A 56,220-nucleotide genomic window follows, 5' to 3' on the forward strand; every position below is an offset into this window, starting at 1 on the left:
AAATCATACGTACAAAGTAACAAAAGCAAATGAGCAACTCGGACTCCACTAAAAACTGGAGCATGGACCAGGTGCACCGGTAGGCTAAGCGTCCTCTGCTTTTCTAGAAACACCCGCCGAGTTGCTCACGGGGTAGACAAACAAGGAAAGGAAAACTATGACCCGTTAAATAAATCCGTTTTCATGATGTAGATGGATACACCATAACGATCCACGAGTTCATGATGACGACCATAAAACTTCTGTAGTGATGATTTCAATCTTGTAGCAACATAACCCTGTTCCAGAAGCCTATTTGTTAAGAGTTCCAGCGAGATACAAAAAGTCTGCTTAATTTCGGCAAGCTCTGGCATAACGTATATGTTGTGATATGAACACTCCAAACGCAGGTGCCGAAGGGATGTTGCCACAGAATGACCAAAATATGATCACTCGCGCCAATAACGCATTAAGATTCAACTCATGCGCGGAACAAGTTCCGCACACTCGTTAAATCAAGGCTTTCTTCGGCATTTTGGTTATTCTCTCTTTCCAATTAATTATCATGTTAATCTTAAAACCTGTATCAACAGAAGGAAATATGCTTTTTTCATGGAAGCCTTAATGTAAATAAAAAAAGCTTTCTCCTCCATTTGACCTTTACTTACCTATGGGCCTATCATGTACATTGCACTTCCTTTTTTTGATTTCAAAAATTAATCAATAATCTCAGTAAAAGAGAAAGAAACGAAACGACGATTAGTAATGTATTTGAAATATTTTGTTATGTATTTACTAATTCATGTTTAAACCATTTTAAGTCATTATTATTGAGGAGTTAATAGAATACAAATGAATTTTTCATGGAATAGGTTTTCTACATTAAACCCTATTTTAGATCACAAACTTATATAAAGTTGCAAAATTTAACATTTATTTAAAAAATTATGAGAGATCCTGGAAAATAAGTAGACTTTTCTTCCGTACTTCAAAAGCTCTACAAATACTTCTATTGTTGTAGGATGTGATTCCTTGTTGGAGTTAAAAAAACTGATCTGCAAACACAATTTAATCAACAGAATAAATACAAATACATATATAAAAAGTAGTTAAGGAAACAAGATACAAGACATAGCACTAAATCCTTGCAATATGAACTCCCGCAAATACCGTTTGACATTAGGTGCTTTGGAATTGTAAGCATATCTATCTATGATCTTTATAATAGTCTTATAAATGTATTTTGGTCAAAGTTGTATGACACTCCTTATGTATGACCTTATTAGGGTTTGAAGTCTTTGAATGTGAACATTATGATGTATATCGTTTTTTAAGCTCAAAGTATTTGGAATTTTTTTTTTACTGATATCGTACTTTCAGGAATGAAAGGAGGTGTCGCTATTTAATAAATTGAATTCAAATAATGTAGCATGCAAACAATTTTCAATAATTTAGACTCTTTGTATATCTTGTTCGTCATCCGTTGCCTTTTGATGTTTCTGTAAATATGTTTTTGTGTGCATTTTCCCCCATTATACACACAAATTCTTACAATGGGATAATTTCGTTACAGAATAGGTCATACCTAGTTAATTCAAAAGAAATTAAATATTTCAGTTATTAAAGTTGATTACACTTGTACAGAAAACATCATATTCGTCTTATCGTCTTATTGATTTAGAAAAAAAATCACCCAAAGTTTTGTAAAGTACATTGTACTCCTGAATCTAAAACAAACTCAACACTAAATTATATGATTTATGATGAACTTGGGGACATATTCTTTATATGTTGATATTAATTGAATTTTTTTGCCATTAAACAACGACTGGTCAATCATTCATATAATGAAGAATATTTGCATATTACTCAATTAATCCGACCTACCTTTTTACGCTTATTTACTAAGCATATGCCAAACGCTTGGTTAGATTTAAAAAATAACATTTAGCATATTTTTTAAATTGAACATAAAATACACTGAACAGTACATACTAAGCACAACAAACGGACTTCTTGCGTCAACATTCTCTAGAAATAAGTTTACGGCTTTTCACGGACTATAAGAAGATAATTTTCAATGAAAACAGTGAAATTTGTGTTCGCGAGACAAGACTAAAATCCATCGGACAATGCCTTGGAAAATACACTGCAGGTTGTTCGCATAAAACTTGCAAAATTGTTAAGGGCTAAATTAAAATTTTAGGCAATTCAAGGGGTCATAATAGTAACAATTGCCATAATTAGTAACATTTACCTTATGTTGATCTTTCTGTGAATGATTTGATTTACTTTACTGCGCTGACTTTATGTACCACTCTATATTTCTTACAGTCATTCCTCTAGAAGAGGGTTATGTTGCTGCAGATTGAAGGGAACAAAATCAAGAGTATACTAGTTAGTATTTCATGGATAAAAACTAAAAAGACACACACAACAAAGAACATAAAATAACCAAAATAACACGTACACAGAAACAAAAGTAAACGAGCAATACAGATTCCTCTAAAATCTGGGAGCATGGACCAGGTGCGCAGGTAAGGTAAAAAAATATATTTCATGTTCCACTAAAACAGACTTGTATATTTGACTTCTTCGTCAGATTAGCATTTTTGCATTCATAACATTTTATTTCTATATGTAAGATATAATTACTTACCCTTAATTCTGACATATTTTAGCGCTGTTTTTAATGTTATTACATTAAAAATCTTCTCCTCAGACTACCAAACCAATTAAAACTAAACCTTATATGAATGTTCTTTATGGTATTCTGCATAGAATTAATATGAGGATTTCTCATCTTTCGGAAAACATGGCCGCCGTTACTAAATATAGAAAGAGTAATCAAGGGAACCAAGATTCTGACGGAAATCAAAAGAATGCAATCCATGGACGAAGACCAGACATGGAAATCAAACAAACCAAACAAAGAACATAAAATAACAAAAATAATAATACAAAGTAACAAAAGTAAATGAGCAACTCGGACTCCACTAAAAACTGGGGACATGGACCAGGTGCACCGGTAGGGTAATTTTTATACAATTCAAGGGGACATAGTAGTAACAGTAGCCGTAATCAGTAACATTTACCTTATGTTATTCTTTCTGTGAATGATTTACTTTATAGTGTACAATAGCATTAAAACCTATGATTTTTCAAATCCTTGTATTTCTATTTCCCATATTCGGTTAAAATCCTGGCTCAAAAACATCACACCGTTGTAACTCCAGACGTACACCTAGATTTACTTGGTAGAAACAGAAATAAATGATACTAATGACATTGTAAACTCATTTGTTTCTTTGTCATGGGAACCAAGGTTATAGCGGTAATCAAAAGAAAGTAATCCAGGGACAAAGACCAGACATGGAAAACATACATACACAACAAAGAACATAAACTAACTAAAATCATACATACAAAGTAACAAAAGCAAATGAGCAACTCGGACTCCACTAGAAACTGGGAGCATGAACCAGGTGCAGAAATACTGATGTATATCATGCTCCGAATATTATTAATATTACATAAAAATATATATATATATATATATATATATATATTTCAATACAAGGATTGCTCATTTCATCTACTCATACATGTAAACCTTTGGATAGTTCAAGTGGGAGATTTTACCCCATTGACACTGTACAGGTCTGTTGAGGGATGATTTTAACGTGCAACAAATCCTAGATGTAAAAATGCAATTTTTTAGTATTTTTCACGGAAAATATAATTTTAACCAAAAACTTCTAACAGATCTTACATTTAAGGCCGGAGCTTCCTAATTTTTCATCCCTATTGTGGGAGTTTGTAGGTACATGTATGTCTACTTACCGAATGGCGGGATATTGGTATCACACGATGGATGATGTGATGCAAATATGTGATATAAAAAATGCCCTTCAAATTGGTTGTGGTATGATTGTGTAGCATTACACTTAAAATCTGGTTGTTGTGAAGTTTCTTATGTTGATCATAGACCGATAATCACTAGAATGTCCGCCATGGCAGATGCAAAATGTCAAACAGCCAATTGTTAGGAATCATAGAGTCATATTTTCTAACTTGTGAAACTTTGACAATGCTCGTTTTTATGATGTTGAAATCAAATATCTAGTGTTGACATTTTGTAATATTGAAGTTTCACTCAATACAAAACTTTCATTATCTCAACGTGGCTGTATTTCAGAACTGCTCAAGATGTGAGTTAATTTTCTTTGCATAGACAATAGATGAAAATAGTAAAATGAATTGTAAAAAGTTATCATTTTAATGAATTTATGAAAATGAATTATCTACATTGTACATTACATGATTATTTTACAAGTTTCATTAGCACTTAAATAAGCTATAGAATAGATGAAACCATAAATCAAGGACCTGACACCTCTGATATACTATCAATGTATTGTCACACTAAAGAACTTCATTTAGGCACCAATCATTTTATTAGTGTGTGGTGGGGGCTAAAATAAAAATATATTTATATATAATTTCCAAATTTTAGCAGAAAAAAATATTTACGAAGGCTGCCACTGAAAATGTTCACACTCAGCAAAAAATCCCAGCCTCATCTTACCCCAAAAAGAAATGGCCTATGCCTTATTGTTCAAATTTTATATGTCATTGGTAGATCTGATCTCATGACCAGAAAAACTTGATATGAATCCGACCAATCAATTTCAGGATGTTTCCTAAAACAGAAAACCAAAAGTTTAAGATTCGTCTAAAGACCAAACTTTGCTTGATACATGTTGATGTAACATTAACTTCATTTTTTTCAAGATGCTTCGTTTACACTTTTTACATCATAATATAAATAAAAATTATATAGACTTTCCCTAACAGTAAAGTACTTTTGTTATTATCTTTTATTCCATAATTTTAACACACTAATTTAGGTACCTTATCTAGGGGCAATTCTAACTTTGCATTCTTACAGTAATAAATACCATGAACCTTATTCAAAATCCACAATTTTTTTCATTATCATATTCAGTCACTTACAATACATCTAGCCATCTACTGGACAACTATTTGGCACCAGAGTTACTGTATATACAGGATATAACAGTGTGTTGTCCAGTCGTACAACAGGTATTTAAGGACAAGGCTTTGAACTGCAGACAAATTGTGAGCAGAATTTGTTTACCAAACATGTTGTCAAGCCAGTGCATTGCTTATACTACACAGTTTACACTGCAACAAAGAACTGAAAAAAATAGATCCATAAAGAATACTTTAATTTGAAGCAGTCATATCCTGGCAACTTCAAACAAAATACTGTGTTCAGTCAGTGACAGTATATCACTTGTTAATACATGGTCAATGATTTTTGACCGCCAATATAGAATGGATGCAGTATGAAAAAATGATTACATGACCCACAGAATAAGTACTAGAGAATCATACAATAAAGAGTATTGCAGTAGGTTTAGTTATAGAATATATAGATATACAAAGTTTCTATTGTAAATATGTACATGTACATTAACTACACATGTGCAATTTTACAACTCAAAAACATTTACATATTTACTGCAGCATTTAATATTATTATATTTGAATCTGTCATATTTTAACTGTTACAGTCAAAATAGTACACAATTGCACATTTCTACTGTAACTGTCAAAATAGTTATGCATTGTTACATTTCAACTGTTACAATCAAAATAGTTTTCAACTGATACAGTCAAAACAGTACCAGAATCATGACAATATCACATTTCTACTGTTACAGTCAAAATAGTTACGCTCTGTAACATTTCAACTGTTACAGTCAAAATAGTTAAACAATGCCACATTTCAGCTGTTATTGTCATGAATAGTGAAACAATGTCATATTTCAACTGTTTAAGTCAAAATAGTTCCTGTCACATTACAGCTGTTACCCTTAAAATGGTTGCATCTGAATCAGATTTGAAGGTTACAGTCAATATTGCTGAACATGAATCTGTATGAATTGAACTGATACAGTCAATAGAAAAATATAACAACAATTATCAAAGTTACTTCTGTAAATGAAATTTGTTTTGAACTAAAATTTAACTAACACATTAAGTTAAAATGAATTCAACACAAGAACTTGTACACTGTTTCAGTATAAATGACAGTTGCACACAAATCTGACATGTGTACAGCTGTCACAGTAATATAAACACTTGTTTCACATGCTTATAACTACATTTGTGAATCACATAGTTTGTTTGAAGAATTTGTTACCATGGTAACATGATCAAACGTAATTATTGTCAATTGTCATAAATCCTAAAAATTAACATTATATTTCACTTGATGATCCCATTCGGTTGATGAAAGTCACCAGAAGCTGCTAATTGTCCTTTATTTTTTACATCAAAAACTTCTTGAATAGCTTGTCTAAAACACAGGAAATTGTAGTCTATCACACCTGAAAGAATAGGGATAGAAGGTTAAAGGTCATAGTTACCAAGGTTGACATATAACAGATAGGCAGCAGAAAGTAATTACAATTTATGAATGGTCATATATATATATGTATGTAGTTTTTTGTCCACAAATTAAAGTGAAATTTTCTGCTGTTGGGTGCCACTTCATACAAGATCAGTAATCTAATTATTACATTTTTGATCACTTTTATGTACTTTCACCAAAAAAAAATTAGTATTGCGACTACAAACTGTAGGTGTGTGACATCACTTTCATCCAAAACTCTAAAAAAGGTCTAATGATGTCACAATTAGTCCAAATGTTTTGACAGATATATTTGAAATATCTTGTCATGTACATGAGATAGAAAAATATGTGTCCACAAAATCAAAGAAAAAAAAGTACAGACTACTGATAATCATGTCATGATATCAAATAATTAGAGAAAAGATATTACTATAGCAGTGATTTAATGAATGCTCCCTGTGTAATAAAATTTGATCATTGACAAGTGAAATCAATTCTGTAATTACACTCACTGACTTTTTCCACCAAAATTTCACAAAACAGATACCAACAGCAATAAATTATTGAGAAAATCTGTATAATAATTACATAATCAATTGTTTATCATCAATAACTAAAATATTTTTACTCATGCTAAGAACAGTTGAAGACTTAACTTGTGCACAGAACAAGTTCATCACACTGTTTAAGTTTGGGCATTCTTTAACACTTTGATCATTATTAAGTCATTTACTCTTTCCAATTAAATATTCTTTTATTATTACATTGTTCATCAAAGCTGTCTTCCCAAAACATACATACTTACCTTGTCCATCAAAGCTGTCTTCCTGTAATATACAGACTAACCTAGTTAATCAAAGCTGTCTTTCCAAAATATACAGATTTACCTTGTTTATCTGAGCTGTCTTCCCGTAATATACAGACTTGCCTTGTCCATTGAAGCTGTCTTCCCTGTAATATACAAGCTTACCTTGTCCATAGAAGCTGTCTCCCCTGTAATATACAGACTAACCTTGTTTATCTAAGCTGTCTTTTTGTGATATACAGACTTACCTTGTCCATTGGAGCTGTCTTCCCTGAAATATACAAACTTATCTTGTCCATAGAAGCTGTCTCCCCTGTAAAATACAGACTAACCTTGTTTATCTAAGTGTCTGTCTGTGATATAGATACTTACCTTGTTTATCATAGCTGTCTTCCCTGTAATATACAGACTTACCTTGTTCATCAAAGCTGTCTTCCTGTGATATACAGACTTACCTTGTCCATCAAAGCTGTCTTCCCAAAATATACAGACTTACCTTGTTCATCGAAGCTGTCTTCCCAAAATATACAGATTTACCTTGTTTATCTGGATGTCTTCCCGTAATATGCAGACTTACCTTGTTTATCTTAGCTGTTTTTCCTGTAATATACAGACTTACCTTGTTTATCTTAGCTATCTTTCTGTGATATACAGATTTACCATGTTTATCAGAGCTGTCTTTCTGTGATATACAGAGTAACCTACTATCTGCAATATATTGACTTACCATCCTCCCATAATCTACAGACTATCTTCTTCCCTTAATAAACAGAATTACCCTATTTATCGAAGCTGTCTTATATAGACTTACCTTGTTTATCATAGCCATCTTCCAGTAATAAACAGACTTACCTTGTTTATCATAGCCATCTTCCAGTAATAAACAGACTAGCCTTGTTTATCAAAGCTGTCTTCCTACAATAAACAAGACTTGCCTTTTTTATATCAAAGCTATTTCCCGTAATATACAGACTTACCTTGTTTATCAAAGCTGTCTTCCCGCAATATACAGACAAGTGCCAGGTATCTATTCACTTCTCTCAGGTAGAGTATTGTACCATTATTTAATTTGATTGTTGACGCTGACTGATTATCAAATGCCCCGTCTTCTTTGGTTCTGTAAATAAATTATACAGTTAATAGTCTTGCAACCATTAGAGAGATAAGGATAATATATCATCCTTATATCCCAAGATTCTTAAATTACATAAATTGTAACTTTGGTACAGTCATGAAGAGGGGAAATATAACATTTTTTTTTAAAACTAATCAATGAAAAAGAATCTTGTACAAACTGCTTTAACAAAATATAAATTGTTATAAATTGTACTTAATAATGTTATTGATTACTAAGATTTACCAAGTTTATTGTTTAAATCATCTTTTTAGAATAAGCTGAAATGTAATGTGGACTATAAGCTAAACAGAAACTTCATAATTGTGGGACAGGTAATGCCAAACATAATTCAAGTAACACAAAGAAATATAAAGGTAGTCTCTGGAACATAGACCACATACAACAACATATCATAGATTTGTTACAGAAAAGTTTCCTTAGCAACAGTCTATGGTATATGTCACCACGGTGACAGATTTATAACTTAGCAACACTGTTGTAATTTGGTAATAGCTCATATCACAGACATGTGACTTAGCAATAGTCTATGTCACAGATGTGAAACTTTGCATCACTGCTATGAAAATAAACAACAGATATTTAGCAACAGTTTATGCCATAGATATGTACAACTTGCAACAAAAAGAAATGATGCATGGCTTTGTAATAGAGTCAGAAATATTTTAGGCATATATTTCTCATGCAATAATCAATCATTCAATTTTTACCAAAAATGTTAAGCCTGTTGAAGTAAGCTTCTAAAGATAAACATAGAAACATATCCCACATTGTAAGAACATAACGTAAGTAGAGATAGACTATCTTAACCATTTAACCAGAAATTGAGTTTTCTTGAAATCCTTACAATAACATTGTATCAAAAAAGGACTCTAAAAGTTTAACCAGTTGGTTTCATGGCTCTAAAAGTGCTATAATAGCTCGCCATGAAAACTTATGAATCTTGTTGTAATATTATTTGATCAAGCAAACCAATTTTTAGATTATTTTTAGACAGACCAAACCAAATATCACAAGAGACTTTTGTTTGCCTTATCATTAGAATCTTTTCATTACAGAAAGTTCCTTATTATTTGTCTGTTTTGGTTTTCCAGATATCAGTCTAGAACTATGAAAAATGTCACTGTTCATATTTCAAGGGCAATAACTCTTAAAGTGGATTGTCCTACAACCCAATGAATGGTTGACAAAAGAATGACAAATGATAACAACAGATACAAAGTAATGACAATAACTCAAAGTCCAGGTAAACTAAAAAAACTTGAATGGAAAATTCCCTAAAATCCTTGACTTTTCAATTTTGAAAAATTTGTTCCAGTCAATATTTGAGTACAAGACGAATATAAGCAAATTTTCAATTTCTGCTTATTTATAAAACAGAGCATTGGCTGCTTAAAAACAATGATTGGAAAAAAATTCAAGGACTTTAAACAAAAAGCACAGGTCTTGGTTATCTCAGTATTTCAGGGAATGAATATTTCAACATAACAGAGATACTTGGATCCAGCTTCACCAAAATAATAAAGGCAGCAGTATAAAGCTAGAGATTGGAGTATATATAATACAAACGCTTTAGAATCCTGACGTGACAAAACTTTACTACCACAACTCCTCCAATCCTTCCTTTAATACATTTATATATATCTAATTAATAGCTAATATCATACATACCTGCTAACCCACCCACATTAGGAGGAAGAATCCAACAAAACAAAATCCATGAAATCTCCAACATATAAGATTTGGGGGAGGCTTTTGGTTTAAAGTACTATATCTTCTAAGAAAAATACTAAATAATTGAATTTTACACCCAAAATTTTGTTTTATGTAAAAATTCTCCCACCTTAGACGGTAACAATGGTGGAGAATCTCCAGCATGCCCTGTTCAAAAGGTTAACAGGTATGTGTAAGGGTATTTATTTAATTGTCTAAATATTAGTTAAGAACTTGTACTTCCTTATCAGAGATTAGAAAGACCCCATGATTATTTATGTCACCAAGTTCTTGAAAATTGATCTTTAAGGAGGATTCTCATCACATACAAGTTGTTCTTTTCCTTTTTGCAAGTAAAACATTTTGCATTTTTGCTGTAATAATAGGTGACTTTACTTCCTAATAATCCATTTTTTTAAACCTTTCATCTTCAATATATACTCATATTGAGGAATTAATTTTTAAAAGTTGGGGGTTATAATTCGCCGGTTTATATATTCAGTCTTAACCTATACTGCAAATATATTAGCAATATTTAAATGACTGTGATAAAAACAAGAGGCTCCCAGGAGCCTGAATCGCTCACATGGTTAAATTTTTGCTTTTCAAGGGTAACAACTCTAGCAAGAAATTGTCCGACAATTTTGACTCCATGAAGACTTTGGTAGGACTTATCATGAGGATCATTTCAACAATCGAAAGTTTCATTCTATCTATTATAATTTTCAAGATATTGACTGAAAACTGCAAAAAAACCTAATTTTTTGCCTTTCAAGGGCAATAACTCTTATATGAAATGGTGTGACAACTTTGATCCCTGGAGACTTTTGTAGGTCTTATAATAAGGATATTTCAGCAATTGAAAGATAATGGCCAAACCTAACAGTTTTGGAGATATATGCAAAAACTACTGTTTCTATTTTTAGTAAAGGTGGCCATGTTTTTTAACTGATCATAAATCAAAAAGGTCCATTTGTTACCACTGAATTCTGTGAAGAAGTTTTTCACAAGAAGATTTTTGAAAGTAATAACATCAAAAACAGCAAAAAAAGTCCAAAAATAGCAATAACTCCAACAGTAAACAGATTTTCACCAAAATGTGACCACAGATAGTTCTCATCATGCTGAATACTTTTACCCATGTCAAAATTGGCTAAACCTAATGGTTTTGGAGATATATGCAAAAATCTGCTGTCTGTCCCCTATGTTCTATTTTTAGTAACGACAGACGCCAAGTGATAGCAATAGCTCATATGGCCTATGGCCAGGTGAGCTAAAAACCACTTATATGGTATAATTTCTTACTTGGCATATAATCTGGTCCTAGATCTATCATTCTTGAAAGCTAATTTAACCCCAAGGTATATATTAATTATTATACACTGACAAAAACACTGCAGTATATTTTAACCTGGTAACCAAACAAAGACTGGTACCTACCCATAAATGTAAGATACATCATTAACAACATCTATCATATCACAGCAGAGCTCATATGACTGCATGTCAACAGGAGAAATATCTGTTGCTATATATATCTTACTAACAACATCAAATAGAAAGGCTTTCTCTATCCCAGAATGCTGAAATGTAAATAAAAAACTTCTATACCAGAATGCTGAAATGTAAATACAAAACTTCTAGACAAGAATGCTAAAATGTAAATACAAACTTCTTGTACTGCTCTTATTACTGTATAGACACTACTTGTTGAACCCGGTGTTATGTTAATATCGAGCAAACAGTTATTTATACTTAGGGTTATATGGACTGGTAAGTTGTCCTGAAGAAATTATATGGACCCAAACATACATGAGGCCCATATAATTTATGAGGGCAATATACTGCCTTTTGACAATAACTGCAATTTACAATTTGCTACCTTTTCAAACCTCCCAGAAAATATACCAAAAGTGATGGCCAGCACAATATAGGAATTAACCTCCAGAACAAGGCTGTCAATAAAATCACGCCCCACCCACTAGTCCAATATAGCTCCAAGCAGGCCATATAGATTTTACTGACAATAGTAACATTAATACACCCTTAGGAATTTAATTCTTACACGTAAAATATTTTGTTTATGATGAAAACATATAACAGTTCTTCCAAAGAATTTTGCTATGACTAAAACATTTATACTCATTGTTGTCTGTGTATTTGGGAGGTTTTTGGGGAATCACTCTTTTATGAGTATTTAGGAACTTTTGTGTCACTCACTTTAGTCAGAATATAAAGCATGTTTTGAGTTACTTACTGTAGTCAGAATATTAAGAATGTTTTGTTTACTTAAAATGTTTTCACATACACAATGTTGTCAGTGTCTTTATGAGGTTTTCACATACTCAATGCTGTCAGTGTCTTCATAAGGTTTTCACTTACTCAATGTTGTCAGTGTCTTTATGAGGTTTTCACTTACTCAATGTTGTCAGTGTGTTTATGAGGTTTTCACTTACTCAATGCTGTCAGTGTCTTCATGAGGTTTTTCACTTACTCAATGCTGTCAGTGTCTTCATGAGGTTTTCACTTACTCAATGCTGTCAGTTTCTTTATGAGGTTTTCACTTACTCAATGCTGACAGTGTCTTTAGGAAGTTTTCACATACTCAATGGTGTCAGAGTTTTTGGATGGTTCAGTTACTCACTGTTGTCAGAATATTTTGGAGGTTTTTGGTTACTCACTTTGTTAGTGTATTGTTTGGGATTTTTTTAGTTACTCACTGTTGTCAAAATATTCAGGAGGTTTTCTAACACAGACAGTTGAGGAATCAATTTCTGAACCACCTTACTGAAGGCCTCAAATATTGAATGATCATAAATACTGGTAAGATAAAAACTGAAATAGGAAGAAAAAGAACTTTTTAATTTACTTAATTCATCAATTTTAAAATTAAGAGTATTGATAATTGCATTTACTATGATTACAACGCTATCATATATTATTGACAATTAGTATTGAATGTTTGGATGTGTTCTGTAAATGTTTACTTTCAGTGGTGTTTCCTACAGTGTTTGAAAAGGGTAGGGTAATCCAGGTCTAAAAGGGGAACTCTATCAAGTTAGAGGAAAATCAGAAGACACATCATACAAGCATTTCCACTTATACTAGGAAAATTGACAGAAAAGGCCCACTCAAAACCCTCTGTAGGGAAAATTAAATCAGGAATGACATTTTCAAATAAAATAATCATAGTATGAAATAACAAAAATTCCAATTTACAATAAAAAAAATCTATGCAATGAGACATGTAGTAATTAAATATACCTTAATCTAAGGTTTTCCAGACCTTCATCAGAAAGGTTGTCTGATGCTCTCTGGTGGATATCTCTCTGGGCTTCGATTTTGTGGTCATCAGATAGACCATCAACTTTGTGTATAAACACTTCAAATTTAATATCAGGATTTATTTTATAAGCTTTGGCAACAGTGGTGTGTAATTTAGTTAAGGCATTCATGTACTCGTCCTGAAATTTAAAATTATAATAAAAAGTGTAATCAAAACAAATTTCTCCTTTTTAACACGTTTTGCTATTAAACCAGATTTTAGATGTGAGCTGTTCCAGGAAAAGAGTTATGGAAGACTTTATACTGACAATAACAGTGCACTGACTTGACATAAAACTGATGACACTTAGAACTGACAGAAAAAGTGAAACTTATGGCAAGCCAAAGTGGACAAAAATCAATATTTTGTAATATTAGAAAATGAATTTCTAATATTACAAAATCATTTTTTATACAATTTATTAGAAAAGATTTTTTAACATTAGAAATTCATTTCGTAATATTAAAAATTCATTTTCTAATATTACAAATTCCTGATTTAGTAATATTACAAAACATCAGACATTTTGTAATATTAAAAAATGAATTTGTAATATTAGAAAAGGACTTTGTAATATCAGAAAATCACTTAGCAATATTGCAATATCAGTCACATTTTTTAATATTACAAAATGATTTTCTAATATTAAAAAATCGTAATTGAATACAAGAAGTCCATTTTCTAATATTAGAAAATCAATTTCTAATATTAAAAAATTGTTTTTTAATACTAGAAATTCAATTGATTTTTTAATATTAGAAATTCAATTGATTTTTTAATATTAGAAATTCAATTGATTTTTTAATATTAAAAAAAAAGTTTTGTAATACTAGAAAATGAATTTGTAATATTAAAAAATCATTTTTTAATATTAGAAAATACTTATTTTTGTCCACTTTGGCTTGCCATAGAAACTGTACCTAACATTTTCACAGGTTCAAGCTAAATTTGTACATCAAAGTTTTTGTCAAGTCAGTGCAGAGTTATTGTTCTTTTTCACATGTTTTTAGTGTTGTACTTTAATCAACACATTTAAAATTTCACCAACTATCACACCAAGTTAAAACCACAAAAATAAATACCTATTAATATTACATACATCCGATTCTCTCCATGGAGTACCTCAACATAAATCACAAAGGCAAATAAGATATCCACTTAAAGAATGCTCTCATACTTTACCAATAAATATATTAAGAGCAGTCAATAAACTCATCACATTTTGTTTGAAAGAATGTGCTTTATAGACTATATTTCCATAAAAAAAAAGGTGGGCCATACCATTTTCAATTAAGAACCTGTAAGTGCTATTATATTTTTTATCAAAGTTTTGTAACAGAGAAGAAACTCGGTAAATGTTTTTAGAAGTTTGGGGTACAAAAAGCTTTTCTGTAAGGAATTTATTGCATTCATTAAAATCTGATACTTTATCACAAATACAAGAAAAACAGACCAGTTGTAAAATATAAACACCATAAGAGGGTGCCTCAGGAATATCCCCATTTAGGAATGGGAAATTAACAATAAGAAAATTAAAATCATCTCTTTTGTCATAAATTTTTACTTTGAAGGGTAAGAACATAGGAAAAATGAACATATGGGCTATATACCAGTACATATACTAGTAAAATTACCTGTGCATCAATAACAAAGATAATGGCCCCACATCCACCAAAAATACTCTCTGTATCAAAGCTAGGGTCCATTGTATTAAACTGTCCTGGTAAATCCCATATCTGGAACTGTACAAATGAACTATTGGAAATATCTGAAATATACCAGTCAAATATTTAGTGAATAGTTTGTGATCCTGAGGATCATATTCCATTATATCAAAGGAGGAAATACTGTGTCCAGAGCAAAGAAGAACTACATCTTGACATAAATTATCTCCATTCATCAACATCTACATAAAATGCATAACCTTCCTATAAAATTTCATAAAACTCCATAAAGTGGATTAGGAGCAGTTGGGCTTAGGAGATGTCATAAAACTCCATTGAGTGGATTATGAGGAGTTGGGTTTAGGAGCAGGGGCGGATCCAGGTTTAGGAGGGGGGGCGTAAATTAAATTAAATGCCGTGCAAAGCAAGGCAAAAAATATTATGGGGTGAAACTTGTGGAGAAATTTTTTTTCTTACTGATTTGGGGAGGGGTGGGGGGGGGCGTGCACCCGGTACGCCAGTCCTAGGATCCACGCCTGAGGAGATATATCATAAAACTCCATTGGGTGGATTATGAGTTGGGCTTAGGAGATATGTCATAAAACTCCATGGGGTGGATTATGAGGAGTTGTGCTTAGGAGGTTTTGTCTGTAAGGGTTGGTGGATTAGGAGGAGTTGGGCTTAGGAGGTTTTGTCTGTAAGGGTTGGTGGATTAGGAGGGGTTGGGCTTAGGAAGTTTTGTCTGTAAGGGTTGGTGGATTAGGAGGGGTTGGGCTTAGGTTTTGTCTGTAAGGGTTGGTGGATTAGGAGCGGTTGGGTTTAGGTTTTGTCTGTAAGGGTTGGAGGAGTAGGAGGGGTTGGGCTTAGGTTTTGTCTGTAAGGGTTGGTGGATTAGGAGGGATTGGGTTTCGGAGGTTTTGTCTGTAAAGGTTGTTATATTACCTTCTTTGACAATTTTATTTGTACTTTCAAGGAACAGGGTCTCATTAGGTGATACTTTGTGGAATACAACTTTCTGAATTGAAGATTTACCACTCCTGAAACAGAAATAATGGTCAAGCATTTCAAAAACATCTAAATCTACCTGTACTGACTGACAAAATTTCAGCATTATTTCCTCAGGAACAGCAATATAAAGTTGTTAGATTGGACCAACAGGAATTCTTGAAGGACTCATCAGTTTTTGCTACCACATGACCACGTTTTATCCAATAAAGATTGCTTATATTTCTCTGATGATAAGAAATACTGCTTGGAATTTTGTTTCAATATACCTGACATACAATTTATATAATCAATTACAATATTATTACCTAGGTGAACCCATCAGTAGTATCATATGTGTCTGTTACCCCCCCCCCCTAATTGTTACATGGCAATTGAATTAAAAAATTCTTTACAAAGGTGCACTATTATCATGATAACATGTTTTCTGGTATGCCGGTGGCATTTAAAAGTTTTTTTAATTAAAAAATTCCACAAACATGTAACACTATTATGTGAATGTGGCATGTGAACTTCATTGCTTTTTATCATTTGGACATAGACCTTGTTTTACATTTTGTGCTATGTTTTCACTGTTAAGACATTTTTTTGTTGATACTTTTGTTTGAATGGACTAGACATGCTTGACGGTTACTTTTGGATTTTCAACTAGCGTACAGAAAGAGTGAGAATTTTTAGAGATAGATACCGGTTATCTTTTGTCCTATTTGTTAAAGTGTTTGTATTCTGTATCCAAATTCAACAGATTGGTTGTTGTATTTTCCCACAACCCTGCCAGGAACCTGTTGTCTAGTCGTCAAGTGATTTCCATTGTTTTTTTATGTTCATTGTTTTTTTACAGCTTGCTTTAAGATATATGGGTTTTGCCCATCATTGAACACTGTGTGGTGACCTGTAGAAGTTTAATTGTTCGTTGCTTGGCTTTTGGTGGAGTGGTGGATGAATGTCTCATTGACAATCATACCAAATCTGCTATTTTTATACATATACCTAGGTAAACCCATCAGTAGTATTCTGGGTTTCTGTTCACTGGTTCCTGATGGTGTATCAGTTTCCTGTTCGTCTGGACCATAACCATAACCTCTAGGAAATGACCCTGCATCTTCATCAGCATAAGAAGACTGAAAAATATCATGTCAAAAATTTTGTTGTACTATAGTTCTTAAGTGAAAGATTATATAATATGTTCAAATTTACTTCCAAGAAGATACTGCACTTTTCTAAGTTTCAAATCAATATTACACTTGAGGAAAACAAAAAGCTTTCACAAAGTGTCAGGGAAAAGATTAAGGTCAATGAGAATTTTTTACATATATGCTGATAAAAATAAAATAAAATTTATTGAATTTTCTATAGTGGCCCTTAACATTTTTTGTGGAGTATATATACGTGTGCTATGTATCTGGTAGTAGACAGTCACTGATTGGCAAAGGTTACTTACAGCTATTTTAAACAATTTCTACTTGGTGGTCCAAATGTATTGTATTTTCAACAAATAATGCACTATGATATTGTTTCCTTTTTCAACCCCCCCCCTTTTCCACCCCTCTATAAAATAGGAAAATATGGATAACTTTTTGAATTGGGACATAGAAACATTACCTTATATTTGACTAGTAGTTGGGAATAGTGTTCTCTTATCTGGAATAATTTTTCAGTCATTTTTCTTACAAACTGGAAAACTTTCATTTGGGGAAATAGACTTATTACTGGGGTAATTTTAAGCAAACAATATCACAGACACATCTGTTGTTTGGGTACAAATCCACATATTTTTCTAAAACATTGCAGAAAGGCAAAGTGTGCTACACAAAAAAGCAGGTTTGATATACAAATGTATGCTTGATTTCCTCATTGATAATATATTTGTCACATTTGGAGGAGCTATTTCTCTACAAGTTGGCGTTACAATGGGCACTGACTGTGTTCCTCTTCTAGCTGATTTGTGTTCATATTCATACGATACTGAATTTCTTCAGAACCTCGTAAAGAAAAAAAATTTAAAAGATGCTAAATCCTTTAACTTCACATGCAGATATATTGATGATGTATTGTCAACAACCCTTCTTTTGGTAAATGGTTACCCCCAATATATTCACTAGAGCTCGAGATAAAAGAGATTGTAGAAACAGCCTGCTCTGCATCTTTTTTGGACCTTTATCTCGAAGTTGAAAGCAATGCTCATCTCAGCACTAAGATTTATGATAAAAGAGACAACTTTAATTTTAATATCATAAACTTTCCATATCTGTGCAGCAATATCCCTTCATCTCCTGCATATGGTGTTTATATTTCACAATTGATTTGCAACACTAGACCAAGTACAAACTACTCCGATTTTCTTAAACGCCATAAATACATGTATCTGCGTAACAGACTCCTGAATCAAGAGTGTATGAAAATGGGTCTTAAATGATCTCTTACCAAATTCTTTTTTAGATATTAATCCTTGGATGAAAAATACTAACTTTCTTCTAAAACAATGAGTAATGATTGCTTTTTGTAAATTGTTCTTTGTTCTGATGTGACGGCTGATTTAGATTATGACAATAGCATCCAGGTGCTTTTTAATGACCACTGGTAAAGTTACGCCACAATGGAAAAGGGAGGTTTAGCATGCTGTAAAACCTAGATTCAACCCACCATTTCGTTGAAGTGCCTGTACCTAGTCAAGAACCATTGCAGTACCAGCTGCTCCAATGGTGTAATATCTATTTTGCCAGATTCAATTTTGGATTTGACTTGATTATTAAACAGATTAGTGCTCGGTAATATTTTTGTTACCCTTATTGAATTTGAAATATCTGGTATTTTAACACTTGAAACCCTTGCATGTAGATCATTCCGTTATCATAAATACATGAAACCCTTGCATGTACATCATTCTTTACCATAAAGAAGTTTTTATCAATTGTTTTAAGGCATTTTCTGAATTGATCATTTCGTATGTTTCATCTTTAAAGACAGGGAGTGTATATTGTAATGAAAATTAAATTCCCTGTTCATATGAAGCAGGGGATTGTTGGATCAAAAGATCAGAACATAAATACACGAAAGATTTATTAACCCCTATCTTCCTTTTAAAAAACTAATTTCATGAGCAGTTGTTTTACATGATAACATGATAAACACTCACTGACCAGCAGGCATTGAATAGTCGTTTGTAATGTTAGTGAATGATGCGTTTGATTTTGTTTGTTTTGTTGACTTTTTAGTTTTAAATGTGTATAATAAACGGAGATACATGACTGATATGAACCATGCTTGTTTTTTTCTTCGCTTATTACGCTTTAGATGAGTTTGTTTATCTCACGATTTCAGTAGCATGACACTCACCATTTTGAAGGGTCATGTGATATTAAATAAAATCTCTAAACAAAATGTTACATTGAAGGATATTGAATATCCATTAAAATAATAAAAATACCTTTAAAAATATCTTAATGGTAACAAAAACTCATAAAAATATCGTTCATGAGAAAAGAAAAAAATATTGGAAGCTTTGCATATACGTGGAGAGTAGAGGTATTTTTTAACACTCGCTTTAGCCCCTTATAGCCAATCACCAACCATATTCAAATATTTATCCTGCAATGAGGTTATTTGTTAAACGAATAAAGGAATACGGTTCTTTTTTTTTTTTTTTTTTTGTATCCGTACATTAGCAGATTATCGACTTTCTGGCTCCTCCCACTCGCGTGATCGGCGGAACTACTTTTTTCTGGTATGCGTAAATTAATCATGGCCGCCACCATAGCTCTTTTTCGGCTGTTTTGTTTCGTTTTCACCTGAATGAAATAAAAGATTTTATGTAAACCAAATTATGATTTTTTTGTATTTTTTTTACCGTCATGTATATGGCAAATCCCAAATCTCGTTCAGATTTGATTCATTATCAGTTTGCAGACGACTTCCCCTGTCATTTCAGTCATGTCGGACTCGGAGCCAGAGTGTCCGTCACAATTTAACATAAACTGGTCCCCACTTAAAGAAATTGAAACATTACAATATGATAAAACTCTTGAAGAGACAAATGACCAGGAAACTGTTATGGTCTTGGATTTATTACTGCCTAAACCCCAAGATAATGAATCAGAGGAATACTACATTATAGATCTGCCCATACAACTGCCTCCTCTCTTCAAAAATCTCAAACAAATATTTCAAATCCAAAAGAAACTAGTGCACAAATTTCACCCCTGAACTCTACTGCCATATACCAAACAGAAACATGTCAGCTTCCAGCTTCTTCGCGAAATTCAAAACTTTAATGTTCTTAAAATCGATTTTACAACATTCAAAATATTTGTATTTATTGTTCATTTCACCTATTTGTCTCTTGGAATTAAATAAATTTTGATACATTGCTTATTTTCTTCAAACAGCTTTGACGGATTATATGATGCGGATTGAATTTCAATGTTTACTGAGTCATGCGCCATGCGTATTAATTTTTTTCTTCTGGTTTAACGATCGGGGCTCCTCAAGGGATATGCATTTTAAAATTTTATGTTAAAAATGTACACACGCACAAAACTATTAATATAACAGGATAAAAACAATATAGGTACATTGTCGAAAATTATTGAAGATATGTGTATTCGGCTTGGAACGGGGGAATAGCTCGGCAGAGCCTCGCATTTCCTACCCGTTCCGTCGCCTCATCACATATCTTCAATAATTTTCGACAATGTACCTATATTGTGTATGTATTCTGTGAACCAACTAAATATGGTTTAACGCCCGAACAACAATATTTTAGCTATATCCAGGCGATGAACATGAAATGGATGATAATGATGATGAAATGAAAAAGGTATGGGACACAAGGATAATGGGGTTGACAAATTTTCTCACAAAAATTAAAGTACAATAAAAATTTGAAATGTTTAAAATCGATACAGATATCTTCATATGAAAATAGGACTGCAGTTGAAAATGTTATATGTACGTAACTTAAAAGACTACTTCATTTACAGATCTAGTATATTTCGTTTTGGGCTGTTGTTTAATAGTTGCACAAGAAAAATGTTGCCATTCCAAGCATGGACTGCACTTTATGCTCTTTTCAAGAGTATCTGCATCTTCGTCACAAGTTTAATCTACATAATTATATATGATGGTCCGATTTCTGCTTACAAATGTTGTACTTAATACAGCATATATATTAGTCAGTAAGAAGCTTATATAATTGTTTTTTGATAACAGCAAATCATATACATATCTTAATTAGGTCAAGCAAAATATCCTGCAGACGTTATTTTGCCGGATCCGAGAAAATAGCCACTGCCTAATTCAAGCGGCAGTGGCTCCTTGCCCACTCATTCGTGGGGAGCCTCTTCGGGCCAATCGTCCAATCATCCGGTTTGCGTCAAAAACATACGTAATCGTGACGGAAACCCTCGATTCGTTACGGAAATGTTGTCAAACTTATACACAAATGTACAACTATGAATGGCTTCGCGAACTGCGATCACATTTAACAAATAGACAATTTTCTATTTGTGTTATATACTAGTAGTATTGAATATTTGAAAGTGGGAGCAAGCCCTGTGTTTGAAAATGGACGGGTTTTATGTTGGTCAGACACAGAAAAAGTAACAGAAATTAAGCTGTCTGTGCATTGTCTGTACTATGCAAATGTTTCAACAAATTGTAATAAAATCAGTGACGAACATGAGAATGTATCCCACGTGATAAAAAAGTACTTTAGTGCTGACTCACGGGATGCTCTTAAAATTTTAGTTTCTACTAAGGAGGACTAATTGTACAAGTCAAAACGGCATCTGGTCATTTCGGCACCTATGCAAATTGTCAAATCGGGATCTGGTAAAATCGACACCAGTCTTTGGTTAATTCGGTATCTAAACTGTATTTTATTTATATTTTATGTCATATACCTTAAATTAAATTTTCGTATCCTTCAGTGGTGGATCCAGGGGGCCCGGGCCCCTTTAGAAAATTGCATTTTACAATTTTTTTTGAAAAATTGTTCAAGATACCTTCAGAATGCAGGCTTTGGGGTTCAATATTCAAAATTTTCTCGGGGAGGGGTATGCCCCCAAACCTCCTATAGCAGGCAAATTCGGATCACTTCGGGATCCTCACCGCGGTGACCCTGTCAAGAATTTCTCCCCCCCCCCCTTTACCTTAAAATCTGGATCTACCACTGTCCTTAATGAAATTTTTTTTTTTCAGAAAAACTGAAATGTGCACAAAAGAATAAAATGAAATACGATTAATATTTAATTGATGGTTTGGCGTAAGAAGAGCAGACACGTCCAGGGTAAAGTGTTTGCCCTTTGGTACAGATACGTCGAGAGAAGTATCAGCGCAATGTCTTTTAGCCTTGTCTGTAGTTTATATGTTTATAGTGCTGTGAATTACAGTAGTTATTTTGTAAAGTGTTTCTATATTTATAGACCAACAGTGCAATGAACATTATACTTCTTACAATGGCTTGTGATCGTTTCGACTTAATTTTGCTTTTGAATGTTTATGACATTATTCCTGCTTGGTTTTATGGGCCAAGTGGATTCAGAGGAGATAAAATATGATTTCCCAATTTCTTTAATTTTCAGTCATTTTGCATATATTAACAAAATTGTTACAACATAGATTTTGTACTTTTAATCAATCATATAAGACCAATGAAAAGCAGGTGCCGATTTAACCAGATGGGTGGTAACCGGTTCTTATAGGCAGTGACTAGTCGTATTAAGACCTACCGTCAAAATGGCAGCCTCTATAACTTCTAGACTTGAACGGATTTGTGTGAATTATTTCGGTTTTTGGTAAGTAATATGTCTAAAATCTTTGCCATTTCATTTTTTAAGTTCAGAAATGGATGTTTCTAGTCCCTTTATGCAGTGGTTGGGAAAGAATTTGTACATACGGTATTTTCAGCAATTTTACTAATAAATGGAACATTTTTTAACATTCTTTAAAACATTTCTGTTACTTCAATTGGCCATTACTTAACATTCTACATACAATTCTGTATCTATAATGGACAACTTTCAGCATCAATGGACTAATATGGGGATATAAATCTGTAGATATGTACATGTACTTCTAATACAGGTATATCCCCTTCTCATATATTAGGTGTTTACATTTCATATGATATGTACACATGTAATAATGTACACATGTACATCAATCCTGTGTATTCACAGATTCAGTTTGTTTGCTTAGATATGGTTCATAATGTCATTCAGGTCAGGTCAAGAGGTGTTTATTCAACATTCCATGTAATATCGCCATTGTGATTCACTGTATACAGTACCTATAAAACCCTTATGGGCAATCCAAATTAAATCCATGACAGCCTGCATTAGTATTTTATAAACAAAATTTATTTATTGTCTGCTATGTATGAGGTATTCCTATATCAGAAGTTAGATGATAATCAAATAGACAATAGACAGTATTTACATGTATTTGCACAAACACATTTACAGTAAATGGTTATAGCATCATTGCCTGGAATAAATGGTCACCCATTTGTCAAAGTTAACCAGTTTTGTATTATGGCGACTAAAAGTTGCCAAAAGACATGAAGTTGCTGGCCCCCAACAAATATAAAATCATCCTGGAAAAATAATACAAGTCATTGTCATTTTTATTTTTGCCACTTTTGTTGACAAAGGTACATATAATATGTAACTTAGGTAAGTGGTTAATTCGTCCTACCGTGACTCGGGCCACAAGATGCATGTACTAAAAATACGGATCGTCTCACATCGTTACGGGTGAGTTGTCCGACAAAGCATGGATATACACAAAATGTATAACAGCCTTCATAATTGGTTAATAGAAATACATTTGAGCAATAACAGATAAAATATTAATTAAGCATGGCCACCAAGAGCTTGAAAGAGGGCTAGAACTTCTTAAAAAGAAAGGGACAGACCCTAATTAAATGAAATAAACTATGAATTAAATATGCCATTTTATCACATCATTTTAGGTGCATCGTGTGCTGATGTGGAATACAGCTCTGAAGCTGGGATGTATAGGGCTATATATGTGTAGGGAAGGGCTCATAGAAGATTGAATAAACTGTTTGGTAAAAAAATTCCTACTTTTTTGTTTTCTTACTTTTAGGATGCACTTAATGAGGATAAGATTTGGTTCAAGCTCTTATTTGTTCTCTATATTAATGCAATTTGCCTTCACTTGAATTGTCAGGCAGTGTACAATGTATATTAGAGGGAGAGGTCACTCAAGGGTTGCGCTGGGCTTAGCCAATGTCGCACTTTGCAATTTTTTATTTTATCTGGCAACAGAAATAGCCAGTTGGTGATTTTCTTGGCGCCTAGGTTTTGTATATTAAAATGGACAGGAAGTTTATCAGCAACGGATATTCTCTCTAATTTTGTGTTGACACCTGGTCAGAGTTAATTGACTATGACCAATTTACGACTGAAGGCAATTAAAGGTAATTAGACCAGGCGACCGTGACTGACAATATCCTCGTGGGAGGTGTCAATCAAATGTAAATATATTATTGAACCAATAAAAGCTCTCATCATCTGGTCAAAGGTAAACACAGTTAAGGCCATGTGCACGTGGCTACACACAAGTTTCACAGCCCTATTTAACCATGTAATACATTCAGAAACAGACTTACCTAATAAAGAATAAATTAAATCCAATTAAAAATGATTATCCCATCAGGAAGTGTCTTCGAAATACTTCGAAATGAAAGAATTGGTATAAGAAAATGGATGACATTTTTTTACACTTTTGCCATGTGACTTTTTTGGCGGAAAAATTGGTAACCAAATAGAATGGGGATTTCCAAAATCTAATTAAAGAAATGCTATTCGGATATCAAGATAATTTAACAGGGACACAGTTAATGGTCCATAGTACAAAAAATGTAGTTTGATAGAAATTTTATCACTTGAGAAAAAGAATCAAGTTTGTTAAAAATTAAAAAAAAAATTTAATTATATTGTATTGGATAAATTAGCCCATAAAGGACAAAAGTGAACATGTTTTAAAATCATTTACTATATGAGAATAGTAATATAAGGTCTTTGATAGAAGTAAAATACCTGTTTCTGAAGTAGCACTTTTTTATTTTATGCATATGAAAGTGACAGACTAGAGCAAAAAAACCTGCTTTATACATGCATCAAAAGTGAATCTTGGGTACATGTATGTCATGAATAGAGAGGCTATTTTGATGAATTGACAAAGATAATTCATCAGTGGACTTATACTGTCTTTTTTTTTTTTAAAAAAGTATAATTTTTTTTGGCACCCTTTGGCTCTAATTTCTGAAAACTGGCGACAAAAATGGCAGCAGGCGATTTTTCTGGCGACAGAATTTTGGAAGCCAGAGCAGCCCCTGGTCACTTGTAATAATCTATATATAGAACACTGCCATTGCTGTATGTATTTTGCTTTATATTTGCCAATTTTCTCAGATTTCTCAGTTGAATATACTGTAACTTTGCTTAAAGTGTTTGTAAAAACCATTGAATGGTTTTTACGAGTGATGTACCATATTAAAGATAAAAGATTGGAAAAAGGCAACTGTTACATATTTTTTTATTTTATCTGTTCAAAACTAGGTCCTTTTAGACAAATTACAAAAAAATCACTTTTTTAAAGGTTCATAAAGGTTTGTTGTCTTTGAGTGTTTGTGAAAACCATTGCATCTATTAAAAAGAAATTAATACCACATATAAGATAAAAATCTGCTGAATGACAATGGCTATTTTTAATAAATGTTCATTGAGTAGCAATGAAATGATGCCTACATTTTGTAAATAAATTTTGAAATCCTGAATAATCTCTCTTTCCCCCAGTATTTAAGTTTACTCAGTGTAAAGACAGAGGAGGCAGAGTTATTTTTGTACATAACTCTTAGTACATGTATATACATGTAGACATAGTATGGATTGATCTTCCTTGTAGTATAAGGTCCCTGATTTCAATGATTATTTCCTAGTTCATTTTCTCAAATTTCAACCTCTACAAATTACATTTTTTTTGGGTGAGCACCATGCAATTTGGGCCAGTGGCTCTGAATTTTCACTGGCCGAAACCTTTTTATTCAGGCACTGTGGCATGGAAATAAACAATACGTTATAATCAAAGAAACATCTATAAACTTTTATATAATGGTAATGGTGATGATGTAATTTGTTGGGATATGAGTTTTTCCTGATGATAATTAAATGCATGCATGTTAAAAAAAAATTGTATTTCCCCTTTGCACCAAAAAGAGGATGGTTCCCAATGACCCTTTTCATTCATTCATTCACTCATTCATCAATTCATTCAATCCTTTTACTGGTCACAAACATGATAATTTACATAATGTTCTTCAACATTCATGAATGATTGTCAAGACTTCATGTATAGAAACAAAACAAGTTTTCTTGAAGACTTAACATTTTGACCACAAAAATGGGATTAAACTAGTATACAATGTATCACTTGTCCCATAATTACTGGAATTTTTCCATCACATCATGGGCAGATTCACATAAACTATTTGTGAACAACGTAAGTTATTCTGCATCCAGACACTACAAAATAAAGGGGTTGTAGCAAGGTGACCTTTCATGTACCTTAATGAACAACAAATGTACAAATACATGTATGTAGAGAACACATTACAAAAACCCTGAAACAGGAAAAAGCTAATAAAGTCAAATCTTTTGCATTTTTTTTATTTGTATAAAATTTTCTGATGAACAGTCTTTTAAAAAAAAATAACCCTGGGCATTTTGAATGTACACATTTGATTACATGAAATTAAAAAAAGAATATAAAATATGTTTGAAAAATAAGGATTTCCCATCTTTGCATAAGGATTTGATATTTCTGAATGACTTTTAGTTTAATTAATTTGAAGCCTATTAAAAATCAATCAAATTAAGGTCATACCGAAAATGAGCGACAAGTCCTACGAGACGAGTAAAAACTGATGAGACATTGAAGACTTCTTGTTGGCCAGTTCTAAAATTCTTAGAAATAAGTAACTTGAATTTATGTTTGCTTTGCTCTCATTGCAATTTCTCCAATCTCCATCTGTTGACCTCAGTTGACCTCAATGTAATTGAAGAACTATTATTTGAGAATGTAAGTCAATAATGTGAAGATTTAATGATTGGAAAAGCAACTTTCTCAAAGACTTCTTCACTTGAGTCAATGTTGTCTCTCTTATTGGCAACTCGCTAAAGACAAGTAAAAATTGCATTTGGCTAGTGCTAATTAGTCAGTCCTTGCCTGCTTTGTGCTCCTTTACTTGCTGACCTATTCCTTCACTCTTATGAGGCTGACTTTATAGCTGATCTGATCAGAAAGAAAGAATATCGTTTGGCTAGATCCTTCAATCTCAGTTTCCACTATATAGATGACGTATTATCTTAAAAAAATCCTAATTTCGGGGATTTGATACATTGCATCTACCCAAAAGAACTTGAGGTAAAGGATACTACAGACACTGTGAAGTCAGCCTCATATCTTGACCTAGATTTAGAAATTGATGGTAAAGAAAACTATTGACCAAACTTTACGACAAACGTGATGACTTTTCATTTAGAATTGTCTACTTTCCTTTCATCTGTGGCAACATCCCTTTGGCACCTGCATATGGAGTGTACATATCACTCATACGTTATGCCAGAGCTTGCCGAAACTACGCAGACTTTTTGTATCGCGCTAGAACTCTAACAAATAGGCTTCTGGAACGGGGTTATGTTGCTACAAGATTGAAGTCATCACTACAGAAGTTTTATGTTCGTCATCATGAACTCATGGATCGTTATGATGTATCCATCTGCACCATGAAAACTGATTTATTCAACGGGTCATAGTTTTCCTTTCCTCGTTTGTCTACACCGGATTGGACTTTTTATGAGCAACTCTGCGGGTGTTTCTAGAAAAGCAGAGGACGCTTACCCTACCGGTGCACCTGGTCCATGCTCCCAGTTTTTAGTGGAGTCCGAGTTGCTCATTTGCTTTTGTTACTTTGTTTATATGATTTTAGTTACTTCATGTTCTTTGTTGTGTATGTCTGTTTTCCATGTCTGGTCTTTGTCCCTGGATTACATTCTTTTGATTACTGCTAAGCTTGGTTCCCTTGATTACTCTTTGCCTAGGTGTTAACTGATAATTTCAAGACCAATAATTTAATTGCCCTGGAAGATACATGTACATCTTTATATCCTTAAACATTTCTGGTAACCTTACTCTTCATGTTCTGTGTTATACATGGATGTACTTAAATCAGGTTAGCTTACAAAATGTAAGTGAAATTTGATTTTGGTTGATTGATTGATTGAAGATGGTTTAACATCCTGTTGAAGATATTTCAGGACAAGAACAATTGACCAATCAAACTGACCCATTATTATATATTTTGTACTACATGTAGTCAGACATACTCAGCTGGATCTTTGCTGTGCTAGCTCACTTAAACAATAGACCAGAGGTAAGCATGCCATCCCACTCAGAGCTAACCACTCATTACTGTATCCTATAAATACTGCAGGGTATGATGTTAATGGTTGTCATATTGCCTGGAACAAAGGAAAATACCATTCAGACAAATAAAAGTTAAATAAATCATACTTTCCCAGGGGAAAACTAAATTTAATTTTTTTTAACATGCAGTTATGATAGGACAACCTACATTTCTATTTGGGTAAGTAGAATTTTCATCAACTTTCCAGATAGGACAAGGTTGATGAAACATATACTCTGTACTGCATGCTTGGCAGAGAAGCAGTGATTATCTGTTTTACAGTGGTTTGTGTGATTGGCTTGGGTTCAAACTCACAATCTCCTGCACTCAAGGCTAGCACACAGCCCTGAGACCACTGTGTGACTTGGCTTGGGATCAAACCCACAATCTCCTGCACTGAAAGACTAGCACACAGCCCAGAGACCACTGTGTGACTTGGCTTCGGATCAAACCCACAATCTCCTGCACTAAAAGGCTAGCACACATCATTGAGACCACTGTGTGACTTGGCTTGGGTTAAAACCATCAATCTCCTGCACTGAAAGGCTAGCACACATCCCTGAGACCACTGTGTGACTTGGCTTGGGATCAAACCCACAATCTCCTGCACTCAAGGCTAGCACACAGCCCAGAGACCACTGTGTGACTTGGCTTGGGATCAAACCCACAATCTCCTGCACTCAAGGCTAGCACACATCCTTGAGACCACTGTGTGACTTGGCTTGGGATCAAACCCACAATCACCTACATTCAAGGCTAGCACACATCCCTGAGACCACTGTGTGACTTGGCTTGGGATCAAACCCACAATCTCCTATACTCAAGGCTAGCACACATCCCTGAGACCACTGTGTGACTTGAGTTGGGATCAAACCCACAATCTCCTACACTCAAGGCTAGCACACATCCCTGAGACCACTGTGTGACTTGGCTTGGGATCAAACCCACAATCTCCTACACTCAAGGCTAGCACACATCCCTGAGACCACTGTGTGACTTGGCTTGGGATCAAACCCACAATCTCTTGCACTGAAAGGCTAGCACACATCCCTGAGACCACTGTGTGACTTGGCTTGGGATCAAACCCACAATCTCCTGCACTCAAAGGCCAGCACACATCCCTGAGACCACTGTGTGACTTGGCTTGGGATCAAACCCACAATCTCCTACACTCAAGGCTAGCACACATTCCTGAAACCACTGTGTGACTTGGCTTGGGATCAAACCCACAATCTCCTACACTCAAGGCTAGCACACATCCCTGAGACCACTGTGTGACTTGGCTTGGAATCAAACCCACAATCTTCTGCACTCAAGGCTAGCACACATTCCTGAGACCACTGTATGACTTGGCTTGGGATCAAACCCACAATCTCCTGCACTCAAAGGCCAGCACACATCCCTGAGACCATTGAGGTGGTTAGCTTTTTTTTAGAAGTAAGGTGAGAACTGGTTGGCTAAGAATAAAAATGATTTGTCCGAGACAGTACTGATAGGGTGACACACCTTCCTGGAGATCATTGCATCTTCTCAGCTGAGAATGTCAGACTAGTCGTAAAGCATAGTCTGTATGATTGATTAAATGTTCTAGTGCAGAATTTATCAGCCATAGATTGTTAAACTATAATAAAATAATCAATCAATCAATCTTGCAAATTGAAAACAAATTAACAGCAATCTGCTAAAGCATTTTTTACTTTAAGTTATGTGGTGGAGTAGGTTTTAATCAAACCAACAAAAACCTAAGGTAAAAAAAATAATAGTCTTAATTCCTGCTACTACATGTAGCAAGAAATAAATATGAGAGGTAGGTAGGGAAATTAGTTAATTTTTTCAAAAAACATTTTACCTTAAGTTAATAGGGAAACAATCTAGATTTTAATAGTGCTTGAGTCAAAATGGCCTTAAAATGTTTATGGTAGGCACGAAAAATAGGATAGGTAGAAAAGCAGGAAACAGAAATATTAATTTTTTTAGGCCTAGAATCACTTTGTAACAGGATCAGTTGATGACTAGTTTGACTTTATGTACATGTATGTAAACATTGCATTACTAGATTAAGATCTATGCTTAACATTTAAATCAGTGTAAAAGTTGAAGTTTTATTAAATATTCAAGATGTGTTTGTGAATTAAAATAAAAATATCGCAATAAAAGTAAAAGAAGCTGAAATGAAAAGCTATATATATGATTTTAGACGTGTAGTTCATGTACATGTAAGAGCTTTAGTATTTATAATATCATAGGATAATGTGCTAACCAGTTCCCTTTGATGCAGTTCATTCTTTGTAGTCTTACATTCTAAAAAAAAACCTACAATATACATCAGCAGATGCTTTTTAAACTTGATACTGAATAAGATAGAAACATGATACATGTACTTGAATTTTTTGGGAGGACCTATGGTTATTCTTCTATATCAATTTTATTTTCATATCTTGATAATTTAGATATTGTTATCTTACAATTAAAATTTGACAGTTTACTTCCTCAAGGGTTAAACATGGCTGACAATAAGTATCTGGTAATCATACATGTATATCGGTAGTGGTTTTACTAACATACTGTACATGTACTTGTTTTTATAAATAATGAATTGAATGGATATACAAAAAAAGTTATCTTTTATATGTACTTGTAGTGCATTCATGATTCAATTTGTGATACTAAAGATAGATACATGTACATGTATGCTGAAAGTGTGCTGGAATACCTTACAACTTATTGTATAATGATACAGAGGTAACCAAAGAAACTTTGATATATTTCATATTAGAATGGTATAGAAAATGTAGTAATTAGGTATTTCATGATGAAATCAAGTGGAAATAGCTTTTGGTAACAAGACAAATGTTGTTTCCAGCTCTGGATATATGTTTGGATGTACAGGTGCACATAATCACGTTTTGGTAAAGGTATAGATAATGGCTGATTATGGATCAATGTTGGATTTCACAAGAATATATATATATAAGTGGTTATGTGTGAGGCAAAGAAAATATATTTACTTTAGGTTAAATAGGGAAGGAACATGTAGATAGGTAAAACCATTTTTTTTAAATATGTACATGTATGGAAAGATTTCTTCACTGAATTGGAGATTAGTAAAACTGATAGTTTAGTGTCATTAAAAAAACAAAACAAAACAATAAAATGTTGGCAGAAAAAATAGGGTAGTTAGGGTAACCTTAAACAGATAAGTTTTTTCTCTGGCCTAACTAATCATAAGTATGACATTGTTTTTTGGCCAGGTGAGCTATTGCCATCACTTGGCATCTGTCGTCGTTGTCGTTAACAATTGTACAAAATTCTTCTCCTCTGAAACTTTTTGCCTGATTAGAACCAAACTTGGTATAAATGTTCCTTGGGGTATCCTGCATAGAATTGATGTGGGGATTTTTGATTCGTCAAAAAACATAGTTGCTATTACTAAAGATAGAACATAGGGGTCAGACAGTAGTTTTTCACATATATCTCCAAAATCTTTAGGTTTAGCTAAATTCTGACACAGGTAAAGTGTTCAGCATTATGAGATCTATCTCTGTTCAAGTTTTGGTTTTAATCCGTTAAGCCATGTTAGAGTTATGGCCTTTTTTCGACGATTTTTGCTATTTTTAATGTTATTTCATTCAAAAATCTTCTCCTCTGACACTACTTGACCAATTGATACCAAACTTAGTATGAATGTTCCTTGTGATATCCTGCATAGAACTGATGTGGGGATTTTTGATCCATCAAAAAACATGGCCCCAATTACTAAAAATAGAACATAGGGGTCAGACACTAGTTTTTCGCATATATCTCAAAACCGTTAGGTTTAGCCAAACTCTTTCAATTGCTGAAATGATCCTTATTACAAGGCCTTCAAAAGTCATCAGGGATCAAAGTTGTCAGGCAACTCCTTGTAAAAATTACTGCCCTTGAAAGATGAATTTTTTTTTTTTTTTTTTTTTTTTTTTCTCAGCCAATATCCTGAAACCTATAATAGATAGAAAGAAACTTTCATTTGCTGCAATGATCCTTATGATAAGTCCTACCAAAGTCTTCTTGAGTCAAAATTGTTGGACATCTCCTTTAAAATTTATTACCCTTGAAAGAGGTGAGCAATTGAGGCTCCAGGGAGCCTCTTGTTATGATTATAGACAGCTGTTTTTGGTCTTTTTTTCAAAAAAGTTTAAATTTGAAGGTTTTAAAGCTTTTTGATTTTTTTTTAGTTGAAGAAAACATTGATGTATTTGTTTCCTGATGGCTAGGAACGTATAACCCATGATGCCTGACAGAAGATTCCAGCAGAGAGTCATCACTTGTCCATTTTTGTCAAGGATACGATGCTCACGTCTGATTGGTCTGTTGTTGGTCTGTGTGATAGTTGCCGCGGTGATCAGTCATGTGTATTTGACAGACATAAACAATGACATGACTGGTAGCCATAAAACCAGGGTCCAGTTACAGGTAGGACCATACAATGTAATTATGTCTGCCCCACTTTGGTGGGGAAGCATATTATTTTTGGCTTGTCCATCTGTCCATCTGTCTGTGTGTCCGTCACAAAGTTTGTCAGCACAACTTCTCTGAAACTACTTAACCGAATATTATATAACTTGGTATTTAGCAAGAACATCATATGTAGTTGTGCATATTACCAGGAAATTATGATACCCCAACTTTTTAGGAGTCATGCTCCTTTGAACTTAGAAATTTGTAAAAAAATTCCTCATAATTACCTTGTCAGTTCAAATTCTCTGGAACTACTGAACAGGTTAGCAAAACTTTCTGCAGCCTCTCAACAGAATTTTATGAATCAAGGGTACCAAGGTTATAGGGAAATCAAAAGAATGTAGTCCAGGGATAAAGACCAGACATCGAAAACAGACATACACAACAAAGAACATAAAGTAACTAAAATCATACATACGAAGTAACAAAAGCAAATGAGCAGCTCGGACTAAAAACTGGGAGCATGGACCAGGTGTACCAATAGGGTAAGGGTCCTCTGCTTTTCTAGAAACACCCGCAGAGTTACTCATAAAAAGTCAAATCTAGGGTAGACAAAAGAGGGAAGAAAAACTATGACACGTTGGAACAAATTAGTTTTCATGGGGTGGATGGAAACACTGTAACAATCCACAAGTTCATGATGACGACCATAAAACTTCTGAAGTGATGACTTCAGTCTTGTAGCAGCATACATGTAAGCCTGTTGTAGAAGCCTATTTGTTTGAATTTTAGATGTTTGACTCTCAAAGAGTCGTAATAGGCTTGCTTTACATTAATATTTATTGTTTACTGCTTATTAGATTTCAGTAAAACTTTGAAGGCTTGCTTCATACTTATACTTATTTTTTGTTTAGTCCATTGTAAGAATTTAATCAAAATCTGAAAGCTTGCTATAGATGTATATTATTTATCTCATCTGCTGATAGGAGTTGATGAAATACATATGTCACTGTATTAAGATTTAACAAATTGAAATGATTGATGTTACCATGGAAAACTGTTTACAGATTGATGAAGATGACCTGGAGAATAAAAACTTAAACAAAGAAATCAAAAGTCTGCTGAAGATAAAAATGTCTGTTAACAATGAGCTTCGGGACATGGAGAGCAAGAGACAGAAGCTGCAAGCACAAATATCAGGGTACCAGAAACAGGTATACTGATTTTAATATCATGAAACTGAAAAACTGATTTATGTTACAGTGGAAGGCTTAATTTCTGTGAATTGAAATCTTTAGATTATGCAATGACTCTATGTCGACTTTGTTTTATGTAACTGAAAGATATAAATTTTTCAGTTAAATATTTGAATAATGGCTAGATATTGCATCAACATGAGCTCGAAGGAAAAAAACATTGTCAGATGGTTGCAAAGGGAGATAATCCAACTCAGGTTCTCAAGGAAAATAATCCAACTAATGTGTTTACATGGTTGTAGCCTTAAGTAGAAGCAGAATAGTTCCACAGTTGGTATGCTCTCAGTTTTTTTAAGTTCTATTTTTAGATTTATATCTTTCACAGATTGACATACTCAGTTCACAGATAGAGACATCAGAAAAGGAGATAAAATCTGCACAGCTGACATTAGAACAATTAAGACTGGAGAAGACACAGCTAGATCAACAATATATACCTATACTAAAAGCTCCTGTCCGAACTCTAATGGGGGAGGATGTAGGTGCACAACTTACAATGCCATCTAGTAGCAAGGCTTGTAAAATGTTCTCCTGTTTTGATTTCTCACGGTGTTCTGTGTTCTCCGGTTTTCCTGTTTATTTCTATGATTCTGAAGAAGATTTAAACGCAGGAGAGTTAGCCCCCTTTATTAAGAGTATGGTTGAAGAATACTCTAAAGCAAATATTTACCGAACTTATGATCCCAATACAGCTTGTATATTTGTTGCTGTGATTGGTCAACAATTGAATAGAATCAGGAGTGAAGCTTTAGAGAAATCTCTCCACAAACTTCCATTTTGGAATGGTGATGGAAGGAACCATGTCTTAATTAACCTTTATAGAGATGAGAATCATGATATTGATGCATTTGGTGGTATCAATACTGGAAGAGCAATCATTGTGCAATCACCATTTGTTAAAACAATATTCCGACCAGGGTTTGATATTGTTATCCCACCTAGTATAGGAAAGTTATCTGGAGATGTATGGGATGAACTGCCTCCAATATCTCCAATAAGACGTAAATATTTTGTTTCATTTTCAGGTAGTTTTTATTCTGTTATTAAAACTGAAAACACACAAGACAGTTTAAATTCAATAGAAACCTCTGTGATTTCTTTTCTTAAGAAGCTAAGTACTGTTGATTCTGAAATTAATGTAGAGTTTAGTTGTAACAGTGTAGTTATTGGTGCTATCAATGGTGAATATTCTTTGTGCCAAAATGATCAAACTCGTCATGATTTACTTACCAAATCAACATTTTCTTTAATTATCTCTCCTATCAACGTGACTTACGTGTCAACAAACCTATTTCAGCTTCGTTTGTATGAAGCTCTTAAATATGGTGCTATTCCTGTGATTCTTGGGGATCATGTGACTTTACCTTATATGGAAATACTCGATTGGACAAAAGCTGCGGTAATTTTACCGAAAGCTCGCTATACTGAGTTTCATTTTATTTTAAGAACATTTACAGATACTGCCATGGCAACCATGAGGCGAATTGGAAGGTTTTATTTTGAAACATACTTTTCCACAACTCAAAATATTTTAGACTCAGTTTTAGCATCAATAAGATATCGTTTAAACATCCCACCTGCTTCAGTGAAAGACAAAGAATCTCCAAGTGTATTTGGCAACAATTCTTTCATCTCTTACAAGTATGATGATGTTAATCCAGAAAATGATGAAGTTCTGGGGCCATTAGAGGGTGTTCTACCCTCGATAAAATATAGAAACAACTTTACTGAGAATGTGTTTTACCATACTTTTACCCATGCAGGGGATCCATTCAGGAACTATCCGTTTACTCCATTTGAACATGTGCTGCCATCCGAGTCTAAATTTATTGGTAAGTAGGAATTCAATGTTTATTTTTAATCATATGTATTTATCTAGAGACAAACCCTGTGAATATTGGTGACAGTGAATAGTTTGTGTCAATTTCCCATTGTTTACAATTTATGATCCAAAATTCCCATCAACAATAAACTTAAATGTTAATATCTACTGATTCTACATAAATTTTCATACAAGTACCTTACATTAAATAGGGATGATTAAGACTTTATAAAAATATTTGTACCACCACAGAGATGCTGGTCATTGATATACATGTATCTTCGTTATATTACTACTGTTCTGTTACCATGGTTACTTTTGTTATTGGGACCTTTCAGAGCTAGCTTAAAGGTATGTTTACATTTGTTGAAGACCATTTGGTGAGTTCTGAAGGTATGAGTATATGTATTTACTCTTTTGGATTTAATTTACAAGCTGGTACATTTGTTGTATTTTACCATATTTGTTTTGTTTTTTTTCATTATGAAACATATCAAAAGGGAAATAAATGAATTTTAATTTGCTTTTATAATTATAGTCATAATGAGTGAAAGCTGAATATCACAAAATATCAACTCAAGTTACTTGATTTCACCTTCCTAACAATCTAGTTTCTGTTATGATAACCCATAATATAAAAAATGCAAATGTATGACCAGGGTTTTATTTTACATCATGTTATCTTTGAAGTTTTGTTCATGCTACATTTTTCACTAGAATCAAAAATGTCCAGTGCTAACAGCACTTTGATCTCTATGGTTCCTCTGGAGTATTTGACTTATTGACATTCGCCATTTGCCATGGTCGAAATTTTAGTGATTGTCTGGTTATGATGTCACCAGTTATTACGGGGAACAATGTAAGAAATGTCAAAATGTCTTTTCCAACCAATTATGTTTTATCGACTGCATTACAATCATGCAACAACCAATCACAACGGTGATCCTTCATACCGCTATTTCATATCACATTGCTTCCATGATGTGATATAGCAAAATATCTATGATTTTGCTGTCCACAAAGTTGATAAAATGACCAAATCATAAAGAAAAACTACAGTCTCTTCCACGGGACTCATTTTTCCATTTAAGATACATCATACATGTACATTTTTTGCAAAACAGGATTCACCATGACTTCTCTATACCAAACAAAAAAAATTTCAAAATCTTTTAATATTGTTTATGTGAGAAGGATCTTTATAAAAGCATCATTTATTCAACCATCCATTGGAGACAGGAATGGATACATATGTACTTTTTTTTTTATCTGTTTTTATTTTCATTCCATAACTGCTTGTAAACATGTAGATAGTACATCATATATACTATTCATCTGTAGGTCATATAGAGTTTAGAATTTTAATTCATATGACACATGTGGATTATGTGTGACACATATGTGGATTATGTGAAGTGACACTTAATGTCAATTGGTCTACTGACCTTAACAATAACTTATTAGAATAACTTCAGTCAATATTCACAGAGTTAATGACTGTTTTTACAAGTGCTTTCAAAACTGGCTACTGAAGATCTGTAGGAAGATATAAAGGTCATGTAGGTACTTTCATTGTTTGTCTCTCTTTCTGATGAAAGTTGCAGAGTGTAAGACTAATGTATTATTGTGTCATTCTAACAGGCTTTCAGCTTTGATGTTAAATTTTTAGGCTAGGTCAGTTTAATATGAACACATCTTGCAAACATTAAAAGTGCTTTATGATCTACACTGACAAATTCTGAAAAATAAATTGATTTGGAAAATCTTTTTATTAATTTTGACATGGTTTTATTTTACCTGAGGTATTGTAGATTTATGCCCCCACACCTAAAAGTTGGAGAGCATATAGTTTTACCCTTGTTTGTCAAGTTGTCAGTCCCACAGGCTTTCATCTGAAATTTTGAGAAGTGTATACATTAATAGAGGAAAGCTCCCTTTAATTTTTTTTAACAATTCCAATTTTCCGTTTTTGGATTTCTTGGTGACAGATTAATTGAAGAATAGTGTAGTGTTTTCAAGCACAATAACTTAAAAACCTTTCCAAAAATTTGTAATAGAACATTGGGAAAGTGGATAAGGTCCCTATTATTTTTTTGTTGTTGAAAAAATTCATTTTTTCATTCTTGGGTCACTAAAATTTATTCATAACAAAGGTTGTGGTTTTAAGTATTTGCACAAATCTCTATATCCATTGCACCAATAAAAATGAAACTTGGGGAAAAATGTTGATATTGGATGTGGGAAATTTTCGTAATTTTTGACGTATTCAAAATTTTCATTTGAAGACACTTGCAGTAACTTGCTTGATATGTCAGAACTTTTGCAGTGGTACTTGATCCAGACCAGCATGGTTAAACCATAATGTGTTCTTCATTGTTTATGGAGGATTCATAGAAATTCTACTTAACAGCTTAGCAACTCAGTGAAAAGTTGTTCATTTATTGCATTGCCCAAGTGGCAATAGACATATTTTTCACCCACATGATTATGAAATATTACGATCTACAATGACAAATTTAGATTAATAAATTGATTTGAAAAATCTTGCTATTAATTGATTGTATATGTAATTGTGTGGGTGCATTATCTCCCAGACACAAAGATGTATCTAGGGTAATACTTCTTTGAGTGTTTAGGTTAAACAATTGTGTCTATGTGGAGTGTAAGGGCACCTTATTGTCTAGTTTAGGTTCTGGTTATGATTTCTGACTTACTTTCATGCCTTTTTTACGTTCTGGCTATGGATTCCAGCCTTTATTTTTTTTTCTATTTTTTGGCTCTTGCTATGAATTCCAACTGATATTTTTTTCTTTTTTTAGGTTCTGGCTATGGATTCCAGCCTATATTTTGTTCTATTTTTGAGTTCTGGCAATGTATTCTGACCTATATTTTATTCTTTTTTTAGGTTCTGGCTATGGATTATGACCTATATTTTGTTCTATTTTTAGGTTCTGGCTATGGATTCCGACCTATTGGTAAAGGTGAAGGAGGATCTGGAAAGGAATTCAGTGAGGCACTTGGGGGAAACTCACCACGAGAACAATTTACATGTAGATATTATTACTGTTCATTAAGAAAAGAAATTATTTATAAATTTGAATACAGATTTTTTTTGTAAGTTATAAAGAGTATGCTTTAATTTATAGTTAGGATAAAAAAAATAATTAGCCTTTCATGTTTTGGAGCATAGATCTACATAGGATGTCACTGATGCTTGGTACCTAAAATATTTATCTATTCATGCTGTATGTAGCTTGCTGAGGTAAATTTCCAAGCAATGACTAAGAACTTTGTATTGATATTAGGTATAGAAGTAGATATGTACAAGTTATAGAAACGAAATGCTAGACATATGTCTTGTATGGTAATAATTTCTTTCAGTTTCAAGGCAGAACTTAATTACTCTTACGACAGTGTTTTTTTTAATGTACAATGTATCATCAAGTTTCTGGAAGATTTTTTGTCACTCTCTTAGCACAATTAAAAAAAAAATATATTGATTTTTGCTCTCCTGGAACAGATCACATTTACAAGAACCTTATGTTTTACAGTGGTGATGTTAACTTATGAGAGAGAGAATGTATTGATAACAGCACTACAGAGACTGAGAGGATTGCCATTCCTCAATAAAGCTGTTGTAGTATGGAACAACCCTGCTCCACCGTCACCGGAGCTGAAATGGCCAGACATAGGGGTTTCTATACATGTAGGTACACAAAGTGGGCAGAAATAGGGGTTCCTATACATGTATGTACACATAGTGGTCAGAAATTGGGGTTCCTACACATGCAGGTACACATAGTGGTCAGATGTAGGGGTTCCCATACATGTATGTACACATAGTGGTCTGAATTTGGGGTTCCTACACATGCAGGTACACATAGTGGTCTGAATTCGGGGTTTCTGTACATATAGGTACACATAGTGGTCAGAAATTGGGTTCCTATACATGTAGGTACAAAAAGTGGTCAGAAATTGGGATTCCTACACATGTAGGTACACAAAGTGGTCAGAAGTAGGGATCCCTACACATGTAGGTACACAAAGTGGTCAGAAATGGGGGTTCCTACACATGTAGGTACACATAGTAGTCAGAAATCTGGGTTCCTACACATGTAATGATACTATCAGTACAGAATGCACTAGATCTTTTTCATGTGTTTAGACTCCATACACAAGACTATGTCTATTATGATACATGTAATACCCTTTGTACTAAGATTGTTTTTCATTGTATATTTAGGTGATAAAGACAGCTAAGAACAGCCTAAACAACAGATTTCTGCCATATGATGTAATAGAAACTGAAGCCATTCTCAGTATTGATGACGATGCTCATCTTAGACATGATGAAATTGTTTTTGGTTTCAGGTAGTATCCATTTTAAGACTTCAGTTCTATTCAGTGTGTTATCTTCACAAAAAATTGAGTTAATAAGAGTTAGGAAAGTTTTAATTTTTTTTCATATGTTACTTAACTGTATAGTAAAGAAAGGGGTAAGTTGGATTTCAAGTTTTCCTTACTTATGACTTTATTATTTACTTGTAGGGTATGGAGAGAAGAACGAGATAGAATTGTCGGATTTCCAGGACGTTTCCATGCATGGGATGTTAAAAATAATGCCTGGTTGTATAACTCTAACTACTCCTGTGAATTATCTATGGTCCTTACTGGTGCAGCTTTCTTCCATAAGGTTTGTCATTAACTCATTAATTAAAAATGCTGAGGACAAATGTCCACATGGCTGCCTGTCTATCTGTCCATACACATGCACATTTTAAACTTCTCAATATGATTTTAATGAAAACTATTATAAAAGTTATGGTTTATCTGTAGATGTCCCTTCAGTATGTTAATGCTAGAAATTTGCAAGGAAGATAATTAAACTTAAGAAGCTTCCCTTCAATTCTTATAAAGTCAGGTTAATCCAGGGTAATAACGGGCACTCTAGCATGTAAGAGGCAATTTAAAGGCACATTGTGAAAACATCTATATAGGATAGAAAAGGGCAGGACACTTATAAAATCCATTAAGAAGTGCATGGTGCTCATGCCCCCTAAAACCATCTGTAGGAAACTATAGTGTTCTCATATCTGCATTTCTCAACAGATTTTGATAGAAGTTATACCAAAAAGTGGTTATTTTGAACATTTAAGTAGCTGTCTTTGTGAGAATGATGCAAAATTTGAAAAATGTGATACACCTTGAAAAAGGCTGCATATTTTTATTTTTGTAATTAAGTTGTTTTATGGGTCTATACTTTAAAATGGTAATTATTCATTCAAATCTTATGTGATAATCGACTTTGAAAATCCAATAGATTCTATTGTATTTGAGTGTCATTTACAGTGTTATCTCCCTTAATTTCAAAATCGACAGTGCATTCTATAAAATTTTTATCTTCCAAGATCATGAGCTATATGAAAAACTGAAAGTTAATTTTTGTTTACTATGGCAGTTCAAACAAAGTATCAAACATAAAAATGTATAGGCCTTTTGCCCATGAATCACATTTAGCATGATTCTTAGCTGGAATGCTACTGACACCCCACAAAGAGGGGATGAATATATTTTGAGCATTACTTATTTATCTTTGAAGTAGTGCTAGTTACAATGAAGTATTATCATTCCTCCACCAGACTGGCAAATCTTGTCAATATTTTAATGGCTGTTTTTTTTTACATTATCTCAACATATCCGGTTGGTTATGCATGTACATTTTATATATCTTACATTACCCATTGTGGATTAATAGATTTCTCCAGTTGAGCTGGTTTAGGTATGGTATTTTCATCACAGGCCTTTGTGAATGGTTAAAATACTGTAGTGAATTAGAGAAACCTGTTAATTTATTAGTGATAATGAAAGACACTCTAGAGTTCTCTTATTTCTTATGACAACATAATATGCAATTGAATTTCAAATTTTTCAAATCTTAGTATGTAACCTCATAGGGAAATTCAACTCTATTTTCTTGACATTACGATGGAACTTCAACCAGTTATCTGCTATAAACTAAAAACTTACATGTTAGTTTCAGTATTTTCACAGGGGACCGAGATACTAGTTAAATTAAGGAAATTATATCAATACTACTTTAAATTTCTTTATTTGATACTTTTCTTTCAGTATTATGCATACATGTACAGTTACACAATGCCAGAAGCCATCAGAAACAAAGTGGATGAATATGTAAACTGTGAAGATATTGCTATGAATTTCCTTGTTTCCCACATAACCAGAAAACCACCTATCAAGGTAAGATTAGTCATGCATAACCAGAAAACCACCTATCAAGGTAGAAATAGTCACCCATTACTAGAAAACCACCTATCAAGGTAGAAATAGTCACACATTACTAGAAAACCACCTATCAAGGTAGAAATAGTCACACATTACTAGAAAACCACCTATCAAGGTACTAATAGTCACACATTACTAGAAAACCACCTATCAAGGTAGAAATAGTCACACATTACTAGAAAACCACCTATCAAGGTAGAAATAGTCACACATTACTAGAAAACCACCTATCAAGGTACTAATAGTCACACATTACTAGAAAACCACCTATCAAGGTACGATCAGCCACTCATAACCTATCAAGGTATGATTAATCACAAATAATCAGAAGACCATATAACAAGGTAAGATTAGTCATGCATAACCAGAAAACCACCTATCAAGGTACAAATAGTCACACATTACTAGAAAACCACCTATCAAGGTACAAATAGTCACACATAAGCTTTACATAGTTATGACATGCCACTGAAAGGTAGTTCAGACTTTAATGACATCTGTTTTATGTTTACTTAAGAAGTTGTAATAGTTTATACCTAGATGGGGTTGTTTACAAGATAGCATTGTTTGTTTTTAGGTTACCTCTAGATGGACATTCCGCTGCCCTGGGTGTCCCCAAACATTATCTAATGACAGATCCCACTTTGAAGAGAGACACAAGTGTATAAACTATTTTGTAAAGGTGTATGGGTATATGCCTCTGTTGTACACTCAGTATAGGGTAGATTCTGTCTTGTTTAAAACAAGACTTCCACACGATAAACAGAAATGTTTTAAATTTATATGAGTGAAGGTTGAAAAGAAGCTTAGCTTTTACCAACTAAATACTTTTAATACAGGGAAGAATAGGATTACTCATTGTTGAAAACCTACCTCTGAGGAGTGAGGTACAAAGGGTAGTCAGCTGTTTGTTTCCAATGATTGAGATAACTGTGAAAATGAGAGATTGTTGATTCTTATATATGTCCTCATAAATATCAGGCAGGAGGGGATACAAAATCCACAAAAATAACTTTTATTTCAAATAGTTAAGGCGATCTAACCAATTTTAGTTTGTCATTATTTTGTTGAGACAAGAATGAAGTACATTGTAATGAAAATAGCAAGAATTATATCCTTGATTAGGTTGATGTAAAAATGTGATGAATGTATGATATTCTCCAGAATACAGATCTGAATTCAGATACTACTTTAGTTATGCAAAAATACGGTTAATATAGACAGGAAAAGTAGCATTTGTTTGATGGGTTTTTCTGCACATGAAATTAACCCTACCATTGGCAGTGTCTGAATTTTTGTATGGATTGGTATTTGAAATTCAAGCTATTGCAGAATGAAAATGGATGGAAAATGAGACCCAAATTTTATTTGACTGAAATGTTTTAAATTCATTTGAGTAAGTGAAGAGGGCGAGATAATGAAGGTAGATCTAACATATAAAGTTATTTTTAATTATAAGTGAGGAAGAAATTTCTTGCAAATTTGAGAATTGTATGCTTTAATTAGTATGGTGCAATATTTTTATGTAAGTTGTCTGGCTTTGTTCAATATTTGATTAGTAATGCTGAGAGCCAAGTATATGTAATCTAAATCACCATTGGATCAAGCATTCAATTAGTTGTTTTAATGCAAATATATATTACATCACATCCTTGATCTATTTATAACAACTTATTTACTGGACTTTCAAGTTTTCAGAGGCAAATGTAAATAATGTAGTCCTTGACAAAATTTAAGATTCTTGGTTCTTGGATAAGAAATTTTTTATGCACAATCACACAATTTTTTATTTATATTTCAGTAGCAAATGAAGTCAATATTATAATTTGGAAATCTGCCTTGTTAAGTAATGGGTAAAATATAAATCATATTTTTTTTATTTTTTTGGATGGGTAAAAAAAAAAATTGTCTCCAAAATTTAAGACATAACATCCCAGACTTCCCACCTCGCAAATAAAATGGTTGTTGCCTAAAACAAATATAAGATAAAAGAAAAATCCCACCATGTCTGTTTCGGTATGCATAAATCTCATGAAAATTCTGTGAGACTTGACAGACCAGTATTGAGTTGTAACAAGTAAAGTCAAACCTGACCAAGCATGGTCACAGGTGGTCTCTATGTACAGGCATGGTCACAGCTGGTCTGTATGTACAGGTTACTCTTACATAGAAAATACTACATTTATCTATGGTCTTTTAAGACAACAGGGCTTAATCTTGAGGGAGAAATGAGCAAAAACCTCTTGTTTGTGCTCACTTCTTCCATTTGTCAGGGAAAAGTTTTTTAGCAATGGTAGATTACATAGATATTAATGTCAATATTGTTTTCAAATGGAATTTACTAAAAAAAATTTTTCCTTGTCATAGATGTATAGATTAGGCCCTCAGGTAATTTTAAAAACAGGTGGTGGCTTAGTAGGGCTGCAACAATACACCTGTCTTGTGATTCTAAGGTGACGATACGATACATTTCAATATGATATACAACAGCATGTTCTATATATTTTCTTAAATTTTGAAGAAAAATTAATCGACAGATTTAAAAATGATGAATTTTGTTGAAGCCAGGTTTCATTCTTTAGAGTCTATAACTTTGATCTTAACAAAGATTAATGACGTGTCCTACATTACTATTAGCGTAATAATTTCATCAATTGTTTGAAAAAAAAGGTTTTGATATGTATCGTATCAAAACCTCAGTCAAATTATCTTATTGTGACTAAAAGTAATTCATCGATATGGCAGTAAATTATTTCATCATTATGGCTTAGATCAGTTTGACTATACACGTAACTGAATGAGATGTGAAATGGAGTACTAAGGTGATTCTAATAATGACTACTGTAAACTCACGATTACATTCAATAGTTATTGTGATTTTGTCATTTAGTCAATAATATGATTCTTTTTGTTGAAATTTTAAGAAAAATCTTACATATGTGAAGATTCCATAATGCAAATTTTGATTTTTAGTATTGCTATTTTAGGTAAGGTTCATTATTTTCAATAATTTTTGAATTTATAATTTACTGTAATACAATACCCACTGTCTTTGTGATATAAATGAAATACAGGTATTTTATAGATATATAATTTTCATTAAGTTGTAATGAACACATATTAGCCTATAAGTGCTATGTTTATTTTCCAGATATCTTGTTTTTTTTAATAACAGTGTAAAATGCATAATACTAGTAAATATAAATGTCTGGTTTTTGATTTTTTTGTTAGAGAAGTTGTAAGTCTTGTTATTTAACTTTTTATGTGACAATATCATGTGACCTCTGAGAATTTAGTGGTTATCTATTGAGTGGTTTGGTTTTACAGATCAATGACTTATTTATAACTGATTGATGACCAGTGAAGTATGACAAAAATAGTTGCATGGATGAGTTCAGGTATTGTAAGATGTTGATATTATTGACAAATTTGGGAAATTACATAGAGATTTTTTTTTAGCAAAAATTTTGTTAATTGAAAAGGTGGTGTCTTGTTTCTTTTCAATTTTCATTCTGACATCATACTTTTTTTATTGCAATTGAACCATTAGCCTAAGTCTTTAAGATCTATGATATTGTAAAATAATGATTTAGTTCAATCAAGTTTAAGCCCTTTTTTGTGTAAAGTTCCTAACATACCCTACCTGTGAATATGTCCTGCTGTTTTACTTAATTTCCCAGTAAACTTTGCTTCATTATTTTGTCCCCACTTCTGGTCTCATGTATGCATGACTATTATAATTTGGTTATTATGATATGGAAGTAGTAGACTAATAATTGGACTTTCAGACATCAGGTGGTTTATAACAACACAGATTGTATTTAGTAGCAGTCTATGTAAGAATTATGCCAAGTCTCTAAAATCTGATACACCTGAAAAAGGCTACATATTTTTATTTTTGTTATTAAGTTGTTTTATAGGTCTGTATTATGAAATGTATAATTATTCATTCTTATCTGTCTGCTCTTAGGGGGTTATATGAAAAGTGACATATTACTTTCTGCTTACTATGACATTTTAAACAAAATATCAAAAATAAAAATATTCAAGCTTTCTAACCATGAATCACATTATGCATGATTCTTATGTGGAGTGCTACTTGATTTTCAGAAACCTTTACTGTCATAGTTGTCATTTGGTTGTTGCACTTTTGAGATAAAAAATTAATAGATTATTGTATAAAATTTGCACTTTCTCTGAAAAACAAAAACTGTATTCAGAAAGGAAAAAAAAATACAGGGCATTTATTTTGGGGCTTCTTACAGCTTGCTTTATGGTTGGGTTTTGCCCATCTTTAAAGAACTTGTGGTGACTTGTAAAAGTTAAGTTGTTCTTTGCTTGACCTTTTGAGGATGACTTTTCAGTGGCAATCATACCACATCTCCTATTTTATATAAACACTTAGTTGATTCACCAGTGGCTGTATATGCATATGTAGCTGACATGAAAATCTAGTCACCAGTGATACTCACTTAGACGCAGAATAAGGCTTCTTGATTGTTGTTAATGCTTTCTAGATAGGACCACTTTAAATGTAGTGAAATAATTGCTTTATTTCACACAGTATAGTGCTGCCAGTTGACGTTTCGTGCTTCCAATTATGGTCACTTCTTGGAATGAAATGGCTGCCTCGCTACTCTACTTGATTCTAGACTAAAATTAATATTCAGTTTATTGGTTTATACATATTTTCAAATGTTTGAATAAAAAAATTATAGTTGATTACTGATTACATTTACAATCAAATATTATCGCCTGCTTTTTGGTTGTTTTGAATGTGCGGTCATCGTTCGGGAATATATACCACCAAACTCCTGACAGTTTTAATCAACAAGGTCATTGAATCCTCTCTACGGTCGTATTTTAGAAGAAAAAAAATTACCATTCTACGAACAGTCCCGTTCTAAGTAAAAACTATCGTAGGGAAAGAGAGGAGTACTGCAATACCTTATGGATGCAATGACAACATCAAAAGTATAGGAAACCTTTCAAGCCAATATAAAAATAAAAATTTATGTCCACAGAAGACGAAAAAGAATGGAAAACTATGACAAGTTGAACAAATCAGTTTTCATGGTGCAGATTGATACATTTACGATCCTTCATGATCTTACTTATTTAGTGATGATTTCAATCTTGAAGCGACATAATCCTGTTCCAGAACCTAATTGTAAGAAGTCTAGCTCTGTAAAAACATCTGCATTGTTAGGCTAGCTCTGGCATAACATTTGAGTTGTGATATGAAAACTCTGTACGCAGATGCTGAAGGGGTGTTGCCATAGGTGAAAGGAAAGTTAACAATACAGAACAAAAAGTCATCGCGTTTGTGGTCTAGTTTGGTTAATTTGCCTTAGCCCTGATCTCTAAGTGTAACTCAAGATATGATGCTGACTTCACAGTGTCTGTAATATCTTTTATCTCAAGTCTTTTGGGTAGATGCGATGAATAAAATCCTCGAAAGTTTAACTAGGATTGTGTGTGTGTGTGTGTGTGTGTGTGTGTGTGTGTGTGTGTGTGTATATATATATATATATATATATATGTATAGAAAGGTCTGAAAAATTCCCAACAATGTTAGAACTGTCAAATTTGCGATGCAAATTTTTTGTCGTTCCCTCCGCGGGACTCGAACTCGTACCGCTGTGACATCTATGGCAACACCGCCTGCACAAATATATATATATATATATATATATATATATATATATCGAAAAATGAGATCAAAGGATTCGGCTAAACGATGGATTAGATCACCTATAATAATTGACGTTACTACTCCAAATCCAGACCAATGGAATTGTAGTGACCGATTATTCATGATGCGAAAATCTTGAAATCATACACTGAACGACCGTTTTGGAAGAGCCAATTTATCGATTCATCCATCAAGATCATTCAATCCACTCCATGAAATGTCATATTATTGAAATATGAACCACCCAACGACCAGTCCTATCCTAAGTAAAAGCTACCGTAGGAAAAGAGAGGAATAGATATGCAGACTAGGTACTATCATAACCCCCGGGTTCAATGACAACATCAAAATGACAGAGAAATCATTCAATTTAATATAACAATAATGTAATTGTGATAAATTTATTCGAAAAAAATCTATGTTGGACAAGGAGCCGTGGTTATCGCCATATGGTCCCTCCCCATATGGTCTCTTCATATAAAGACCTTTTAATTTGTAATTTACTCTTTTCCTCTTACTTTCTTACACTTCATTTACAAAACAAGTCTTCACACTCCAGTTACTGAGTCTACTTCATCATTATACAGAATTGTGGCCATCATTTTGGATATTGGTTTCCGCAGACTCTTTAAAGCAGTTTTAAGGTCACGATGAAGAAAAAACGTGTTAATTTTTCTTTTGATTACCGCTATAACCTTGGTTCTCTTGATTACTCTTTCGACTCTATTGCATCCAAAATTTTCATCTTGAAAAGGTTAAGAATGAACATACTGATTGTTCTTGCAAAATTCTCCATTCAAATATGGTCCTTCCGGTCACGTCATTACGGGAGATTTAAGCTCCATAAATTGAAATTATAATTATAAATTTTTTTTATGAATGCTGTAGAAGACTATGGATAAAACGGGAACAAGATGTGTTTGTTAGTTTCTCTTGCGTTTTGGTTGTTTTTCAATTGAAATCTTTTGACAGACATCTGAAGGTATATACATGTAATTGTCCATCAGTTTGTCCGTACAATTTCTCTGTAGGAGGAAGTACTTTTTCATTTTTTTTTAAGTTAATTTTTTTTTATTCTAAAGATTGTCAGTTTAGGTAACATAAGGAATCCATTACCATTGGCTCTCTGTAGGTAACATCAGGAATCCATTACTACTGGCTCTTTATAGGTAACATGAAGACCTAGTCACCATTGCCTGTCCCTTGGTGAAATGAAGACCAAGTCACCATTGGCTGTCCATTGCTGAATGAAGACCAAGCCAATATTGGCTGTGTATAAATAACATGAGAATCTAATCACCATTAGATGTCCATTAGTTAAATGAAGACCTAGTCATCGTTGGTTGTATAAAGGCGAAATGAACATCCCGTCACCATCGGCTTGTGTGGGTAACATGAATAACTAGTCATTATTGGTTGTCCATTGGTGAAATGAGACCCAGTCACCTTTGGCTGCCTATAGGTAATATGTCGACCTAGTCATCATTGACTGTCTATTGGTAACATGTCGACCTAGTCACCATTGACTGTCCATTGGTGAAATGAAGACCAAGTCACCATTGGCTGTGTATAAATAACATGAGGACCTAGTCACCATTTGATGTATTAAGGTTATATAAATACCTTGTCACCGTTAGCTGTCCATTGGTGAAATGAAGACTAAGTCATCATTCGCTGTCCATAGGTGAAATGAAAACCTGGTCACTATTGGCTGTCTGTAGGTAACACGAAAACCTAGTCACTATGGTCTGTATGCTGGTGATACGAAGGCCCAGACAAAATTACTTGGCTGTCTATAGGTGACGGTAAGACCCGGTCACCGTAAGCTGTCTACGTTTGCTATAGGAATCTGGTCACCATTGGCTATCTGCATTTGCCATGAAGACCTGATCACCATTGACTGTTTGTGAGTGACATGAAGACCCAATGCCCGTTGGCTGTCTTTTGATGACATGAATACTTAGTCACCATTAGCTAATCTTTGTTGACATGAAGACCCCGTCAACCTCTTTTAATTAAAGACATGTAGCACAAAGGAAGATAGCTGGCATTGTATACCAATAATAACTAAAATATGTTAATTAGAAAGCTGTTATACTGATATTTATATAGTTTGAAAAAGAAGTGTGCCTCAGATTGGCAGGTCCTACATCAGGTTTCCTGATACTAATCTGAAATCTATCAAATTTCATGAGCGATTGTATTACAGTATAGCCCCCAAATATAATAACCAATACAATTATCAAAAAGGTTTAACAAAGGTTCCACAATTGATTCTATGTTTTTTCAAGGAAAATTTCACATGAAGAAAAATAACGATTCTTATGTGCAATTTCGTTCTGTGTTTAGCAGAAAATTGTGAGCTTGATGGTGACAATTATTTTATTTGATTTAATTAGTTAGATATGGATACTAGTAATTATACATTAATGCGTAAAAAAAACTTTTTATCACAATCTTTTCAATTCAGTTTGTGTCCCTGTTTGCTTTTTTGCGTGGGAAATACATATTGATACAGTTTATAACACATGTTGTGTTGATGTGTAACATATTCTGTAATTGTTAATGATATTGCCATTTGTAATGCGGACTTCCTTCTGATTATTCCTTTTGGCTATTGCCTAGATTTTATCAGTTCGGTACTTCATGTATATCATATGCTATTTATTTATTTTAAATATTTTTTGTCTCCTCACCTAATCATTTATGTCTTCTCAACGCTGTTTAAACAAACACACATTCAAAGAAAAAAAGGGAAAACAAAAGAAAAAAAAGGGAAAACTAATAATACAAAACAAAACAAAAGAACAAAAAAAAACCAACTTCAAAACAAAACATAAAAAATGAATATATTGAAACTGCAAAGTCGACCGGGAAATAAATACTTAATAGTTGAAAATGATTAAAAATCCCTATTCCTCCTAAAAGGGAATAACTGGAATCGTTTATATGTTCAAAATAAAATTCAAGTGTATGTGTACATTTTGCTGTTCTCCCTACAAATGTCCCAAGAAACGTTATAGATAGTTCTTTAGATTATAACGTCAGAAAAAAATACAAGGTGGAGCGAAGCCGATAGATCGGCTCAAGTCACTAAACGATCGCTTTGAAAAAAGCCGTGTAGTATTTCGGTCCATGAAACCGTATGATAAGCATCTTTTGGGGATATTTTCTTCCCTTATTAAGGAGAAGTCATATTTGAAATGATCTTTTGATAAATCTGGCTCTCAATTTATTTCTTGTAATGACTACAATGCTTTTTATAATGAGCTTAGACTGGATAAATAATGTAACCGGATATATTTACAATGATTTTTTTAATTGACAATTTATATTTTCATTATGGTTATACTCTTTTTCCAGACAGGTTGTTGGTATTCCAATGGGGACTTATTGTGCTCCTTTCATAGTTGTTCGAATCACTGTTCATGCCTAAACTCTTTAAAGATTCTTCAAAACATGATCTGTTGCGTGAATTTAACAATACTTTTAGACATCTTGATGATATTTTGGCCGTAAATAATCCTTACTTCGAAAACCATGTTCAAGATATCTAGACAAAATAACTGAAGTTGACCAAGTCTAACATAAATAGTACTCGTACACCTTTTTTTCGTTTGAAATGCCTGTACCAAATCAGGACCATTGCGATTCCAATTGCTGCGGTGGTGTAATATCTATTTTGCCAGATTTATTATGAACTTAACTTGATGGTTAATCGGATTAGTCTTCAGTAATTTTGTTGCTATCCTTATTTAGATATAACACTAAAAAATGGCAGCCTTCATACAAAAAATTATGACAAAAGTGACGATTTTGATTTCCTTATTGTTAATTTTGCATACCTAGATGGTAATATTCCCGAAACACCCTCCTCACATTCCAAAACTGGTCCGTAATGCTCGTATTTGTAATAAAGTGTCAAATTTGAATGAACGTAACAGATTCATCACAGAAAAGCTTTTGCACCAAGGGAATCGATTTCACATGCTTCTATTTTTCACTATTTCTAGCCTTTTAACCAACTAACTTTGATACAAAGCTATAGTAGCACTTGCAGGTTCTAAATCAAAAATGGTGTTGCTCAGTCAGTTTCTATGGAAATAAAATCAGATGGATTTAGCAACTACTCTTGATTGGATCATTCATAAAGGGTACCATTAAAATTATTGTCTATTCTTTGTACTTTGTTTTCACAAATACAGACATTCGACACCTAATTGCAACCCCATGCAAACACTTAGTCATTTTTTGCAATACATACATTTACTTATTTAGTACTGGACGTGACTACGTCAAATCCAGTCCACCAAAATTATAGTGACCCATTTTTTATAATGATGGTAATTTATATGGTGTTGTTATTCTTTGATATGTTCTGAGCCAACTTCTTTAATTTGATATCTTATTTTGTGTATATATTGTATGTTGAAGCATTCCACGTAGTCCTGTGAGCAACCTTTATAAATTCGCATATAAACGGAGTTCCATAAAGTGCCATACCTTACGGGCACTATGACAACATCAAAAGGATAGGGAATCCCAAAATCACACGAATCTATACAAACTACGATTCATAGCTGGATCTGTACAAAATGTACTTTCGAAACTATTTCAAAACTTTAAATCCTCTATACTCACAGCTGAAAAAGGGGATCTTCAGTCTTACCACGGCACTTGCTACATTCGTAATTGTATCAATTCAAATTGAAACTTGAAAAAGAGTAATCAAGGGATTCAAGATTCTAGCGGAAATCAAAGGAATGGAAAACAGACAAACATAACAAAGAACATAAATTTAATAAAATAATAAATACAAAGTAACAAAAGTAAATGAGCAACTCGGACTCCATTAAAAATGGGAGCATGTACCAGGTGCACCGGTAGGGTAAGCGTCCTCTGCTTTTCTAGAAATACCCGCTGAGTTGCTCATAAAAGTCAAATTCGGGGAAAAGAAAAGGGAAATGAAAACGACGACTCATTGAACAAATCAGTTTTCATGGTGCAGATGGATACACCATAACGATCCACGAGTTCATGATGACGACCATAAGACTTCTGTAGTGATGACTTCAATCTTGTAGTAACATAACCCTGTTCCGGAAGCCTAATTGTAAGAAGTCTAGCGTGATACAAAACAAAATCTGCGTAGTTACGGCAAGCTCTGGCATAAATTCGAAAGATCTTAGATTCCTCAATGTGAGATTATTATCAGCATACAATAGCATCAACACCTATGATTCGTTTACCCTTCATACAACTATTCCCCCACTCACGACTCAGAAACATTATATATCGTTACTCAAGACAAGACGGTTCATCTAGACAATCGATACGTACTTCTTGGTAAAACATATCGAAGAAAATGTAATCAAATTGCTGACCTTTTTTATCGACAACTTATTTTCGAGTGTGGTGGATGCGATTTTTGACAGATGGTCGGCATTCTTATGGGAATAACTTGTGTTCCGCTTCTCGCTTACCTATTCCGTCTCTCTTATGAGCCAAACTTCACAGCTGATCAGATCTAAAAAAAGGAACACCATGTAGCCAGATCATTTGATCTCACTTTCCGCTATACAGAAGACGTATTGTCTATAGACATCAATTGTATAAACAAGAAAGTCCAACGCCACGCTTGAATTCAGCACAAATTGTCAAAGAGTAATCAATTGTCCTTGGTAAAAATTGTAGTGACATTGAATGCTATAGAAGCGTTTTGGTTAATTAAAAACTACCTGTGTAATAGCTAATATTTGAACTTTTTGAAAGAGTAATCAAAGGAACCAAGGTTATAGCGGTAATCAAAAGAAAATGTAATCCCGGGACGAAGACCAGACATGGAAAACAGACACACACATCAAAGAACATAAAGTAACTAAAATCATACATACAAAGTAACAAAAGTAAATGAGCAACTCGGACTCCACTAAAAACTGGGAGCATGGACCAGGTGCACCGGTAGGGTAAACGTCCTGTGCTTTTCTAGAAACACCCGCCGAGTTGCTCATAAAAAGTCAAGTCCGGGGTAGACAAACGAGGAAAGGTAAACTATGACTCGTTGAATAAATCAGTTTTCATGATGCTGATGGATACATCATAACGATCCACGAGTTCATGGTGACGACCATAAAACCTCTGTAGTGATGACTTCAATCTTGTAGCAACATAACCCAAGTCATTAAATTAATTGGTATTGAACACGTATATTTCATTGATATTGTATCATTGGTTTACAATCATCTGTCAATACAGCTGTTCTGCCAGTTATATATTGAATATAATGTTTTATTATAAATAGATGATATGAATATCAAGGACAGTATATACATGTCATTCCTATGATGTTTGTCAATAGAAGACAGACACAAAACATACATGTGTGTATATTGTATAAAACAATATAGTGTATAAAAATCTTCACGAAATCGTGGTTCGAGTTTAAAATTAATCTGTGATAAGTTTAACAATTGATGAGCTAACGATATTCGATATATTTCTACCTCGTCTAATTGATGGACGTCTGGATCATTCATTATGACTGACTAGTGTGGATTATTATTTAACAGTTGGACAGTATGATGTAACTAAAGTTAAAGGAATTTCAGTTCCTTTAGATATTATAATTGATTTTGTCATAGGTTCTTTTCTAAAAATTGCAAACAATGGATGTGAACTATTAAAGTTCACTGATGAAGTTTCAGGCAAGTCTATTGACTTCCTTGATATTGCTATCTTTAATGGGGACAAAGAATCTGGTATACTGGATACCGAATCACTGATAAAACAAAACTGAAACATCCATTGATCCAGTTACCATCCTTCAAGCGTTTGTGAAAAAAAAAATACATAAAAGGGGAAAGTTTGAGACATCAGACTTAACAGTGATTCCTATACTCTTGAAGCCATTCTCAAGCTATTTGAGATAAAACTGATTGACAGATGGTATTCCCCTAAGGTAATACGAATTGCGATTGATGATGCAAAGAAAACGTCAAGAAAAGAAGCTATTACAAAAATCGAAATTGAAATTCCTTTTCCATTTCCCGTCACAATGCAACAGATATAAGTACTGCAACTTGATCGTAAGCGTAAAGACTAGAAATAAAGAAAATCGTAATAGTATACTTTCATCAATCTGCAATGACATAAGACAATCTGTAATGACATAAGGAATGAAATGTTACCTTTTCTATTTGATTGAAATAAAAGACGCGTACATTACTCTACACTTTAATTACTCTATACTGCCATACATTATACTGCCATACATTACTCTATACTGTCATATATTACTCTATACTGCCATACATTATACTGCCATACATTACTCTATACTGTCATATATTACTCTATACTGCCATACATTACTGTATACTGTCATATATTACTCTGTACTGCCATATATTACTCTATACTGCCATACATTACTGTATACTGTCATATATTACTCTATACTGTCATATATTACTCTATACTGCCATACATTACTGTATACTGTCATATATTACTCCATACTGTCATATATTACTCTATACTGCCATACATTACTGTATACTGTCATCATTACTCCATACTGTCATACATCACTCTATGCTGTCACACATTACTCCATACTATCACACATTACTCCATACTATCATACATTACTCTATACTTTCATACATTACTCTATACTGTCATATATTACACCATACTTTCATACATTTCTCTATAATGTGATACATCACTCCATAGTTTCAAACATTTCTCTATACTTTCACACATTACTCTATACTTTTACTTTCATACATTACACTAAACTGTCATACATTACTCTGTACTTTCATACATTTCTCTGTACTTTTATACATTACTCTATACTGTCATATATTACTCTATACCTTACACTTTGTCAATAATTATCATCTTGATAGATATCTTTGATTTGTAATAATTATTTTACAGCAGTAAAGCTGCAATACTTGACATCTATTAATGTTCTGTTCACGATTGTTTCTAAGAAAATTGACTTGTTTATATAAAGATATTTTCTTATATCAGGAAAAAAATACCTCTAAATGAGTTCTGAAATACATAAAAGAATTACTTATTAAATGGTAAAACAGTGTCGATCTTACAGAAAGAAAGGGTCCGCTGCAAT

General features: G+C 33.2%; 2 protein-coding genes across 7 annotated transcripts; one reads left to right on the forward strand and one right to left on the reverse strand.

Annotated features, from left to right (window-relative positions):
- Positions 1 to 4,235: 4,235 nt before the first annotated feature.
- On the reverse strand, positions 4,236 to 19,442 carry LOC148599087 (ras-related GTP-binding protein C-like). Of its 6 annotated transcripts, none has more exons than XM_088560454.1 (10): positions 19,408 to 19,431; positions 17,062 to 17,192; positions 16,009 to 16,103; positions 15,037 to 15,170; positions 13,342 to 13,541; positions 12,798 to 12,912; positions 11,518 to 11,660; positions 9,934 to 9,987; positions 8,207 to 8,346; positions 4,236 to 6,398 (listed from the first exon to the last, which is right to left on the reverse strand). In XM_088560454.1, exons 1-10 carry the CDS (start codon positions 19,408 to 19,410, stop codon positions 6,277 to 6,279), a joined length of 1,137 nt encoding a protein of 378 aa, XP_088416580.1. In that variant the 5' UTR covers positions 19,411 to 19,431; the 3' UTR covers positions 4,236 to 6,276. The 6 variants fall into 6 exon arrangements, with proteins under 6 accessions (XP_088416580.1, XP_088416579.1, XP_088416582.1 ...); XM_088560453.1 differs by having other exon boundaries at positions 19,331 to 19,431; XM_088560456.1 differs by having other exon boundaries at positions 18,715 to 19,431.
- A 3,326-nt stretch (positions 19,443 to 22,768) lies between these two features.
- On the forward strand, positions 22,769 to 47,104 carry LOC148599088 (exostosin-like 3). The gene is made up of 10 exons (XM_088560938.1): positions 22,769 to 22,865; positions 32,779 to 33,016; positions 34,069 to 34,215; positions 34,583 to 36,089; positions 39,028 to 39,129; positions 39,631 to 39,785; positions 40,323 to 40,450; positions 40,628 to 40,772; positions 42,209 to 42,337; positions 42,960 to 47,104. Exons 2-10 carry the CDS (start codon positions 32,831 to 32,833, stop codon positions 43,167 to 43,169), a joined length of 2,709 nt encoding a protein of 902 aa, XP_088417064.1. The 5' UTR covers positions 22,769 to 22,865; positions 32,779 to 32,830; the 3' UTR covers positions 43,170 to 47,104.
- Positions 47,105 to 56,220: the final 9,116 nt, after the last annotated feature.

The sequence above is a fragment of the Perna viridis genome, chromosome 14, assembly GCF_037379345.1.
Source record: "Perna viridis isolate PV_CMFRI_1.1 ecotype Kerala chromosome 14, ASM3737934v1, whole genome shotgun sequence".
Classification (NCBI taxonomy): Eukaryota; Metazoa; Mollusca; class Bivalvia; order Mytilida; family Mytilidae; genus Perna; species Perna viridis.

Excerpts from the sequence above, each read along its gene's own strand:
- LOC148599088 (XM_088560938.1), top strand. The coding sequence starts at position 32,831 with ATGATGCCTGACAGAAGATTCCAGCAGAGAGTCATCACTTGTCCATTT. Across the intron at positions 36,090-39,027 it reads ATCCGAGTCTAAATTTATTG|GTTCTGGCTATGGATTCCGA; the intron begins GTAAGTAGGAAT and ends TTCTATTTTTAG. Across the intron at positions 39,786-40,322 it reads ACATAGGGGTTTCTATACAT|GTGATAAAGACAGCTAAGAA; the intron begins GTAGGTACACAA and ends TTGTATATTTAG.
- LOC148599087 (XM_088560454.1), bottom strand. Across the intron at positions 13,542-15,036 it reads TCTTTGTTATTGATGCACAG|GACGAGTACATGAATGCCTT; the intron begins GTAATTTTACTA and ends TTTAAATTTCAG. Across the intron at positions 6,399-8,206 it reads AGACAGCTTTGATAAACAAG|GTGTGATAGACTACAATTTC; the intron begins GTAAGTCTGTAT and ends CTATTCTTTCAG.